This window comes from Melanerpes formicivorus, unplaced genomic scaffold (genome assembly GCF_026170545.1).
Source record: "Melanerpes formicivorus ecotype bairdi unplaced genomic scaffold, bMelFor1.0.p_v2 SCAF_45, whole genome shotgun sequence".
Taxonomy (NCBI): domain Eukaryota; kingdom Metazoa; phylum Chordata; class Aves; order Piciformes; family Picidae; genus Melanerpes; species Melanerpes formicivorus.
In genome coordinates this window covers 2,844,526-2,910,637 of record NW_027142397.1, presented here as the reverse complement: position 1 = coordinate 2,910,637, position 66,112 = coordinate 2,844,526, and the positions used below count along the sequence as shown (strand labels likewise).

The 66,112-nt window shown below is 62.0% G+C and overlaps 3 protein-coding genes across 7 annotated transcripts in view; all 3 read left to right on the top strand.

Moving 5' to 3' along the window:
• Positions 1–14,997, top strand: part of NFYC (nuclear transcription factor Y subunit gamma) — a 36,194-nt gene extending 21,197 nt beyond the window's left edge. For 2 of the 4 annotated variants that reach the window (XM_068159290.1, XM_068159291.1), the window contains exons 3-10: positions 1–19; positions 1,268–1,381; positions 2,287–2,382; positions 6,466–6,639; positions 7,439–7,597; positions 12,150–12,257; positions 13,044–13,103; positions 13,981–14,997. The exon at positions 1–19 is cut by the window's left edge and continues 53 nt beyond it. In XM_068159290.1, coding sequence (XP_068015391.1) covers positions 1–19; positions 1,268–1,381; positions 2,287–2,382; positions 6,466–6,639; positions 7,439–7,597; positions 12,150–12,257; positions 13,044–13,103; positions 13,981–14,100 — 850 coding nt within the window. In that variant the 3' untranslated portion in view covers positions 14,101–14,997. The remainder of the gene's footprint in view (positions 20–1,267; positions 1,382–2,286; positions 2,383–6,465; positions 6,640–7,438; positions 7,598–12,149; positions 12,258–13,043; positions 13,104–13,980) is intronic. The other 2 variants (XM_068159292.1, XM_068159293.1) reach the window with 2 other exon arrangements.
• Positions 14,998–22,834: 7,837 nt separating this feature from the next.
• On the top strand, positions 22,835–50,123 carry KCNQ4 (potassium voltage-gated channel subfamily Q member 4). 2 transcript variants are annotated; one of them, XM_068159284.1, is made up of 15 exons: positions 22,835–23,285; positions 35,085–35,175; positions 37,339–37,465; positions 38,303–38,478; positions 39,688–39,813; positions 39,925–40,035; positions 40,343–40,438; positions 40,651–40,739; positions 42,748–42,903; positions 44,166–44,210; positions 45,820–46,037; positions 46,149–46,251; positions 46,529–46,660; positions 46,854–46,989; positions 47,542–50,123. In XM_068159284.1, the coding sequence occupies exons 1-15, from the start codon at positions 22,972–22,974 to the stop codon at positions 47,758–47,760; spliced, it is 2,139 nt and encodes a 712-aa protein (XP_068015385.1). In that variant the 5' UTR covers positions 22,835–22,971; the 3' UTR covers positions 47,761–50,123. The 2 variants fall into 2 exon arrangements, with proteins under 2 accessions (XP_068015385.1, XP_068015386.1); XM_068159285.1 differs by lacking the exon at positions 44,166–44,210 and having other exon boundaries at positions 22,836–23,285.
• Positions 50,124–53,164: 3,041 nt separating this feature from the next.
• On the top strand, positions 53,165–65,474 carry TINAGL1 (tubulointerstitial nephritis antigen like 1). Its single transcript, XM_068159287.1, has 12 exons — positions 53,165–53,195; positions 53,918–54,240; positions 55,249–55,312; positions 57,714–57,806; positions 57,887–58,001; positions 59,960–60,083; positions 60,995–61,145; positions 61,869–62,052; positions 62,367–62,412; positions 63,300–63,423; positions 64,237–64,282; positions 64,410–65,474. The coding sequence occupies exons 2-12, from the start codon at positions 53,928–53,930 to the stop codon at positions 64,548–64,550; spliced, it is 1,401 nt and encodes a 466-aa protein (XP_068015388.1). The 5' UTR covers positions 53,165–53,195; positions 53,918–53,927; the 3' UTR covers positions 64,551–65,474.
• The last annotated feature ends 638 nt before the right edge of the window (positions 65,475–66,112 follow it).

Here is a 66,112-nt window from a genome sequence, read left to right as displayed (position 1 = left end):
GCTGGATGAAGATGTGAAGGTAAACTCCTGGCCTTTCTGCTTGGGGATTTGGGATCCCTGGGGTGGGCAAGCTGGCTCTGATTGGCTTCCAATCCATTGCTGCTTATTGCTTGTGATTAACTCTGACCACATGGCAACAGTTGCCTGCACTGGAGGATGAGCCTGGGGCACAGACACTCAGCTGGGGGAGCAAAATCATTTGGGCCTTGGAGTCTTTTGTAGTTTTGATGCCTTCTGCTCCACATCAGCCTGGCTGCCTCCTGGGTCTGCTTCCCACTGCTCCACACCATTCTGGCTGCCCCCTGGGTCTGCTTCCCACTGCTCCACACCATTCTGGCTGCCCCCTGGGTCTGCTTCCCTCTGCTCCACACCATTCTGGCTGCCTCCTGGGTCTGCTTCCCACTGCTCCACACCATTCTGGCTGCCCCCTGGGTCTGCTTCCCACTGCTCCACAACATTCTGGCTGCCCCCTGGGTCTGCTTCCCTCTGCTCCACACCATTCTGGCTGCCCCTGGGTCTGCTTCCTTCTGCTCCACACCATTCTGGCTGCCCCCTGGGTCTGCTTCCTTCTGCTCCACACCATTCTGGCTGCCCCCTGGGTCTGCTTCCTTCTGCTCCACATCAGCCTGGCTGCCCCCTGGGTCTGCTTTCCACTGCTCCACATCAGCCTGGCTGCCCCCTGGGTCTGCTTCCTTCTGCTCCACACCATTCTGGCTGCCCCTTGGGTCTGCTTCCTTCTGCTCCACACCATTCTGGCTACCCCCTGGGTCTGCTTTCCACTGCTCCACATCAGCCTGGCTGCCTCCTGGGTCTGCTTCCCTCTGCTCCACATCAGCCTGGCTGCCTTCTGGGTCTGCTTCCCTCTGCTCCACATCAGCCTGGCTGCCTTCTGGGTCTGCTTCCTTCTGCTCCACATCAGCCTGGCTACCCCCTGGGTCTGCTTCCCTCTGCTCCACATCAGCCTGGCTGCCTTCTGGGTCTGCTTCCCTCTGCTCCACACCAGCCTGGAGCAGGAGGTTAGACTGGTTAGACTGGATCTTAGGTAGGAATCCTTCAGCAGGAGGGTGCTGAGGCTCTGGGGCAGGTTGCCCAGGGAGGCTGTGGCTGCCTCTTCCCTGGGGGGGTTCAGGGTCAGGTGGTCTGTTGTGGAAATTCCCCTAACTTCCCTCTTAAACAATGCAACCATTCTGCCTCTGCCATGCTACAGCTCTGCCCCTGTGTGCTGCTAGGCCATTCCTGGTCCAAATACTTGTCCCTTTGCTTGCAGATGATCAGTGCAGAAGCTCCTGTGCTCTTTGCCAAGGCAGCTCAGATATTCATAACAGAACTGACTTTGAGAGCCTGGATACACACAGAAGACAACAAGAGGAGGACTCTGCAGGTAACAGAGGCTTCTCCTCCCAGCCTTCAGCTGCTTCATGGACTTGTTTGCAGCTCTTTGTTTCCATAACGTGAGGCATGTTTAGCTGACAAGCACTTGAGTGCCTGTGTGCCAGTCCCAGGCAGCCTGCATGCCACTGAAATGCTTTTCCTCTTCATTAGCTTGGAAAAACAAACCCCCCCCAACAACAACAGCCTGAAAGCCAACCCCAAAGCCAAAAGCTGCAGCTGCTGGCTCGTGGTGACCTGCTGGAAGGGCTCAGGAGAGCTGCAGCAGTGTTCTGGGCTGCATCCAAAGCAGGGGGGGGGATTCTGCCCCTCTACTCTACTCCTGGGAGACCCCCACCTGCAGCACTGCATCCAGTTCTGGTGCCCACAGGCATAGAGGGATGTGGAGGTGCTGGAGAGGAGAGACTGGGAGAGGAGAGGAGACTGGACTAGACTAGGTTGGAAGAGACCTTCAAGGTCATGATGTCCAACCTATCATCCAACACCACCTAATCAACTAACCCATGGCACCAAGCCCCCTATCAAGTCTCCTCCTGAACACCTCCAGTGATGGTGAGGGTCCAGAGGAGGCCATGAAGATGATCAAAGGGCTGGAGAACCTCCCCTGTGGGGACAGGCTGAGGGACTTGGGGCTGTTCAGCCTGGAGAAGGCTCCAGGGGGACCTTACAGCAGCCCTGAAGGGGACTCCAGGAGAGCTGGGAAGGGACTTCGGACGAGGGCTGGGAGTGCCAGGAGGAGGGGGGGAATGGGCTGAAGCTTGAGGAGGGGAGATTGAGCCTGGATCTTTTGCAGCCTGGAGAATGAGATGGATGAATTGAAAGTCTTGCCTTGGTTTATGCAATGGGCAAAGCCCCTCCTGGAGCTGCAGAATGGTTTCTCTCTTTGTGTCGTGGCAGAGGAACGACATCGCCGTGGCCATCACCAAGTTTGACCAGTTTGACTTCCTCATTGACATTGTCCCAAGGGATGAGCTGAAGCCTACAAAGAGACAGGTGAGAGCCCAGGGGTTGCTTGCCCTTGGCTGCCCTTCCTCTGATGGAATTTCAACCCCTGCTGGAGGGGAGAGCTGCTGAGGCTCTGCAGAAGGTGAGGGCTGCGGGATCGGATCCGCAGGCAGCAGGTTGGTGACTCTCTCTCTTACCTCAGTCATCTTTCCTGGGGGGGGTTATGATGGGAATGGAGCTGGAGTGGAGAGCTGACAGAGCCTTGGAGTGGAGAGCTGACAGAGCCTTGGAGTGGAGAGCTGACAGAGCCTGGCTTGGGTTAGTGAGGTGACAAAGCTGCTAACCAGCCCTGCTGCCAAAAACGAGCAATGTTAGCCATGCTGAGTCTGCATCCTTTGCCTTGTCAAGGCAGAAAGAAGCTTCTCTCCCCTGCAGGTGCCAGCTCCCTGCATCCCTTTGGGGCAGTCATTGCTCCTGTAAACATCCTTGACTGGAAGCTGTAAGGTGTCAGCAGGAGCTTTCAGTCGGATGTTTACAGCAGCAGCCTGCTGCGCTCATCCCGGCGCTGGGGCTTGGCAACTGAGTTGCTTTGTTAGACACAAGCCTCTTGTTCCCCTCCCTGCTTGAGACAGGGCTGAAGATGCCCTGAAGGAGAGCTGAAGCTCAGTCTTGCAGCTTGAAATGCACAAAGAAGCAAAGCCAGCTCCTGGCTTCATCTCCTTCAGCTAAACACTTGGTGGTTTGCTGCTCAAAGTTCCCCACCTCAGGAATCCACAGCTCCATGGAGTGGGTTGGGTTGGAAGGGACCTTCAAGATCAGCCAGTTTCAACCCCCTGCCATGGGCAAGGACCCCTCCCACCAGCCCAGCTTGCCTCACCCAGCCTGGCCTTGAGCACCTTCAGGGAGGGAGCAGAGCACCACATCCAGTGAGTGCTGCTGGGGAGGCTGGCAACTGGGAAACATCCTCCTGGCAAGTCTTCCACTTGGAAGGTTTTCTGTGCTGTGTTTTGGGGGTTTTCATTCCAATCTCAGTCCTGGAGAGCAAGCAAAGAGATGCCTGCTGTGAGTGTAGACAGCAGTGGTCCCTGCAGAGGCCACAGCTGGGGTGCTGGCTCCAGCCCTGGGCTCCCCAGTTGAAGAGATGGCTTTTGGAGAGAGTCCAGCAGAGGCTCCAAAGGTGCTGAGGGGCTTGGAGCATCTCTGTGAGGAGGAAAGGCTGAGAGCCCTGGGGGTGCTGAGCCTGGAGAAGAGCAGCCCCAGAGGAGATGCTCAGCAAGAGACAAAGTGGGAGGGCAAGAGGATGGGGATCTCTTTTCAGTGGTGCCCAGTGACAGGACAAGGGCCACAAGGCACAAGCTGGAAGCCAGGAGGTTTTCTCTGCACAGGAGGAGAAACTTCTTTGGTGCTGGAGCCCAGAGAGGTTGGAACCAGATAACCTTTAAGGTCCCTTCCCAATGCTGCTGAGTCAGAGAAGGGTTTGGGCTAGAAGTGGCTGCTGCAGCCTGGCAGCCTGCACTCTTCCAACCTGTGCTTCCTCTCTGCCAACTCAGAAGGGTGTTGGAGAAGGTGGTGTTGGTTACATGGAGGAGCTGGGAGCAAAGCCACAACTGTGGTGTTGCTCTGGTAACTAAAGCTGTGGCCTGGAGAGAAACCACAGCCAAGGATGGGAGATGGACTTGGTGCTGGCAGGTTTGGGTGCAAAGGCAGTTATTTCTTTCCCTACACAGCTCCCTGCAGACACAGCCAGTCCCTTACCTGGGTCAGGGTGCAGCTAGGAGTTGAGGATTGGAGTTCTCTAGGAGCTGGGGAGCTGAGGAGAGGGCTTGACAGAAGCAGCCCCAGCTCTGCCCTGCCCTGCATGGGGTGGACTGGAGGCAGCCCACTTGAAGCCAGAGCTGCAGTCTGCTCCTCCTCCCTCTCCCAGAGGATCTGATGGAGTGAGCAGGACCAAAGCAGTGAGCAGCCCAGGTGGCTGGGGTGGTTTGGGGCACTGGGGGACGCTGCTGATCTTTGCCACCTTTGGAAGCTGCTTCCTGATCACAGCCAGCTGGGAGCAGCTTTGTCCCTGGGGGCTGTTGAGAAGCCTTCCTGCAGTGCCTGCTCTTGAGTTGCTGTCCCTCTGAGAGCTTCACATCTGTGCAGAGGAGCTCTCCTACTCAAGCCTGCTGCCCACCTGACAGCACAGCCTCACAGCATTCTGGAGGCTGGAAAAGACCTTTAAGCTCCCCCAGTCCAGCCATGGAGCCAGCCAAGGCTGCTGCTAAACCACAGCCCTCAGCTCCACATCTCCACAGCTTGGGAACCCCTCCAGAGATGAGGATGATTCAACCACTGCCCTGGGCAGCCTGGGCCAGGGCTTGGCAACTCTTTTGGGGATGGAAATTGTTCCTCATGTCCAATCTAAACCTCCCCTGGGGCAACTTGAGCCTGTTCCCTCTCATCCTGCCTCTTGTTCTTTGGGAGCAGAGCCCAACCCCCACCTGGCTCCAGCCTCCTCTCAGGGAGTTGCAGAGAGTCTGCCTGCAGCTTGCTTTTCCCCACACTTCAGCAGCCCAGCTTCCCTCAGCTGCTCTCATCCTGGAGGCAGCAGAGCATGAAGGTCACAGACTCATTCCAGTTGCAGGAGACCTCAGTGGTCACAGAGTCCAACCCTTCCCTGGCTCTGCCAAGGCTGGGGCTAAGCCATGGCCCTCAGCACCACAGCTCTGCCTCCTTGAAACACCTCCAGGGATGGGGATTCAGCCTCCCCCCTGGGCAGCCTGGGCCAGGGTCTGAGAAGCCTTCCAGGGAAGAAGTTTCATCTAATACCCAACCTAACCCTCCCCTGGGGCACCTTGAGGCCATGTCCTCTCATCCTGTCACTTGTTCCTTGGGACCAGAGCCCGACCCCCAGCTGGCTCCAGCCTCCTCTCAGGGAGCTGTAGGGAGCCAGAAGGTCTCCCCTCAGTCTGCACCCCCCCAGCTCCCTCAGCTGCTCCTCTCCAGCCCCTTCCCCAGCTTCCTCATCCTCCTCTGGACCCTCTCCAACCCCTCAGTGTCCTTCCTGGAGCAAGCAGCCCCACAGTGCCCCCACGACTCACCCTGCATCAACCTTGTTTAACATCAGCTTTTTCTTTTCCTCTCCAGTTGGCTCTTGTGAAGGTAATCCAGGAGCAGGCCTGGTGCAGGGCAGCCCAGCAGCCAGGGGAGGTGGGGATGTGCCATGCTGTAGCACGTGTAAACATCCTACACTCTCAGCTGTGAACTCAAGGTGGCTGGGAGAGGATTGTTTACGCCTTCTGCCATGGAGTGAACGTCTGGCAAGCTGCTGCTGCTGCTGCTGCCCTGAGGTGCAGGATCCCAACTCTGAGGAGCAGGGGGGTTGATTCTGGAGTGGTTTAACCACTTGCCACTCATCTCTGCCAAAGGCTGCTCTGCCTAGGGGCTCATTCATCAGAAAGGGACTTTGCCTGTCCCAAACCACCAAAGCTGCAATAAAGCAAAGCACTTTTCACTCACAGCCCTCTGCTTCTGGCCCTCAGCTGGAGCAGAGCCTTCTGCTTCCTTCGTGCTGGGGCAGATGATTGCAGCTCCCAGCAGGATCAGGCAGTTCAGCCACTGTCCAGGATAGAATTGCCTCTCAGTCTGGGGGATCTGGATGTAAATACATCCACAGAGGCCTGACTCTTATCCATCAAGTCCATGATTTGTGCTCCCAGTGGCCTAACATCAGAGCTAGGCTGGGGCTGGTGTTGGGCACAGAGGGAGGGGAGGTGTGCTGGGAGGTGGGGCTCGCTGGGGGGCTTGTGCAGCCCCTTCTGAGTTAAACCAAGAGGAAGTGATGGAGCTCTGCTTGATGCCTGGATTTTCAGCTGTGCTAACCTGGCCCTTCTGCCTCCCAGAAGGGAATGGGTGGCTGCCTGGCTGCACACAGGGTGCTGGCAGTGGGTTTGATTCCCACGCAGCCAAGGGAATGAGGGAAGCCCTTCCTGACTGAGCTTCCATGCCTCATCTCTAACAGGCTGAGATCCTTTCCCATGGAGCCTGCTTCTAGGGGGTGATGTTTCAGCTGGGGGGGGTGGTTTGGATGTTGATCTATTGATCTGCTGTTTGGATATTGATCCCTTCCCCCCCCATTCCCCTGTGCCACAGGAGGAGGTGCGCCAGGCCGTCACCCCGGCCGAGCCTGTGCAGTATTATTTCACCCTGGCTCAGCAGCCTGCTGCAGTGCAGGTGCAGGGGCAGCAGCAAGGCCAGCAGACCACCACCTCTACAACAACCATCCAGCCAGGACAGATCATCATTGCCCAGCCTCAGCAGGGACAGGTGAGCCACAAGCTGCGTCTCGGGCTGGGGGCTTTGCAGAGCCAGCAAAAGCTTCAGCTTCAACAGGTTTGGGCTCCCCAGTTCAGGAGGGACAGGGAGCTAGTGGGGAGAGCCCAACAGAGACCTGTGAGGATGCCTGGGGCACTGGAACATCTCTGTTGTGAAGAAAGACACAGAAACCTGGGGAAGAGAAGGCTGAGAGAGGCCTTCTGAAGGCCCTGTGGGTTGGGTGTCAAGCAGAAGGCTCCAGGCTCCTTTCAGTGGTGCCCAGTGACAGGACAGGGCACAGCAGCTGCAAGCTAGAACACAGGAGGTTGCCCCTCAATATGAGGAGAAACTTCTTTCCTGTGAGGGTGCTGGAGGCCTGGAGCAGGCTGCCCAGAGAGGTTGTGGAGTCTCCTGCTCTGGAGGCTTTCCAAGCCCACCTGGATGTGTTGTGTGTGCCCTGCCCTGGCAGGCTGGGTTGGGTGATCTCTACAGGTCCCTTCCAACCCCTAACACTCTGTGACTCTCTGAAATGTGTTCTCTGGTCCTGCCCAGATGTTCAGATACCTCAGCAGCAAGGCCCAGCTAGGTCCTGGCTTCCCTTGGTGATGCCTGAAGCACTAACATGTAGCAGTGGGCCCAGGAAGCAGCTTGCCTGTTACCATCTTTGTATGCCCTGCTGTCCTGCTTTTGGCAGGGGGGTTGGACTCGAGGGTCTCTGGGGGTCCCTTCCAGCCTCTAACATTCTGTGGGTCTCTGCTGCTTCCCCTGTGCTCAGCCCTTGCCTGGCCCTTCCTCCCCTCTCTGACTGCAGAGCACTCCTGTGACCATGCAGGTTGGAGAAGGCCAGCAGGTGCAGATCGTGCAGGCCCAGCCCCAAGGACAGAGCCAGCAGGCCCAGAGCAGCACGGGGCAGACCATGCAGGTCATGCAGCAAATCATCACCAACACTGGGGAGATCCAGCAGATCCCGGTAAGCCTTCACCAGGGGAGCTGTGGAGCAGCCCCCTGTCAGCAGCTGCTCCCTCAGCTCCTGCCATGGAGCTGTGAAACTGCAGGAGGAAGCTTGGATTGAGTGCTGGGCTTCCTTGCACCTCACAAAGAGGGGGAAGTGGAGCAGGTGTGGTGACACCAAGGAGGACATCAGTCCAGAGCCATCTCATGTAGCCTCCCTGTGCCCAGCCCCAACACTTAGCCCTGAGTTGAAATCATTCTGGTTAGGAAGCAGCAAATGAAACCATTCCCCACAGCAGGGTTTCCATGAAAGCAGAATTCACTTTACTTTCTTTGGGGAGGAGGGGGGCTTCACTTGGCTCTGCCTCTGCAATCTGAGGTCAGGAGCTGGCAGACTGAGTGGGGAAGGTTCCAGCTGGGGGGTTGTTTTGAGTTGGAAGAAGTGATTTGCCCCAAACACTTGGAGCTGGCTGAAGGAATGGCTTGGTAGAGCCAGAAGAGGAATGGCTTGGTAGAGCCAGAAAGCATCTCCCCACTTGCACATCAGCAGAGAGCTGGCAGCACTGGCCTCAAAGGTGGGATTTTGAGGAGCCAGTGTCAGCAGGGACATGCTGGCATCTGTCCTGTGGGGCCTCAAAAGCCACCCTTGGGCCTCTGTCTCTGCACTTCAGCACAACAAAGCTGAGGCCTTTGGTTCCCACCTGGAAAATTTCACACCTCTTCAAGAAGGAAAAGTAGAATCTGTCCCCTTGGCTGTGCTGTGGCAGCACCCCAAAGGGCTGAGCAAGGGGAATCTGTCCCCTTGGGTGTGCTGTGGCAGCACCCCAAAGGGCTGAGCAAGGAGAATCTGTCCCCTTGGGTGTGCTGAACCCCAAAGGGCTGAGCAAGGAGAATCTGTTCCTTGGGTGTGCTGAACCCCAAAGGGCTGAGCAAGGAGAATCTGTCCCCTTGGGTGTGCTGAACCCCAAAGGGCTGAGCAAGGAGAATCTGTCCCCTTGGGTGTGCTGAACCCCAAAGGGCTGAGCAAGGAGAATCTGTTCCTTGGCTGTGCTGTGGCAGCACCCCAAAAGGCTGAGCAAGGAGAATCTGTCCCCTTGGGTGTGCTTAGGCACCCCAAAGGGCTGGGCAAGGAGAATCTGTCCCCTTGGGTGTGCTTAGGCACCCCAAAGGGCTGAGCAAGGAGAATCTGTCCCCTTGGGTGTGCTTAGGCACCCCAAAGGGCTGAGCAAGGAGAATCTGTCCCCTTGGGTGTGCTGTGGCAGCACCCCAAAGGGCTGAGCAAGGAGAATTTGTCCCCTTGGGTGTGCTTAAGCAGCACCCCAAAGGGCTGAGCAAGGAGAACCTGTCCCTTGGGTGTGCTTAGGCACCCCAAAGGGCTGAGCAAGTGGCTCTGGGACAAGCTTCTCACTCTGCCTCAGGCTTGGGCCCACAGCTGGGACCAAACTGATTTCCACCCCCAAGCCTGTTGCTTTTCAGGCTTTGTTCAGCCTCCTTCTGTACATCTGGCAGAGGTTCCTGCTTGGACACAGCCTCCTGCCAAAGGGTTAGGTTGTGGGGTGTTGCCAGGCTCACTTCCAAGCTCTTTTTCATCCCTTTGAAGTCCTCAGCTGCTTTTTCTGCTGCTTGGGTTAAGGTGTTGGTCAGACAGGGAGTGAGTCTTTGGTCAAAGATGATGGTTTGCTGCCAGCAGCCTTTTTGTCTTCTCTGACTTCTCCACTACTTCTTCCATTCTCTTTTTTTTTCCCCTTCCCTTATGAATCTTTCCCCAACCCTTGATCTTCTGGAAGTTCTTCACCTCCAGCCTCAGTGCCTGGGGCGCCATGGCAGCAAGGATGAATGGCAGCAGGAAGAGAGCACTCCCAGGCTTGTGTTCCCCAGGGACTGCTGCAAGGCCCTACAAGAAGGCAGCTTGGAGATCTGCTAGGAGAAAAGGCCTCTTGCTCAAGCAGCTTCTGCAGAAGGTTCTCTTCTCCCCAGGAGTGGATCCTCTTGCAGATCACCTCCAGGTTCAGGAGTGGGAGGCTGGAGGCTTCTTAATTGGTGCCTGATTCTGGCCAGGCAGATGCTGCTACCTTCCTCTTGCCTGGGAGCATCTCAGAAGAGGCAGCTTTGAGTGGTCCTCAGAAGCTTCTGATGCAAGACAGAAGCTGCCCAGTGCCAGAGTGGGAGCTCTTGTGGCTAACAGTTCTGAGAGTGCAAACCAGAGCAGCTTGGGAGCAGTGCTCTGCTGAGCCAGGCCCAGGTCACCCTGGGCAGATCCACTGCCCACAGAGCCTCCTCCCTGAGCATGGTGTGGGGAACCACAGCTCATGCTGAAGGAGACCTCTTCCTCCTTGCTCACCTCTCCAGCAAGTGGTTTTAAGTAGAACATGGAGGCCATGCAAGAGATCTGCTCTGCAGTGTCCTCACCTGGAAAGCACTTTCTGCTTTCACAGAGCTCCAGTCCTTGATCTCTGTAGTGCTGCTGCCCCTTCTGCTCTCTGTTCTGCTGGGCTTTTCTTCTTCCTCCCTTGAGTTTCCTTTCTCCCTTGCCAGCAGCCCTGCTGCCTTCTGAGATTCCTCTTTCACTCTGGTCAGGTTCAGGTTCAGCAAAGGATCTTTGCACCACACAGCTGTGACAGCTTGAAAACCCTGCCGTAACCCTGGGAGTGCCTCTGGTGATGGCAGGAGCCTGGAGGGAATCTTACTGTTGTCCTCTGCTGCTTCTCTCCACGTGCTCCTGACAACTCTGGGCACCTCTCTGCTACCATCTCCCACTCCAGGGTCTGTGGCAAAGTGGTTTTCATTCTTTTTAGCACTGAGTCAAAACTGGAAGGAGGTGTCCACACCCACCCAAGGGTGGTCACTCTTTCTGCCCACCTTGACTTCTTGTCACATTTCATCTGTGCCTTTGCTGGAGCTCACAGGGCAGGGTCCTTGGAGCTCCCTCTCATCCTGCAGGGAACATTTTGAATGGGTAAAAACCAAAGCAGGAAGCCCCTGCAGTGTGGAGGAATAGAAAGGATCTGCCAGCACATCCCCTCCCTGGAGCTGTTCAAGGCCAGGCTGGATGGGGGCTTTGAGCTGCCTTGGGCTAGTGGAAGGTCAGGAAGCAGTGGGGGGGTTGGAACTGGATGACCTTTAAGGTCCCTTCCAAGCCAACCCAATCTCTGAATCTTGGTGCAGGAGCAAACTCTTCATTGCAGTCTTGCTGCTGCTGCTGAGGAATTGATTTGCTCTTGAAGAGCCCTGGAGTGTTCAGACCCAGCTGCTGGGGTCAGTGGCCCTTGTGCAAACACCCAGCCCATGGTTTTTAGGCCCTTGATCCTTTCTCACTGAGCAGTTTGTCAAGTGGTTTTTCTCTGCCCTTTTGGTTTGTTGCTTGCTTGGTTGAGTTTTTTCCCCTCACTTCCTAACTGAAAGACAGCTCACAGCCAGTTCTGTGTCCAAATGAACCTTCAAGCTGCAAGGTTGTGAAGTGCAGTAACACAGAATGAAAGCTCCCAACAGTGGCCTCCACCCTCCTGGGGCCTTTGTGTTGCTCCTCAGGTGTCCAGTAGCTGGTTTTAGCCCAGCCTTGCCAACCCTGCAGCCCCCAAGCAGGGTGAGGGTTGTGGGAACTCAATCTGGACACAAAGTCTCGGCACAGCATCTGCCTTTGCCGGCTGAAATTGAGCTTGACTGGCAGAGAAGTTGGATTCAAAGCTTCCAGATGAGTCCTCTGGGATTTTGGCCTCCCTGCTGGCTTGGGTTCGGTGACAGGTTCCCTTACATTCTTTCATTTTGGCAGTGTCATGGTCATAGGAAGAGAGGGAATGAAGCTTGAAGTGGGGAGACTGAGACTGGAGAGGAGGAAGAAATTCTTTAGCGTGAGGATGGTGAGGCCCTGGCACAGGTTGCCCAGGGAGGCTGTGGCTGCCCCCTCCCTGAAGCTGTTCAAGGCCAGGCTGGATGAGGCCTTGAGCAACCTGTACTAGTGGAACCCCATGGCAGGGGTTGTTGGACCTAGATGACCTTTAAGGTCCCTTCCAACCCATTCTGTATGCAGCAAGCTCCTAACCACTTTGCTTATGGGAAAGGAACCATCAGAGCAGGAGCTTCGGCCTCACAACCAACCAGAGGGGGGGGGGAAATGTCCTCAAAGCTCCCTGAAATTTAGCACCTAATATGCTTTAGCTACTAACTGACCTTCCCACCCCACCCCACCCCCCCAAGCTCTGGAGAAGGATGTGTGGTCGTGAGGTGGTGGAGTCCCCATCCCCGGGAGGTGTTCCAGCACCCCGCGGCCCTGTGGGATGTGGTTTGATGGCCGCGGCGGTGCCAGGTGGCTGGTTGGACTCCCTGCTCTTAGAGGTCTTTCCTTCCAACCAAAACAAGCCTGAAACAGAATGGCAGAGCTGCTGTTCCCTGGGGAAGGGAAGCCTGCAGGAGCTCTCTCTCTGGCGCTGGGGTAGGCTCCGTGGCAGCCGGCGCTCCCCGGGCACCCTCCGTGACCGCCGAGCGGAGGGGGCAGGGGGCTGTGTGATTTCAAGGGTGCCAGTTACCTGTTTCATTTTCTTTCCCTGCCCCCCCTCCCCCCTGCTTGTCTCCAGGTTCAGTTGAATGCTGGCCAGCTGCAGTATATCCGCTTAGCCCAACCCGTGTCAGGCACCCAGGTAGTCCAGGGGCAGATCCAGACGCTTGCAACCAATGCGCAGCAGGTACGGACTCCACCGGCGGGGCTGCCACCCACCGGCAGCTGCTGCTCCCTAGCTCCTCCCACTGCCAGTTCCACTTGGATTGACCACCTCTTGGGCTAGGCTTCCTGCATTTCCCCTTTTTGGTTGGTTTTCTTTTGTTTTCTTCCTGTTTGCTTTCCATCAGCATGATAAAACAGCCCAGGGGCACAGCAGGAGCCTCCTGTAGCTGTGCGTGAAGGGTGCATGCTTCTCTAGGGCCCGCTGGCTGGCTGCCTGCCTGCCTGCCTGTGGTAAAGCTCATGCTGCTTCTGAGCTGATTTGCAGGTAAAAGAACCCACCCCAAACTTCAGTTCATCCACCTTCTCTTTACTTCTGCTCCTTCTGGCTGGGTGAGGGAGGAGCAGCCCTGCAAGCTCTCAGGGAAAAGCCCTTGGCGAGGTGAAGCTTCGAGAGCGCCAGCAGGCTGCCTCCTGCTCTTGTCGAGACTGGTCGCTAAAGGATTCTTCTCTGCCTCCAGAGGATAGGGAGGCTGCTGCTCTTCTCTGATCCTGGAGGCCCTGTTCTCCTCAGGGGAGTTCAAGGGAGGACATGGCTTGTGTTGGGTTTGGAATGGCTGACTCCCTGTCCCTGGCTCTTGCCTCGTGGGTAGCACCAGCAGGACCACGAGCTGCGTCCTACCGCCTCGGTGGGCTGAGGAAGTCCAGAAGAGTCTTCAGAGCTCTCAAAAGGCAGCAGCAGAATATTGCTAGTGGGGCTCTGACCCTCTCTGAAGTGCTCTCACTGATCATCCTTCTCTTGTCCTTGTAGATAACACAGACAGAAGTCCAGCAAGGACAGCAGCAGTTCAGCCAGTTCACAGATGGACAGGTAAGCACTCGAGGAGTTCCTTGGCGCTCCAGCCCTTGGAACCCACAGAGCCTCCTTCTCTAGAGGCTGGGGCCAGGCTCTTGTCACTGGGGCCCAGGGACAGGACAAGGGGCAGTGGGCCCAAGCTGGAACCCAGGAGGTTCCATCTGAACAGGAGCAGGAACTTCTCTGGTGTGAGGGTGCTGGAGACCGGGAGCAGAAATTTCTCTGGTGTGAGGGTGCTGGAGGCCTGGAGCAGGCTGCCCAGAGAGGTTGTGGAGTCTCCTTGTCTAGAGAGCTTCCAGCTCCCCTTTGGGCATTGTGCCCCTGGGCAGGCTGCTGTGGGTGCCCTGCTGGAGCAGGGAGTTGGGTTGGATGATCTGGACTGAGAGGGGATTAGATCAATGTTTATCTGAGGGCTGGGGGTCAGGAGGGAGGGGACAAGGGGCAATGGATGGAAACTGCAGCACAGGAGGCTCCACCTCAACATGAGGAGGAACTTCCTCACTGTGAGGCTCACAGAGCCCTGGAGCAGGCTGCCCAGAGAGGTTGTGGAGTCTCCTCCTCTGGAGATGCTCCAGATCTGCCTGGATGCATTCCTGTGTGATGTGGTGTAGGTGATCCTGCTCTGGCAGGGGCCTTGGACTGAAGGATCTTTTGAGGTGCCTCCCAGCCCCTGATGTTCTGTGGTTGTGTGATGTGGATGTGCTCCTGTGTGACCTGTGCTGGCTTCTGTGGCCCTGCTCTGGCAGGGGGGGGTTGGACTGGATGATCTCCAGAGGCCCCTCCCCACCTCATGCTGGGGTTCTGAGCTGCTGACTTTGTGCTTAGAGGGAGCTGGTGCTGGGGGTGCTGAGCACTGACAGCCACTTCTTTCCCCTGCCCCTGCCTCCACCAGCAACTGTACCAGATCCAGCAAGTGACCATGCCTGCAGGCCAGGACATCACCCAGCCCATGTTCATCCAGTCCACCAACCAGAGCTCGGACGGCCAGGCCACGCAGGTGACAGGGGACTGAGGGGAGGACACTGCAGTGGAGCTGCCCCCTGCCTGGAGCCAAGCCAGCCTGACCTCTACCACACCAGCCTGCTCTGATGCCTACACCTGCTTCTGTCCATCTGCCCTCCCCAGCAAGCCTACAGTAGGCTGCAGCCCCTGCTGCACTGCCCACCTCCCTCTGGTGGCTGGGGGGGAGTCTCCAGCAGCCGCTGACAAGGAGGCAAGAGTGGGGGGAGGGGAGGGGGGGAGGGGAATAAAACCCTTGGGGCTTTTCAGGAGGCCACAGTTCAACCTCAGAAAGCAAAGAGGACTCACCAGGAAAAACCCAAACACACACAAAGGGATTTGCAGCATCCCAAGGGGAGGTGGGGAAGGTTTTCACCTGGTGGAGCTGTGGTGGTGGTTATTGTTATTAAAGGGTACTGCATCTGGTTTGTGGTAAGAGCTTCATTCCTGTTGCTCTTCTTGGTCTAATTTGGGGGTGGGTTGGCTGGTTAGGGTTTGTTTTTTCCCCCTTTTCTCTTGACTAGAGGTAGATTCAGTCCCTCCCTCCCTGCCCTGCTGTAGTGGAGGTGTATGGGGGGAGTGTGGATGTGTGAGTGTGTGTGAGAGAGCTTCTCCTCTCCTCTTTCATTCTGGGGTGAATGCTGAGCACTGCCTAGCCAGGGAGCAGAGGAGGAGCAATCCCAATAGGACACAGCCCTTCCTCATGTGCTGAGTGTATTTCATTTGGGGTTTGTCAAGGGGCAAAAAAAAAAACCCCAAAGATTCTTTTGGGGTCTTTTTAAGTTGATTTATTCCAGAGCCACTCAATGAAGTCTGGCCAGAGCCCAGCCCTGCTGTTAACTGTTGTGTTAGCCTCAGTCTGCATGTAAGATAAGCTTCCTAGCACCCAATAAATCTCCTTTGGTAAGATGATTGCCTCTGCTTTGTGAGCCCTGCCAAGCAAAGGGGCCTCAGGCCCTGCAGAACCTTCACCTGCAAGCAGCAGCACAGCTGAAGGGTGGCCCTGGACAAAGGGCTGGGGGTGAGGTTCTTGGGTGCCAGGGGATGGCACAGGGGTGGGGTGGCATGGAATGGCAGAATGCCAGGGTGCAGGGCACCCCAAGGAGCAGCTGGTGCAAGCTGCTGGTGGAGCTGAAATGGGCTGGGCCCAGCACCCTGGCAAGCTGAGCCTTGGAAGGGCCCAGTGTAGGAGACTCCACTGCTTGCCTGGGGAGATGATTCCCTTCTCTGGCATTTCCCATGGGAAAATGTTCTGGAGTCCAATGGGAACCTGCCCAGCAGTACCCTGTCCCCATCACCCCTTGGCTTCTCCATGGGGCTCCTTGTCAGAAGGGAGTCTCCACGCTCCTGGTAGCCACCAGGACTGGGCCATGGTGCTGAGGTCTTCCCTGAGCCTTCTCAAGGCTCAGCACACCCAGCTCTGGGCCTTTGCTCCTGGGGGAGGGCTTCCAGGCCTCTGAGGGGTCTGGAGAAGTGGGACTCTGAATCTCATGAGGCTCAACAAGGCCAAGTGCAAGGCCTTGCACCCAGGGCAGGGCAGATCTTGGCATCAGTCCAGGCTGGGGCTGAAGAGCAGCCCTGTGGGGGTGCAAAGCTGGAGCTGAGCAGCCCTGTGGGGTGCAGGTTTGTGACTGAGAACCTTCCTGTGTCCAGCAGGAAGCCCCTGGGCAGAGCTGGCACTTTGTCCAGAGGAGGTTCTGTGGCTTTGCTTGGTGCTGGGCAGAGCCAGGGGATGGTGCCAGGACAAGGCCAGCGCTGCCACTTGCTCTCCCCTGGCACAGCTGCTGAGTTTGCCACCCCTTTGCCATGAGGTGAGGCTGGGTGGCACAGAGCAGGGTGCCCAGGCTGCTGAGCCTGTGGGGGTGCCTCCCCTGGCAGGGGAGGGCATGGAGCTCAGCCTGGCACCGATGCCCACACAAGAACTGCAGGGAGTGGGGGGGGGAAGCTGCTGCTGGGGAAGGAAAACTCCACTTCAGCACTTGGCCTGAGCAGCCTCCTGAAATCTGGGCCAGGCTGTTCCAGGCAGGCAGGGGAGCTTGCTGCATCACCTGAGCTTCTGAAATGTCAATTCCCTTATTTTGGGTTAAAATGTTCCCAGCCCTGCAGTGCTCAGGAGCCAGCAGCAGCTGCAGCAGTGGGGTACAGCCAGGCACCTGCCTGGGCAGCAGCCCCTGCGTACCACAGCCTTCTGCAGGCAGAGGTGAGGGGGTGGTGGGCATCGCCCCCCAGAGGAACAGCCTCACCTTGAAAGGAGCCCAGGTGAGGGTTGGTCTCCTCTCCCAGGCGCTAGGACAAGAGGAGGTGGCCTGAAGTTGCACGGGGGGAGGTTTATGGTGGCCATGAGGAACAATTTTGTTGCCCAAGAGGGTTCTCAAAGCCTGGCCCAGGCTGCCCGGGGCAGTGGTGGAGTCCCCAGCCCTGGAGGGCTTTCAGAGCCCTGGAGATGCGGTGCTGAGGGACGTGGCTTGGTGGTGACCTGGCAGCGGGGGGGCGGGGGGGGAACTGATGGTTGGATTTGATCGTCTGAAAGGTCTCTTCCAGCCAAACCGATCCTGCGGCTCTGTCACCGGCGCAGGAGAAGCGAAGCCGGGAGGAGAAAGCAGCTGCGGGTGCGGGGCCGGCCACGAGAGGGCAGCCGAGAGCGGCCACGGGGGGAGCCGGGCAAGGGGCGAGCCGGGCCGGGGGGGGGACCGGAGCAGGGGGCGAGCCGGGCAAGGGGCGAGCCGGGCCGGGGGGGGCTCGGAGCTGCCTTCACAGAGTCACTGAATGCCTTTTGCTGGCAAAGAGCTTCGAGATCGCTCGGTCCAAGCATTACCTAACTCTGTCACGCCTGGTGCTAAGCCACGGCCCTCAGCACCACATCTCTGAGGCTTTTAAACGCCCCCAGGGATGGGGATTCATCCTCCCCGCTGGGCAGCCTCTGCCAGGCTTTAAGAACCCTTCCAGGGAAGAAGTTTCTTCTAATATCCAACCTAACCCTCCCCTGGTGCAACCTGAGGCCATTTCTTCTCATCCTGTCTCTTGTTCCTCGGGAGAAGAGACCAAGCCCCACCTGGCTCCAGTCTCCTTTCAGGGAGTTGCAGAGATCCAGGAGGTCTCCCCTCAGCCTCCTCTTCTCCAGGCTGAGCACCCCCAGGTCCCTCAGCCTCTCCTCAGAAGCCATCACAACCCCAGCACTGCTGCTGAGCCACTGCCACTAATCCACATCCCTCAGCCCCACATCCCTCAGCACCACCCTCCTCAGCCCCACATCCCTCAGCCCCACATCCCTCAGCCCCACATCCCTCAGCCCCACATCCCTCAGCCCCACATCCCTCAGCCCCACATCCCTCAGCCCCACCCCCAGTGCCAACGGGACAGTGATGCTCAACCCAGCCACACTGTTTCCCCGAGCCCCAGCAAGCAGCTGATGGTCAGGTTGAGAAGCTGAGGTGATGCTGAGCACCTGCCCTCTGCACCACCGAGCTGGATTGCACCCCCAGCAGCTCTGCTGGCAGAGCACCCTTCTGCCTTGCAGCTGGGAGCAGGGCTGGGGAATCAGCTTGTGAGGATGGGGAGAACCATGTGGCTCCTGGGTGGACACAGGCAGCTGCCTCCTGTTATCAGCCCCTGGCAGAGGCTCTTCCTCAGGAAAGCTTCTTACCCAAAGCCCTTCTGTTGGCTACATTTGAATGGGAGTAAATTGGTTAAAGGACAGCAAGGAGGGGGTGGGGGGTGGGAGGCAGATGCTGAGATGCTGCTCATGAATGGAGAGAAGGTTCCAGTGGAAGCCTCTGACTCCAGCTGGAGGAGATGCTGCCTTTGACATGCTCAGTATCATCTTGATGGTCACCCAAAGTCTGATCTCATCCAGGAGTGTGGGGACCTAATGGAAGCTGCTCAGCCCATGGAGCTGATCCAGCTGAGCACTGCTCACGTTTGTATTGCTGCTCCCAGTACCTCTGCTGGGGTCCTGCTGGCTTCTGGTGAGGCCACACCTCAAATACTGGGTGCAGGTTTGGGCTCCTCACTCCAAGAAGGACATTGAAGGGCTGGAGCAGGGCCAGAGAAGGGCAGGAAAGCTGGGGAAGGGTCTGGAGAGCAGGGCTGGGGAGGAGCAGCTGAGGGAGCTGGGGGAGTGCAGCCTGGAGCAAAGGAGGCTGAGGAGAGGTTCTCTGCAGCTCCCTGAAAGGAGGCTGGAGCCAGGGGGGGTTGGGCTCTTTTCCAGAGGAACAAGTGATAGGATGAGAGGAAACAGCCTCAGGTTGCCCCAGGGGAGGTTTAGGTTGGACATGAGGAACAATTCTACTCCTTAAAGGGTTGCCAAGCCCTGGCCCAGGCTGCCCAGGGCAGTGGTGGAGTCCCCATCCCCAGAGGGGGTTCCAAGCTGTATGGAAGTGGTGCTGAGGGCCAGGGTTCAGTGGTGCCCTGGCAGTGCTGGGCTGAGGGTTGGATTGGATGATCTGAAAGGTCTCTTGCAGCCAGAAGGATTCTGTGGCTCCAGCTAATCGTGGAGAGAAGACTTTGTGCCCCCAGGGGAAGGCTCAGAGCTGTCCTGAGTGGCGTTTGAGGAGAGCTGACACCACTGCTCTGTCCCAGGCTCTGCACACCTCACACAGTGACAGAGGCCAAATCCTCTGTGGGAGGTCACAGCTTCCTCTGCTCTTCCAAGGGAGCTTGGTGACAAAGCAAGCAGCACGGGGACCGTGCAGCAGGAGAGCCCAGGGCAGCCCTGGGGAGGGAGGTTGGAGCCTCCGCGGGCAGCTCCCTGCTGCCACCAGGCTGCACAGCAGGCGATGGTGCCCGAAGGTGGCAGAGCTCTCACACCCCCACGACCCAGGGGATGAAAGCAGATGAGGGAGCAGCGCTTCCCTCCCCAGCAGCAGTCTGGGTTTCTGTTTCTCCTCGGGGGTGATGAGCTCAGCACAACCCTCATGCCGCTGATGCTCAGGAGCGGGGACTTGGTTGGCTGGGGGGAGGAGGGGCTGGGGGGAGGGGGTTGCTGCTGCTGGCTGCCCTTCCCCGGGGCTTCTGCATCCAGCCACCCTCTGCCAAGCTGAAACTCCCTCTGGTGAAGGTCAGTTTGCCACCGTGGGGCTCAGCAGCCCTGTGCAAGAGCCACTGGCCGTGTAGGGAAAGGCACTGAGGTGGAGCTGCCCTCTCCCAGGGCAGCCTCTGGCTTACAGAGGCCCAGAGGCAGGGCTTGGAAGGGACCTCTGGGGAGCAGCCAGTGGAACCCTCCTGCCAGGGCAGGGTCACCTAGGGAAGGGCACACAGGAACACCTCCAGGTGGGTTTTGAATGCCTCCAGAGATGGAGACTCCATCAGCTCTCTGCTCCAGCACCCTGCAAGCTGTCTCCCTGGGGGTGCTGCTGCTGCTTGGCTGCTGCCACCCCCGTGGGACCCTCCTCCATCTTCGCAGGGATCCAGCACCCCTGGAGGGGTTGGCTTGTGAGCTGCCCTGCAGACAGCACTGGAGAGCCCAGGGGTGTGAAGCAGCTTTGAAGTCCTTCTCTGTCCTTCCTTCCTTGCCTTTGGAGCTGGGAAAAGGCCCCAGGTCCCTGACCCCTCCTGCTCCTGGCGCTGCCCAGAGCGGGGCGGAAGCCTCCCTGTTCCTCCCAGGGGGCTGCTCTGGGACATGTCCCAGTTCCCAGCCGTGCTGGCCCGGCTCCAAGCTCGGGGTCAGGGCAGGCAAGCACTGACACAGTCCCACAGCACCACTGGCACCCAGGATGGGGGGGTGAGGAGTGTGTTACCCTGACTTTAGGGCAGAGCAGTCCCCCAGCCCCCAGCCTGCAGTGTTCCCACCCCACACGTGGGGCAGGAGCCCTTCCAAGCACGGCCAGGGCCTCCCAGCTGCTTGTTTGTCAGTGTGTGTGAGCACTGACATCAGGAGCTGATTGTCCTGGGCTGTGGCCAAACCTTCAGCAGCAGAAGGTGCTCTGCAGCTCTCCTCCCTGCTGCCACTCCTGCCACCACAGCTGGCTCTCCTCAGTGCTCACCCAGCTCCCAGGGCAATGTCTGAGTTCCCTGAGGCCACCAAGCACCAAATCAGGTTCCCTTGCCCAGAGGGGACTGGTTGCATCCTCCCTTCCATGGTGCCACCCCCAGCTCTGTCCAGGACCCTCAGTGGCACCCCAGCCCCAGGGAGTCAGGCTGGGCCTTTGCTCTGTTCTCTGTGCCTGGCTGAGGTGTCCCTGCTCCCTCCATCCTCTCCCCACCAGCAGCAGCCCTGCAGCTGCATACCAGGCCTGCAAAACTTACTGGAAATCCTGTAGCTGCAAATCCTGGCCTCCTGTCCGTGCCAGGAACTTGAGCTGCAATCCCAAGAGGGCAGCAGGCTCCAAGCACGCAGGCTTCCCCCCCCAGCCTCGCCATCAGGAGATCCTCTTGAAGGTTTCATGGTGGCTGGAGGATGCCAGGGGCTCTGTGGGACCCCTGTGGCCAGGCAGGAGCTGGGTGAATCCAGCAGAACCCAGGACAGCTTCCCCAAGCCTCCCTGGTTGTGATGGATGGGGTCAGCACGGTGTTGATTCACCCTCCCTGGCTCCATCCCAAAACTTTGCTGGTTCTGCTGGATGAGTTGGTACCATGTTGATTCACCCTCCCTGGCTCCATCCCAAAGCCTCCCAGCTCCAGGAGTGATGGAGCTGCTCAGGGTCTGGGCAGGTGAGAAGGTGCAGATGGGACCTGGCCCTTCCTCACGTGTGGGCACCCACAGCACCGGTCCTGTGCCCCACTTAAACCACCCCTGGGTGCTCAGCCCAGCCAGGAGCCACCAGGGGCACAGCTGTGCCCACAGCCTGGTGAAGTTTCATCCTCTGCTGGGGGCTGCTCAGGGTCCAGCCTGTGACAGCAAAACCACAGGAGGCCAGAAAGTGACAGTGATGGAGAGGGGGGAGGGGGTGGTAGGACATCTTCTCCCCCCTAATTCATTAGCAGCTCACTGCTCACAGCAAATAAATGTGAGAAGTGATGTCTGTGCTGAAGAACCTCTGCAGCTCTTCCTCACCTACAAAGCCAGCTCCACTGAGGCTTCCCTGGCAGTCCCAGGACAGCAGCCTGGGCATTGCCCATGCTTCATCCCCAGGGACTAAAGGACTCCCCCAGCTCCTCCTCCGCTCAAGGCAGCACCCACTCAAGCCAAAGTCCTTCCCAGGTCACCTTAATTCTGCCCCCTCTGCAGCCTGGAGGCTTCAATCAATCACCAGGTGAAACCTAAACCTTGCAACCGACCAGGAGAAGCAGCTGAACCAAAGAGCAGCAGATGAAGGTCATGGCCATGGTGGCTCAGCTGCAGGGAGCCTCTGCTGGGGGTGCTCCAGGGGCTGCATCCCCTCGGGGGTTGGGACTGGAGGGGAGCACAGAGGAGGCCACACAGGGGAGAATTTGGGTTGGATTCACAGGATTTCAACCCTCTCCCATCCCCATTCTGCTGCCACAGGGGTTGGGGGGTGGTGGCAGAAGAGGTGTCCTTAGCTGGGGGGGGGGGGTTGCAGGCTGGCTCCTGGGGTGGGTTTCACCAGGAGTATTTCCCCTGTGCTCAAGCCAATAAAATTGGCTATTTATTGTGAGTGTGCCCCAAGACCAACCCAACACCACAGTGCTCACCAGGGCCCAGGCTGGTGCCAGGACCTCCAACCACTGCCCTAAATAATTCACTGCCCAAAGCCTCCAAGGGGTTCTCCTCTCCAGGAGCACAGGCCCTGGCCACCCTCGTGGGGGAGGGGGGACCCAGATTCTGCTGGGTGTGCAGAGTGTGTGGTGACAGCCAGGATGGAGCACCTCTGCTCCCCAGCTTGCTTGGAAAGGGCAATCCCAGCAGTGTGCCTCAGTTTCCCAGCCTCGTAACGAGAGGCTGCGTGGAGCTGAAGGGGATGAGGGGGGAGAGCAAATGGCTGTGGGTGTGGACTGGGAAACACACTCAGAGCCTGGCTCAAACTGGAGCCTGCAGAGGGTGAGGAGGTTTGGGCATGGGTGGCCTGTGCCTGCCGCAGGGACCCTGGGGGAAACAGGCTCCTGGCCTGGAAGAGGGAGAATGAGGATGTGACCTCCCCTTCCCGAGCAGCCTGGAGGTATTTGGTGTCCCTCTAAACTTCCAGCAATGCCTGAACCCAGAGCAAAGGTGAGGAAGGAGGGATGCCCTTGCACGGGGGGTGTGGGGGCTCACTGCCAAGCAGCCTGATGGGTTTGATGCTGGCTGGCTTGGGAAGCTGGTATCTGGGATGCTCCATGCCTGGTGGCCAGGGACACTCCCTCCAGAGATGCTCCCTCGAGAGCCATCTGTGGTTTGGGGATGCTTGCTGATGGGATGCTGCACATCCCATGGCTTGGGATGCTCACTGGTGGGATGCTCCACTCCCCGTGGCTTGGTTTGCCCTGCACCCCATGGCTTGGGATGCTCCACTCCCCACGGTCTGGGATGCTCACCGGCAGGATGCTCCACGCCCCGTGGTTCGGGATGCTCTCCGGCGGGACGCTCCCCGCGGGCAGGGCTCTCTCTGCCCGATGCTGCCGGCCCCAGGGGATCCCCCAGACGCCCGTGGGGAAGGGTCCCCGCAGCCGGGCCGGGGAGGACCCAGATGCTCTCTTTCCCTTTGCCGCTTCCCTCCTTCCCCACTGCACCGGAGCCCCGGGGGCGGGGGCCAGGTACGGCGGGGCGGGCCAGCCCCGGGGCGGGGGGGGAGCGGTGGGGGAGGGCCCGGCGGCGGCGGGCGGCTAAAGGCAGGTGGCGGCGATTCGGCGGGTCCCGGGCTGCCCGGAGGCTGCTGCGGAGCAGGAGCGGGCGAGCGGGGCGGGAGCGGTGGTGGTCCTGGCAGTGCCAACCCCGGCAGTGCCAGCCCCCGGGACGGGGCGGCGGGGGCCATGAAGCGGGCGGCGGTGCCCTGAACGGGGCCGGTCCGCCATGGCCGGGGCGGCGGCGGCGGGCGGCGGGGAGCGGCGGGGAGCAGCGGCGGCTCTGACGGCGGTGAGAACCGAGGGCACGGCGAGGAACCCCCCTCTGCCGTCCCGGGGGACTCCCTCTCCTCCTCCTTCTCCCCCCGCTCCTCCTTCGCCGCCTCCGTCCCGCCGCCACCGGGGGCTGCTGGCGGGACCGCGCCCCGGGGCCACCCCCCGCCCCGCCGGGGCCCCGCGGTGCTGCCGCCGGCGGCTGCAGAACTGTCTGTACAACGTGCTGGAGCGGCCCCGCGGCTGGGCCTTCGTCTACCACGCCTTCATGTGAGTACCGGGAGCGTCGGGCGGGCGGCGGTGGGGGGCTGCCGGTGTGTAGCATCCCGTTACTCAGGGCTTGAGCCCGGGAGGACCGAAGAAAGTGGTTTCCGGTAGGGCGGCGGGGGACCGGACGCTATCGGTGCCCACCCGGGGAGGTGCGGGGCAGCCGCTGGTCCTTGCTCGACCCCCAGGCTTCACCGGGGAAGTTTCTCCGCGAGTGTTTGCAAAGGGGGACGCGCCGACGGTGCCCGTTCCTGCCGCCGGTAACGGTCCTGGTCGCGATGGGAGCAGCGTGCGGGGGGAGCTCCGGCACCGGCGTGTCCGGGAGTGGCGAGGAGGGACCCCGGGGGAGCCCCGGGGGCTGAGCCCAGCAGCGGATTCGTGCCGCTGGCGCCGGTGTGAGGTGGTGACCGCGTCCCCGAGGGATGGGACTTGGTGTCCGGGGCTGTCCCGGTGCAGTGAGCCCATTCCCGGTGGCGCCCGCACAGAGCCGGGGGAGGGGGTCACCGTCCTGCTCTGTCTCTGTCCCTTTTGCTGTCATGGGGACCCTCAAAGGCAGGGAGTCCCCTGGAGGGGTGACAGGGCAGGTCTGGATGGGACCTGCGACTCTGCCCCGCTGCGTACCTGTAGCAGTGCCGGCAGAGAGCAGAAGTGCCAGCCTGGTATCCCCGCGGCTGTGCCCAGCTGGGGAGGGGGAGTTGTTGTCCCTGCAAGCTGCACCCCGAGAGCTGTGCCCATTCCCGGGTCATGGCTGCACCAAAACATCCCTCTGGAGCCCGAGATGCTCCCAGGAGCAGCTCTGCTCCCTGCCCTGCCTCCACACGGATCCCCTGGCGGTGTGGGGCTGCTCCAGCTCTTCCTCACGGGAAGCCCTGGGCAGCCGGTGGCTTTCACAGAGCAGGTTGTTCAGCTCAGGGCTGAGTAACAAATTCATCCCCTTGGAGATGCTCCAAGGGGGTTGCAGTGCTGGGATGTGGGGAAGGGTCAGAGGCTTCATGTCCCATCCCAAGACCCTCACTCTGCTCCAGCTGCAGAGCTGGGATGTGTGGAGGGGCAGAGGCTCCGTGTCCCATCCCAGGACCTTCACTCTGCTCCAGCTGCAGAGCTGGGATGTGGGGAGGGGCAGAGGCTCCATGTCCCATCCTAGGACCCTCACTCTGCTCCAGCTGCTGAGCTGGGATGTGGGGAGGGGCAGAGGCTCCATGTCCCATCCTAGGACCCTCACTCTGCTCCAGCTGCTGAGCTGGGATGTGGGGAGGGGCAGAGGCTTCATGTCCCATCCCAGGACCCCCACTCTGCTCCGGCTGCACTTCTGGGACACCGCTGCTGCCTGCCCAGCCACAGCCACGGTGAAGGAGGTGGTGGTTTCCCTCTCTACCAGCTCTGTGTGTGCCAGGCGTGAGCGCCGCGCCTGGGCACAGCCCCGCTCTGAGCGCAGGAGCCCCCAGAATGCCTCTCCCGGCGCTGGGTCGTTAGCAGGGTGTGAGCAGCAGCTCGTTAAGAGGCAGGGAAGAGGCTCTTGCCTAAGCTAGCACAACGAGCTGGCAGGATGAATTTGTCAGCGGAGAAGAGGGCACCTGAGCTCCCCGGGGAGCCAAGGCGAGGAGCCTGGGGCCCATTTGTAACGGCTGCAACTCCTCTGCAGTGTGGGGCCCGGGCAGCGCCAACTGCCCTGCAAATCCCACCCTCCAAAGAGCTTTTCCTGCAGGGAATTCATAGCAGCAGCAGCCAAAAACCTCCTGCTAGCAGAGAGGGATTTGACTTGACATCCTCCTGCTCGCCTCACAGGCAAGATGCAGCCCCTGAGCTGCGCTGGGCCCCTGCCTGCAGATGGGTGATGAGGGAGCTTGGAGCTGCTGTTGGGCTCTGCTGGCACTTTGCAGCCCTCAGAGTCCCCCTCCTGGGTGTCCCTGCCAGCTCCTGTGCATGCCCAGGTGTCCTCCACCAGTTCTTCCTCCCAACCTGTGCAGGTTTTGCCCCAGAAATAACCACATCAGAGCCAAGCAGCTCCCCTCACAGAGCTCCCCAAGCTCTGGGTCCCTCCTCTGCCACCCCAACTGTGCCCAGCTTCTAGTTTTCACCACCTCCTGGTGGCTTTGCCTCGCCTGGACAAGAGGAGCAGGGCTGGTGGCATAGCTCTGCCAAGGAGGAATGGGGCTCTGGTTGGCTCACCCAGCGAGGATGGAGCTGATGGGGTGGCAGTAGCAGGAGCAGAACACCTTCAGCATTTGGTGGGCTGGGGAGGGTTTGTGTTCCTGTGCTGACTTAGTTTCAGGGCTGAGGTGTGCTGCAGGGCAAGCCAGGCCTGCCAGGGACCCCTCTCCAAGCCTGTGGGAAGGAAGATGCCACAGAGGGTGGCAGGAGTGGACAGCTCTTCCCTGTGGATGTTGCTTCTTTCTGCCCTCTTCCTAGGAGCACAGAATCGTTTGGGTTGGGAAAGGCCTTTCAGATCATCCAGCCCAGCCCTGCCAGGCCACCACTAAACCATGGCCCTCAGCACCACTGCTCCACAGCTCTGAAACCCCTCCAGGGATGCTGGGAGGTGGTTTTGCTTTGCTCTTTCTTTCTCCTGCAGCAGGGCTGGGGATTGATGTTCTGGGGAATCATTTGTGTGCCTCAAGAGCTGAGAGCTGTTTCACACAACAGAGGAGGGAGGGCTTACTCCTGGTTTTTGGGGGTGAGGGAGGAACTGAGGTATGGGGGAGATGGAGCCCATGGCCCAAGGTGACTCAAAGCTGGACCAGTGTTGGTCACAGGACTCATCCTCTGAGTCACACTTCCCCCCCAGCAGCCTGGCTCCAAGACAGGGCTGAAAAACTGCAAAAATGGAAATAGCAGCTGAGAAGCAGAGAGTTGCCCTCCCCTGAGCAGTGCAGTGCTGGGGAGCAGGGAGCAGGACTGAGCTGATAGCAGTGATTGGACAGCTTCAGCCTCTTTCTGTCACCAAACTGATCCCAAATAGCCTCTGGTCCCCAGCACCCACTCCAGGCTGGGCTGGTGCTGCTCCTCCTCACAGGGTGCTTTGGTGGCTGCCCTGCAGCTGTGCTGGGCAGCTGCCTGCAGCTGGGCTTGGAGCTGCTGTTGGGCTCTGCTGCCACTTGGCAGCCCCCTGCCGGCTTCTGTGCCTTGGTAGTGGTGGGGAGGGGATGGTGTGGAAGCAGGAGCCCATGCAGGTGGAAAGCCAGGGCTGAGGTGTGTGCTGTTGGCTGGCCAGCCCCTCTGTGCTCATGGTGCCCATGTGCTTAGGCTTGCTGGGCTCGCAGAGCTGTGCCCTGTCCTCTTGAAATGGGAGTTTGCAGGCCTGGAGCTTACAGAGCACATCTGGGAGCATGACCAACACCTTAGCCCAAAGGCTTTGCAGCCAGGAGGCAAATGGCAACTCCCCTTCCCCATCTCCTCCTTGGGAGCAAAGGGAAGGATGTTCTGCCCAGCTCCTGCCTCCTGGGCTGTGTGGCTGCTGCTGAACTCTGCTCCTGGGCACAGCTTCCTTGGGCTTCTGCCCTTGGCATAGGCACTGCTGCCAGCCCAGCCTGGGGGCTGCCCCCCAAGGGATCTCCTGCACCTGAATCACAGAATGCTAGGGGTAGGAAGGGACCTCTGCAGATCATCCAGTCCAGCCTGCCCTCCAGGTTGCCCAGGAGGGTTTTGATAAGCCTCCAGAGAAGAAGACTCCACAGCCTTAGCTCCCAGCTGAAGCTGTCCCTCTCCATCTCCCAGCCCCAGGGCGTGGGCATGGGCTCGGTGCTGCTGCCCCCCAAGGATGGCAGCTGGGGTCTGGGAGCTGGTGTGGATGGTTATGAAACTGCTGGGTGCACCAGAAGCTCAGCTCAGCACTTTCCCATTTCCTAGAGGAATGCTTTAATGAAGAACAGTTTGACCTGCAGCAAATGAGGGAAGACTGAGCCAGCAGCACCAGTAACAGCCTGCAGCCCCCTGCCTGAGCCACTGCGCTCCATGCTGGGCCAGCTGGGCACCTCCCTTCCCCTGCCCACTCTTTGGCAGCATCTCACCTGCATGCTGTGGAGTTCAGATGGCTTTATTTGCCTTGGGAAGGTGCCACTGGGGCAAGGAGCTCAGAGGGTGCCCATCCCTTGGGCACTGGCTGGCTGTGCCGTGGCACCTTTGCCCTTGCTGTGCTCAATCTCCGTGTGGTAGGATGGGCAGAGGGCTGGCAGGTCCTGGCAGAGCCCTGGGGCAGGCCTGGCACCGGGTGAGTGATGCCAGGCAGGGGTTCTCCCTGGCTCAGGGCTGGCTGGGAAATCCCCTCTGGCTCTGGGCAGCAGGGTGGTGAGGGTGCCATGGGTGCAGGGTGGCAGCTGGGTCCTCTGCGTGCACTGGCCAGCTCCTGGCCCAGGACCAGGCTGCTGACAGCTTGGACTGTCCTGGAGCTCCTCTGCTCTTGGATCCTGTTACAGGAGAGGGCTGTGATGGGCAGGAGGGGTCTGCCAATTCCTCTGGCATCCCAGCCTCGGTGCAGGGCACCAGTGCAGTGCCAGGGCTGTGCCAGGCTGCCCCATCTCACTGCCTCTCTCCAGCAGTGCAGTGCCAGGGCTGTGCCAGGCTGCCTCACCTCACTGCCTCTCTCCAGCAGTGCAGTGCCAGGGCTGTGCCAGGCTGCCCCATCTCACTGCCTCTCTCCAGCAGTGCAGTGCCAGGGCTGTGCCAGGCTGCCCCATCTCACTGCCTCTCTCCAGCAGTGCAGTGCCAGGGCTGTGCCAGGCTGCCCCATCTCACTGCCTCTCTCCAGCAGTGCAGTGCCAGGGCTGTGCCAGGCTGCCCCATCTCACTGCCTCTCTCCATCACCTCTGCCCTCCACAGCCTGCCTGGGGGCCAGGCTGGAGACCCGGGAGGGTTGCAGGGAGCAGCTTCCCCCAAAGCCAGCTGCTGGCTCTCCACCCACTGGGTAAAAACCTCTTGCCTTAAGGCCCTGGGATCTCCCTGCTGCCACTGGCATCCCCTGCTGGGAATGGGGGTCGGGGGGAGGTGATTCCCTGTCTGGCTGCTCTGGCCCGAAGGAAGAGGGCTGGGGAGGCTCTGCTGCTGCTTCTGCTGCTGGAGCTGCGTCCTCTGAGCAGGGGATTTGCTCCTGGGGCTGGCCCCATTCACCTTCCCCAGGCTTGAAACGGGAGCTGGCGTGGGGGCAGTGCCAGGGGGAGGAGGAGAAGCAGGCACAGCAGTTTCCCCAGCCCAGTGTGGTGCCACCAGGGCATAAACCGAAGCAACTTTGGTGCAACCTGAAACTCCCCATTGATTTTGTTCTTTCTCTTCCTTTTTTCCCCCTCCCTTTTCCTTTCTCTTTTCCCCTCTCCTGCAGCTCCCAGCAGGGCCCTCCAGCCCAGAGCAGGAGGTGCCAGTTGGGATGCCTGAGGCTGGCTGCTCCTGGCAGTGAGGGTGGGGGAAAGCCTTAGTGCCACGGGGAGCAGAGGTCATTCGTGCTTGGTCACCTTGGAGCAGCTTTGGTCCCTCCAAGCAGCAGTCCCTGGGGGTGTGAGGGTCAGAATGGGGCTCAGTGAGCACCCAGACCTGCCCCCTCTACCTGTGGGTGCTTCTGCCCTCTCTGCAGGGCATTTGGGGTCTCAGCCTGCCTTGACTTCTTGGGACCACTCTTGTCCCCGGGCCCCAGAAGTCCCCTGTGGAGTCCCTAGAGCCCAGATCCCTCTGCTGGGGTTCAAGACCCACCAGGCAGAGGAGGTGCAGCTGCATGCAGCCTGCTTTGCTCCCCCCCTCCTCCTTAAGGCAGCTCCTTGCCAGATGATTCAAGAGCAAAACTATCTGGGCAGCTCCGTGTGAGTGTCTTGGCACCGGCCACAGGAACCTTGTGACCGTGCTCCCTGTGGGGCCAGGGTGCTGGGGGGCACAGGGGGCCAGTGCCAGGCCGATGATCAGGGCTGGGTGATGCTCTCTGCAGGCTTTGGCTCCTGGTCCTTAAAGCACAAAAGTGTTGGGGACATAGCTGCAGCTGAGGTCCCGCAGCAGCCAGGAGCTGCTGCCGTGGGCGCTGCTGAGACCTTGCCGTGGGGGCTGCCGGGTCTCTGGCATGGGTGCTGCCAGCTCCATGCCATGGGCACTGCCAGCTCCGTGCCGTGGGTGCTGCCAGCTCCGTGCCGTGGGTGCTGCCGGCTCCCTGCCATGGGTGCTGCCGGGTCCCTGCCGTGGGTGCTGCTAGCTCCCTGCCATGGGTGCTGCCAGCTCTGTGCCATGGGTGCTGCTGGGTCCCTGCTGTGGGTGCTGCCAGCTCTGTGCCATGGGTGCTGCTGGGTCCCTGCCGTGGGTGCTGCCAGCTCTGTGCCATGGGTGCTGCCGCATCCCTGCCATGGGTGCTGCCGCATCCCTGCCATGGGTGCTGCCGCATCCCTGCCGTGGGTGCTGCCAGCTCCCTGCCGTGGGTGCTGCTGGGTCCCTGCTATGGGTGCTGCCAGCTCCATGCCATGGGCACTGTTGGGTCCCTGCCGTGGGTGCTGCTGGGTCCCTGCTGTGGGTGCTGCCAGCTCTGTGCCATGGGTGCTGCTGGGTCCCTGCTGTGGGTGCTGCCAGTTCCATGCCATGGGTGCTGCTGGGTCCCTGCCGTGGGTGCTGCCAGCTCTGTGCCATGGTGCTGCTGGGTCCCTGCTGTGGGTGCTGCCAGCTCCCTGCCATGGGCACTGTTGGGTCCCTGCCGTGGGTGCTGCTGGGTCCCTGCTGTGGGTGCTGCCAGCTCCATGCCACAGGGCTGCAGGAGGAGATGTGCATCCCCCAAGATCCTCATCCCAGCCTTACTCCCAGCCTATGCCAGGGCACTGGAAAGCTCCCTCCCAGCCTTACCCCACTGGCACCCCCAGCCCTAGGGTGAGGAGAGCTCTGGGAGCAGCACCTTCACTCTCCCAGTGCTGAGAACCACTTCAGGACTGGGTTCTGAGCATGTGCTGGGCTTTGTGTTGCTGGTGCCACGCTGGGGCTGGCTGGGGGCTGGCTGCAGCCCTGGCACCAGTGCCCGTGGAGCAGCCCTGGCTGCTGCTCCGCTTCTCCGCGGCACGGCGCGGGCCGGACCCTGCCATGGTTACGGCCACAAACAGGGCCACTACAGCCTGGTTATTTATAGCCCCTGCAGCAGACAGGCCTCCTGCTCCACCTCTGCTGAAGGGCTGAGGCATGGGGGTTTGCAGGACACGGTGTTTATGCAGCTGCAGGCGGTGCTGGGGGAGCTGAGCCTCACGGGCTGGAGGCTCCGGGGGCGATGAAGGCACTTGGAACATCTCTGTGAGGCTGAGAGGCCTGGGGCTGTGCAGAGCCACAGAACGGCTCGGGGGGGAAGGGACCTTAAAGATCATCCAGTTCCAACCTCCTGCCACGGGCAGGGACAGCTCCCACCAGCCCTGGGTGCTCAAGGTCTCATCCAGCCTGGCCCTGAACAGCTTCAGGGAGGGAGCATCCACAACCTCCCTGGGCATTCAGGGAGGGAGCACCCACAACCTCCCTGGGCAGCCTGTGCCAGGGTCTTCCCACCCTCCCTGGCCAGAATTCCATCCTAATCTCCAGTCTCAATCTCCTCTCCCAGTTTAGCCTGGAGAAGAGAGAGCTGGGAGGGGATCTTACTAATTGTCACAAATAGCTGAAGGGTGAGGGGCAGGAGGCTGGGGCCAGGCTCTTGAGTCAGTGGTGCCCAGGGGCAAGGGGCACAAACTGGAACCCAGGAGGTTCCACCTGAACAGGAGGAGAACCTTCTTTGGTGTGAGGCTGCTGAGCCCTGGAGCAGGCTGCCCAGAGAGGTTGTGGAGTCTCCTTCTCTGGAGAGCTTCCAAATATGCCTGGATGCATTCCCATCACTGTCCCATTGGCTCTGGGATGTGGTGCTGAGGGACATGGGTTAGTGGCAGTGGCTTGGCAGCAGGGCTGGGATTGTGATGCCTTCTGAGGAGGGGCTGAGGGAGCTGGGGCTGAGGGAGCTGGGGCTGAGGGAGCTGGGGGTGTGTAGCCTGGAGAAAAGGAGGCTGAGGGGAGACCTTCTGGCTCTCTACAACTCTTAAGTAACTTCTCTCAAGGAGCAAGTGATAGGGCAAGAGGAAAGGGCCTCAGGTTGCACCAGAAGAACATCAGAAGAAACTTCTCCCCTGGAAGGGTTCTCCAAGCCTGGCCCAGGCTGCCCAGGGAGGTGGTTGAATGCCCATCCCTGGAGGTGTTTCGAGGAGGCAGAGCTGTGGTGCTGAGGGCCATGGCTTAGCCCCAGCCTTGGGAGAGTTAGAGAAAGGTTGGGCTGGGTGAGCTTAAACACTTTGCCAACCTCAACAGTTCCATGGTTCTCTGGGATGCTGGCACAGCTCTGCCCAGGCTACACCAGGGTGCTGCCCAGGGATGTTCAGCTTGGCACTGAGTGCTGCCTGGTGGCCCCTTGCCCAGCACTGCTCCTGAGCAGCCAGGACCATCCTGGCCCAGCTGGCCCTGAGCTCAGCAGCTTTCCCAGCTCACCTGTTCCTCACTGGCACCACGCTGCCAGGGTGAGCATATGGCAGAGTCTGCCCTAATGAAGATGAATGGGGGGGGGAAGGATTTGCCCCCTCCCATCCAGGCCCCCTGCCTGCCTTGCATTATTGTTGTGGGGAGGAGTGTTCCTGCAGACAGGCTTTGCTCCAGCCACGGTGAGAGCAGCTGGAGAGGTCCCGTCCCTGTGCCCAGGCTGCCAGGTAGGGACATGTGCCAGCAGGGAGGTGTGTGGGCAGCAGCAGGAGGCCCTTGGGGAGGGGGCTGGAGAGGGGAAGTTTCACTGAGGAGGGCTGATGCACCAGCTCAGCAACAACAGCATCTGCTCCATCCATCCTCTGGGACCCCAGGGAGCAGGGAGGCAGCCAGGCTCCTGCCAGCTCCTGCCCCACCATCGCTGCCCCATCCCATTTTCCATGGCAGAGCTCCTGCCCCATCCCATTTTCCATGGCAGATCCCCTTTAATCTTGTGGCACTGCTTGGTCGGTGGGGAGGGAGCTGAATTTGTGAGCCTGGCACCGCTGGCACCACGCAGTGTTTGATGGAGAAGTTGGCCAAGCCCTCAGTGTGGGGCAGAGATGCTGAGAGCAGCACTTCTGCCCCGGATGACTGGGATTGGGAGAATGCAATAGGCTGGTTCCTGGCTCTCCAAGCTGCCTTCAGACATCTGACCCTCTCTGGGACCCCAGGGAGGCAGCCAGGTTCCTGCCAGCTCCTGCCCCACCATCGCTGCTGCTCCATCCCATTTCCCATGGCAGATCCCCTGCCAGCTCCTGCCCCATCATCCTTCCCTCATCCCATTTTCCATGGCAGATGCCCTGGGGTGTGGGGGGACACAAGGGGCTGGTTCCTGGCTCTCCAAGCCGCCTCCAGGCATCTGACTCCCTGCCTAAGCCGCTTAGGCGCTGGCGGCAGCCAGGACGCAGCTCCCGCCCAGGCTTTGCGAGTTAATTCCGAGCAGGTGATGTGTTCCCAGGAAGTTTCTTTCCCAGCTGGCTCCGTGGGGCCTCGGATAGCTCTGTCCTTCACCAAATCCTGCGGGATGCTTGGGGAAGGGGGGGTGGGTGGGAGGGGGGAAGCACAGTGGGAGGCATTCCCACCCCCGGGGGTGCAGGCTTCCATCATCGGCTTTACCAAGCGGCTCCAGCCCTCGTGGGGACAGGTGACAAGAGGAGCCCTGGCTGGCTGCAGGGCCACCCACGGCGTGCCCCTGTTGGAGCAGCGTGTGCCCAGGCACTGGAGACCCCCCCTGAGTGCTGGCTGGCTGGGGGGAGAGGCACAAATCTTTGCAGGCTGGAAGATTTCTGCCTTCTCCTCCGCTTTGTGCTCCGCTGCCCGTGTAATTGCCTGCTAAATCCTGATGCTTTAATCTTTATTGCTGAGGAGGCACAAAGCAGGAGGGCTCTGGCCCCGGGCTGCTCAGCCAAGGCTGGTTTGGCTTCTTGGACCAGGAGCACTGGGCGTTGGGAGCCCAGCGACCTGCTGGGGGCACCGCTGTGGGCAGGGCGAGGGCACGGCCGTGCCCTGCCGCGGGCGTTCAGGGCAGAGCTGCTGTGGCAGGGGAAGGAGGAACTGGCTCCAGCTTCTGCCTTGGGGATGGGGAGAGCCCGGGAGAGGTGCAGAGAGCTTTGTCCTCTGCTGCAGGGCTGTGGCAGCCCCCCCAGCCCCTTTCCTGCTGCAGCTGGCACATAGTGTGTGCCACTCCAGCTCTCCCTTCTCCCTACCCTGCTCCAGCCCTTTCCCTGCTCCCTGCCCATCCGTCCCAGCTCGTTTCCCCTCTCACTGGTCTCAGAGAGCAGAGCTGCCTGTCCCCTCTAGGCTGGGGTTTGAGTTGGGTGCTATCCATCCTGTGCCCCACCATGGGCAGTGGGCACTTGGTAGCCTCCTCATGCCATGCCCAGAGTGGCAGAGCTCCCATCCCTGCGTGGCACAAACTGGGTTCAGTGGGTGAGTTTGTGTGTCCCTGGGTCATGCCCAGCTTTGGGGGGACCTTGGCTCCCCCCACCCCAGTGCTCAGTGTCTGTGCCCGGTCCCCTTGGCATGGGTGGTCCCACAGAGGGCACAGGGCATCATCTCCCAGTGCCTCCCCACTGCTGCTGGGGCAGATGCATGGCACAGGTCTGGTTTCACTCCTTGGGCATCCAGTTCAGAACCAGTTCAGCTCCCAAGCTCCATGCCAGCAACAAGAGGAGAGGGGAAGGTGCCCTTGGTGCTCCTGAGTGGGTGTCAGGCAGCATCTCCCTGAGCTGCCCACCCTTGGGCATTGCTCACTGTGCTGGGAGGGCGAGATGGGTGCCCACCAGCTGGGGGGGCAGGGTTGCCAGGGCCTCCTCACTCCCACTGCTGGCCTTGGCCTGGCTGTCCTGGTGCTGCCGGTGCTGCCTCCCTGTGGCGCCAGGGGGCCGCGGTGCCCAGCGGGTGCCACGGGGCTCCCTGTGGCGTGCCAGGGCTGGCAGTGGCAGAGCAGTGGCCCTTTGCCTGCCATCACGTGGGCTGGTGGCACAAACCCTCCACTTTCCATTTTTAGAACCGCTGGATCAGGGGAAAAAAGGTATTTTGGGAGTTGATTCTCTCCGGCTCCAGAAGCTACTCAAGTTCTTTCCCCTCTCTATTTTAAATGGGCCAGTGCCCCCTGTGCCCCCTGTGCCCCCCTGGCCAAGCCCAGCCTCAGGACAAACAGCCCCACAGCAGCTCCCTCTCAACTCTTCCCCTGGGTCAGCTGTCCCCAGCTGTCCCCCGTGGTGGCAGTGGTGCTGAGGGCAGCCGGGAGAAGCTCCTGGCCCCTTTCTGCTCCCTCCCTGCCTGCAGCTAGCAGTTGTTGTGCCTGGGCAGAGGTTGGCAGAGCCTGGCACTGAGCCCCATGGCTCCTGGAGCACGGTTGTCCTCCTTGGTGCACATGGGGCAGCCTGGTGTCATGCTGTGGTACCAGCCTGGGCTGGCACAGGGGTGCCATCACAGGGGGGGACCAGTGATGTGCCCATTGCTTAGGGGGCACCATGCCTCCCTGAGCCCTGCCCAAGGCTGGCAGAGAGCCCATCCTGGGTGTGCCAGAAGGAGTGGAGGGACCCTGCCATGGGCTCAGTGCCCTGGCTTAGGGAGGTGCTGCCTGAACTGGGCATCCCAGCACCAAGGGCAGGATTTGGGCACAGCTCTGCCTTTGCACCCACAGGCAGCTGCCTGTGGGGTCCCAAACTGCTCTGTGCCACCAGCTAGGGACAAATTGTGTCGCTGGGGGGGTCAGCCACGGCTGGGGGCTCAGGCTGGTGGGGTGGCAGCAGTGCAGGCTGGGCTCCCCTTGGCCACCCCTGGTGGTGGGGGGTGGGCATCCTCACCCACATGCTCTTGTTCCAGATTCCTCCTCGTCTTCAGCTGCCTGGTGCTGTCAGTCTTCTCCACCATCCAGGAGCACCAGAAGTTGGCCAACCAGTGCCTCTTCATCCTGGTGAGTGAGCAGTGGGGCTGTCCCCTGGACTCCCCACCTTACACCCCAAAAGATTTGGTCCCAGTCGCGGGCAAAGGCTCCCTGACCCCTTCCCCAGCCCCACTGTCGCTGTTGGTCGGTGGTGTTGAGGGTGGCAGTGGCTCCAGCAGGGCTGCAGGATGGCCTCACTGCTGTGAGGCTCAGAGAACCAGGGAACTGTTTGGGTTGGCAAAGCCCTCCAGGGCCCTCCAGTCCAACCAGCGACCCAGCACCGCTGCAGCCACCAAACCGTGGCCCCAGGTGCCCTGGCCACACGTTCCTTGATCACTTCCAGGCATGGGGACTCCACCACCTCCCTGGGCAGCCTCTTCCAGTCCCTGACCACTCTTGCAGGGAAGAAGTTTTTCCTGATCTGGCACAATTTCAGGCCATTTCCTCTCGTCCTCTCACCTGATACGAGGGAGAGGAGACCAACCCCCACCTCACCCCCAGGGCTCCTTTCGGGCTCAGGGGTTTGACCTCTCCCCGCAGCAGGGAGAGTCACAAACCCCTGGGGGGTGGGGGGGAGGAAAAACCACAAACAACAAAAGGCAGGGCGCGGGAGGGGCTAAAAAAAGGCAACTTTCCCCCAAACTGTCAGAAACGGCTGACGCTGGAGTTCTGCCGAGGGCCGGGGACTAAATCGGGAAGGTCCTTGTGACTTTCCCGCGCGTAAGCAGAATGGGGACTTGTTTGTGTGCGAGGCAGCAGGACAATGCTGACGGCGGAGGAAAAGGACCCGGCTCGGGCTGAGCTTGGCACCGGGAGCAGAGGCAGGATGCTCCGACAGGCTCGATGGCAGCGGCTCCCGGCGCGCTGCCCTGCGGTCCCCCTGGGAGGGCTCCCGACGAGACTCCGCTCCCCCCTGCCGCCCCTCTCAGCCCCAGCTGAGCACCCCCGGCACCATCCTGCTCCTGACACCCCCACCCCACTCTGCTGCCTCTTTGTTTGTCCCCTGCCCAAACCATCCTGCTCCTGACACCCCCACCCCACTCTGCTGCCTCTGTATTTGCCCCCTGCCAAAGCCATCCCCATCCTGCCATCCCCACTCTGCTGCCTCTGTATTTGCCCCCTGCTGCCTCTTTGCCCCCTGCCAAAGCCATCCCCATCCTGCCATCCCCATTCTGCTGCCTCTTTGTTTGCCCCCTGCCAAAGCTATCCCCACCCCACTCTGCTGCCTCTGTATTTGCCCCCTGCTGCCTCTGTATTTGCCCCCTGCTGCCTCTGTATTTGCCCCCTGCCAAAGCCATCCCCATCCTGCCCCTGCCATCCCCCCTCACCCTGCTGCCTCTCATTTCCCCTATCAAAGCCATCCTGCTCCTGCCATCCCCACCCCACCCTGCTGCCTCTCTTTTGGTTTGTTTTCATCATAGGACAGTGGGAGTTGGAAGGGACCTTCTGGAGATCATCCAGTCCAACCCCCCTGCTAAAGCAGGCTCACCTAGGGCAGGTCACCCAGGATGGCAATGTCCACATAGGTCCAGTACCTGAAGGGGGCTACAGGAGAGCTGGGGAGGGGACTTTTCATAAGGAGGAGGGACAAAGGCTTTGAATTGGAAGAGGGGGAGATTGAGCCTGGAGATGAGGAAGAAATTCTTCCCAGTGAGGGTGGGGAGACAGTGGAACAGGTTGCCCAGGGAGATCCTGAATGCCCCTTCCCTGGGAGGTGTTCAAAGCCAGGATGGATGAGGCCTTGAGCAACCTGGGTTAGAGGGAGGTGTCCCTGCCCGTGGCAGAGGGGTTGGAGCTAGATGAGCTTTAAAGCCTCTTCCAACCCAAGGTATTCTAGGAATCTTTGACCCCCCCCTGCCAGAGCAGGGTCGCCCAGGGCAGGTCACACAGCAACACGTCCAGACAGGTCTTGAGAGCCTGCAGAGAAGGAGACTCCACAACCTCTCTGGGCAGCCTGCTCCAGGCCTCCAGCACCCTCACCCCAAGGCAGCTTTTTTTCCCCTCCTGTTCGGATGGAACCTCCTGGGTTCCGCTTTGTGCCCACCGCCGCTGGGCACCACTCAGCAGATCCCAGCCCCATCCTCTTAGCCTCCCCACGCCCCCCACCCTTTCTCTCTGGCTGATCGTTGCTCAGATGCCCCCTGGGGCTGCTCTTCTCCAGGCTCACCAGCCCTCTTGTCCCCTCCCCGGCAGGAGTTTGTGATGATCGTGGTGTTTGGCATGGAGTACATCGTCCGCGTGTGGGCTGCGGGCTGCTGCTGCCGCTACCGGGGCTGGCGCGGGCGCTTCCGCTTCGCCCGGAAACCCTTCTGCGTGATAGGTACTGGGCTGGGGTCTGGGCGGGGGGAGGGCTGCAAGCATGCAATGCTTTGGGTTGGAAAAGCCCTCCCAGAGCATCCCCCCCAACCGCGGCCGCTAAAGCGCCTCCCCAGGTGCCACGCCCGCAGGCGCCTCCAGGGATGGTGACTCTACCGCCCCCCCCGGGCATCCCCCCTGCCAACGCCTGCCTGCTCTCGGGTGTGGGGCAGGGGGAGGGTGGAATCTGGGGGCTGTGCCACTCCTGCCCGGGGGTGCCTGCGAGAGGCTGGTGCCCCCCTGAGGGCACCTCTGCACCTCCCTTGTGAGACCACAGCTGGAGCTCTGTGTCCAGATCTGGAGCCTCTGTTACAGGAAGGATCTGGAGGGGCTGGAAGGTGTCCAGAGAAGGGCCACGAGGATGAGCAGAGGGCTGGAGCTGCTCTGCTATGAGGACAGGATGAGGGAGTTGGAGCTGTTCAGTCTGGAGAGGAGAAGGCTCCAAGGAGACATAATTGTGGCCTTCCAGGATCTGCAGGGGGCTCCAAGAAAGCTGGGGAGGGACTTTTGAGGGTGTCAGGGAGTGATAGGACTGGGGGGGTGGAAAAAACCTAGAAGTGGGGAGATTCAGATTGGATGTTAGGAAGAAGTTGTTCCCCAGGAGGGTGGTGAGAGCCTGGCACAGGTTGCCCAGGGAGGTGGTGGAAGCCTCACCCCTGGAGGTGTTTGCAGCCAGGCTGGATGTGGCTGTGAGCAACCTGCTGTGGTGTGAGGTGTCCCTGCCCGTGGCAGGGGGGTTGGGACTGGCTGAGCCTTGAGCTCCCTTCCAACCCTGACGGTTCTTCCCTGGTGGTGCCCTCAGATTTCATCGTCTTCGTGGCCTCGGTGGCCGTCATCGCGGCTGGCACGCAGGGCAACATCCTGGCCACCTCGGCGCTGCGCAGCATGCGCTTCCTGCAGATCCTGCGCATGGTGCGCATGGACCGGCGCGGCGGCACCTGGAAGCTGCTGGGCTCCGTCGTCTATGCCCACAGCAAGGTGAGAGAGAGGCTGCAGCGGTGGTTTCAGGCTGCAGCGGTAAAACTGGGTCCCCCTTTGTGCCCATTGCCCCTTGGCCTGCCCCTGGGCACCACTGAGAAGATCCCAGCTCCATCCCCTTGCCCCCCACCCTTTCTCTCTGGTAGCTTTAGGCTGCTGTGGAGGTTTGAGGCTGCAGCAATAGTTTCAGGTTGCTGCAGTGGTTTGAGGCTGCTGCAGTGGCTTTAGGCTGCTGTGGAGGTTTGAGGCTTCTACAGTGGTTTGAGGCTGCTGCAGTGGCTTTAGGCTGCTGTGGAGGTTTGAGGCTTCTACAGTGGTTTGAGGCTGCTGCAGTGGCTTTAGGCTGCTGTGGAGGTTTGAGGCTTCTACAGTGGTTTGAGGCTGCTGCAGTGGTTTTAGGCTGCTGTGGTAAAACTGGGTTCCCCTTTGTGCCCATTGCCCCTTGTCCTGTCCCTGAGCACCACTGAGAAGATCACAGCTCCATCCTCTTGCCTCCCACCCTTTCTCTCTGGTGGCTTGAGGCTGCAGCCTAAAACTACCACAGCTGTAGCTAGGGACACAATGGCTCTTCTCTCTTCTTGCCTCCTTGGGCTGGGAGATGCTAACTGGCTTCTGCTTGACCATGGCTGGGGAGGGACTTTTGAGTGTGTCAGGGAGTGAGAGGGCTGGGCTGGGTGGAGCAAAACTAGAAGTGGGTAGATTCAGATTGGATGTCAGGAAGAAGTTGTTCCCCATGAGGGTGGTGAGAGCCTGGCACAGGTTGCCCAGGGAGGTGGTGGAAGCCTCATCCCTGGAGGGTTTTTGCAGCCAGGCTGGATGTGGCTGTAAGCAACCTGCTGCAGCGTGAGGTGTTCCTGGCCATGGCACAGGGTTGGGACTGGCTGAGCCTTGAGCTCTCTTCCAGCACTGACAGTTCTCTGATTCTGTGACTGCATTGTTTTGGCTAAGTTCTAAGCCTTGGACCAGGGGGTTGCTTGTGCTGTGTATTGATTGTAAACATTGTCTGTTTTGTACACACTCATTGCCGTTCTGCTTGTAAACACAGCTTCATCTGCTGCCAGCTGAGCTGCTCTGGCAAATTTAATGTGGGGTGTGGGGGGGTGTGGGGGGTGGTGCATTATCAACCCACTACAGCGTCCCAAGTCCTGGCACGATTCAGCCCCCATCCCCCTCCTAGAGCCCCTCTCACCCCCGCCTCTGCCCCTCCAGGAGCTCATCACCGCCTGGTACATCGGTTTCCTGGTGCTCATCTTCTCCTCCTTCCTCGTCTACCTGGCAGAGAAGGATGCCAACCTCCAGTTCGCCACCTACGCCGACTCCCTCTGGTGGGGCACGGTAAGCTCGGCCGCCGCGGCCCCCCGGCCCCGGGAGGGGACAAGGAGGGGTGGGATGATGCCGTGGAGGGGGAGCTCCCTCCAGGCTTCGCCCTGCTCTGGCCCCGGGCAGGTCACCCTCACCACCATCGGCTACGGGGACAAGACGCCGCAGACCTGGCTGGGACGGATGCTGGCAGCTGGCTTCGCCCTGCTCGGCATCTCCTTCTTCGCGCTGCCCGCCGTGAGTCTCCCGGGATCACAGGGCCTGGTTTGGGTGGGAGAGCCCTCTGAGGTCATCCAGTCCAACCCGCAGCCCCACAGCGCCGTGGTCACCAACCCACGCCCCAGAGTGCCACGGCCGAGCGGTCCTCCAACGCCTCCAGAGGTGGTGGCCACGGAGCAGGAGCCGGGAGAGGGTCCCTGTGCCTCCTGCCCTGGGGAAACTGGGGAGGAAGGGCCCAGCTCCACCCCTGTGGTGGGAGGGTTCCTATCTCTGCCGGTGGTGGCATGGCCAGCACCCACGGACTCCATCTCTTCGTTGTCCTCAGGGCATCCTGGGCTCTGGCTTTGCCCTCAAGGTGCAGGAGCAGCACCGGCAGAAGCACTTCGAGAAGAGACGGACCCCAGCGGCCAACCTGATCCAGGTAGGGCAGGGCTGGCATCTCCTGCCCCGTCCCAGGGCTGCTCCTCTCTCTCCTCCATCCTTTCTTCCTGTCCTCCCCTGCTGCAGGCAGGACCCAAATGCCTGACCTCACCTCTGGCTCCTTTGGGCTGGCTTCTGCCCGTGGTGCCCGAGGGGCTGCAGTGGGGAGTGGGGGTCTGGCTGAGCCTGGTGCCCGTGGGCTCTCCCCTGCAGGCTGCCTGGCGTCTCTACTCGACAGATGCCAGCAGGGCATACCTGACTGCCACCTGGTGTTACTATGACAGCCTGCTGCCCTCTTTCAGGTAGGCAAGGAGTGGGTGAGGGCTGTGGGGGGCTCTCGGGGGGGCACCTGAGCTGATAAACGAGCTGGGCAGCCCTGAGGGGCCATGTGGAGCTGCTGAGGGTTTGGTGGCATGGAGCAGTACGGACACCTTGGGACTCTGGAGCCTCAGCACAGCACCTGTGGAAGTGTCCAGCACCCTCCTCCATCTTCACCATTGCCTCAGCACCCATCCTACCCTGTCCCCTCTCACCTCATCCACAGCCTTCCTCCAGCAGTGCCCCAGGGAAGAGGATGGTGCCACCGGCTTTGGGGACCTCATGGCTGGGCCAATGAAGCTGCAGCTGGATGGGAGCTGGTCCTGAGTGTGGTGGCAGAGTGGATGGACCTGGGGTTGTCCAGCAGGGAGCCCCATGCCCCATTTCTGCCATGCTCTTCCCTCCCATGGCTCTTAGGATGTTGCCACCATAGGTGGATGGAAGATCTCCAAAGCTTTCCCTGATGCCTGGCATGCTCCCATCACACCACACCAGGGTCTGCCATGCTGTGCCCATGCCTGAGCCCTCCCCTCCTGCCCACTCCAGCCATGTGCCATTTGTCCCTTTGCAGTGACACAGCCATGGTTCTGTTTCACTCTGTGTTTTACCAAGGACAGGGCTCTGAACAGTGCATCCCTCTGGTCCCAGCTCCAGCCTCCCATGCACCGCTGCTGAGCACGATGCCAGCCTCCTCTCCCAGTGTGGGCATCACAGTGCCAAGCTCCATCTCTGCTGATCAGAGCAGTCCCCTCCTGGCTGCTCCAGCAGTGCCCAGATCCCCAGATCAGGTGGCGGCAGGTCCCCACGTCCCCATGCCACGGCAAGGGTGCTGCTCCTGTCTGTCCCCTGCCTGTTCCATCCCTCCCAGCACAGGTCCAACCCCTTGGCCCATGGCAGCTCCTGTGGGACCTTTCCACAGCACCTCCTCCATCAGCATCACCTCAGGTGTGGGCAGCACCACTTGGAGCTGTTAGGAAACTCTCCTTTGAAAGAAAGCTGCTGTTGGCTCCTGGCTTTGCTCCTGGGTTTGTTCCTTGGTTGCTCTGCTTTTGCTCCAGTTTTGCTCTTTGGTCACTCTGGGTTTGCTCCAGTTTTGCTCCTGCTTTGCCCCTTGCTTACTCTTGGTTTTGCTCCTTGGTTTGCTCTGGTTTTGCCCCTGGTTTGCTCTGGTTTTGCCCCTGGTTTGCTCTTGGTTTTGCCCCTTTGGTTTGCTCTGGTTTTGCCCCTGATTTGCTCTTGGTTTTGCTCCTGGTTTGCTCTTGGTTTTGCCCCTGGTTTGCTCTTGGTTTTTGCTCCTGGCTTGCTCTTGGTTTTGCCCCCTGGCTTGCTCTTGGTTTTGCTCCTGGTTTGCTCTTGGTTTTTGCCCCTGGTTTGCTCTTGGTTTTGCCCCCTGGCTTGCTCTTGGTTTTGCCCCCTGGCTTGCTCTTGGTTTTGCCCCTGGTTTGCTCTTGGTTTTTGCCCCTGGTTTGCTCTTGGTTTTGCCCCTGGTTTGCTCTTGGTTTTTGCCCCTGGTTTGCTCTTGGCTTTTGCTCCTGATTTGATCTTGGTTTTGCTCCTGGTTTGCTCTTGGTTTTGCCCCTGGTTTGCTCTTGGTTTTGCCCCCTGGTTTGCTCTTGGTTTTGCCCCTGGTTTGCTCTTGGTTTTTGCCCCTGGTTTGCTCTGGTTTTGCCCCTGGTTTGCTCAGGTTTTGCCCCTGGTTTGCTCTTGGTTTTGCCCCCTGGTTTGCTCTTGGTTTTGCTCCTGGTTTGCTCTTGGTTCTGCCCCCTGGTTTGCTCTTGGTTTTGCCCCTGGTTTGCTCTTGGTTTTGCTTCTTGTTTTGCTTGTTTGCTCCTTTTCTGCTCTGGTTTTGCTCTGAGCTTTGCTCTGGTTTTGCTCCTTTTTTCACTCTGGTTCTCCCAGAGGAGGACCTGGCTGTGCTCAGCCTTGCTTTGCTCACCTGGTTTGCTTTGTAAAGTTTAATTTCTCCCTGTTTTCGTTTGCCCCCAACCTCAGAGAGCTGGTCCCAATGTTTGAGCATTGGCATCGAGCCCACAACGGAGGATTTAGGAATCCAGAGGTGAAAAAATTGCCTGATGGAGCCCCACCACCTTACCACTCCTTCACCCCTGGCCAGAAAAGCCTCATCCCTGCTGCTTGTTCAGGGGAAAGGTAGGAGGGTGCAGCCCCCCAGCCTCACCTTCTCCCTCCTCTCTGCTCTCTCTCCTCCTCTGTGTCCTCCTGCGATGCCACCCTGGTGCCCATCACCGTCAGACTGGGCCTAGAGGAGCAGCCCCTGACCCCACTCCCTGCCCAGCGTGGTGCCAGGGCACCCATCCTGCTCTGTTCTGGCTGCTGGCATCACTCCTGGCTCCCAGCTCTGTTTGGTCCCTGCCAGCAGACCCTGGGCTGTTGTGAAGCCTCTTGCAAGGCTCAGCTCCACCTTGCTGCCCTGTTCCATGTGGCCACAGCACCAGGACCTTGTGCAGGCTGGGAGTGGCTCTGCAGAGGCAGTGCTGTGAGCCTCTTGGGGCTGGGTGACCCTGCTGCAGAGCCAGGAGAGGAGCAAAACCCTGTCCAAGGAAGGCTTCCTGTGCCCACAGCAGCAGGGAGCAGCAATGCCAAGCTGCCCTAGTGCCAACAAGAGGAGAAAAAAGGGTTTGGAGCTGCCATGCTGCTGGCAGTGACTGCTCTGCAGCCTGTCCCTGGTCACCTCAGAGAATCACAGGATGGGTTGGGTTGGAAGGGACCTTAGAGCTCATCCAGTTGCAACCTCCCGCCAGCCCAGGTTGCTCAAGACCCCATCCAGCCTGGTCTTGAACACCTCCAGGGATGAGGCATCCCCAGCTCCCCTGGCAGCCTGTGCCAGTGCCTCCCCACCCTCCCTGGAAAGAATTTCTTCCTGATGTCCAACCTGAATCTCCCCTTCTGGTCAAAGAGCAGCCCAGGGACCACAGCTGCCACCCAGGGCCCCAGCTCAGCCTCAGGGTTAGGTGGGGAGAGGCAGTGCTGCTGATCTATGGCTTTGTGCCTCAGTTTCCCCTCTGGTGGCAGACATGGGGCTGCAGGGGGGTGGCACAGCACTGGGACGTGCCATGGGGCTGTGGCTGCCCCACTGCAGGCACAGAGCCAAGGGGGACCTGCTCCCTGTGACAGCCCCGAGGTGAGTATGGGCCTGGGGGGCTCCTGGCTGCAGCAGCTCCAGTCTGGGCTTGGTGAGGAGCTGGGAGCTGACAAGGGGAGGAGCTGCACCCCCAAACCATCCCACCCAGGGGTGGGCTGAGCTTCACACTCCCCCCATCTCCTCCACGAGCATCACCTCTCATAACATCTCATCTTCTCTCTCTCCTCCCTTCTCCTGCTCACCTTCCTCCTCTCCATCCCTTCCAACCTCCCCCCAAACCTTCTGTGCCCCCCACTCCCCCACCCCCAAGCTGGAAGGAGGAGGACGTGGAGCCCCACAAGTGCTTACGCCTCAGGTAATGTTCACCCTGGGTGGTGGCCAGGCCACAGCAAACAGGCAGGGGGCTGGGGGGCTGCAGAGCCCTGGCCACGTTTGCAGGGTGGTCTCTGTTCTGCTGCTTGGCACCGTGGCACCATCCCCACCCCACGGTGCCATCCCCACGGTGCCATCCCCACGGTGCTCCTTGGCACAGCCCCACCCTGAGGAACTGGGCTTCCCCCTGCAGGGCTGGTGTTAGGTGTTTATGTAGGACCTACACAAACCACTTGACTCTTGCTTCTGGCCTCCAGAGGTAGATGGAGGCCCCAGGTGCGGCAGGAGACGCTCCCCAGCGGCGGGCAGGGAGCCTGTGCCCTCGCTTTGGGGTAGAGCCATGCCCAGGGGGCTGGGGACATGGTGACCCTCCTGGCCGTGGGCTAACTCTTTGTTTTCTCCTGTGTCTCTGCCCTGACCCTCCAGCCCCATCCTTAGTGGTAAGAGGAGGCTCTTGAGGACGTGGGGCACATGGAGACGGAGGTACCATGTCCTGCCTGCCCTGCCCGTCCTGGCTGCCTGCCTGAGGGGTGAAAAGGGTCTGGGGGGTGAGGCAGAGGAGGGTAGAGGTTTGAAGGGGGTGACCCTTCTGCAGGGCTTGGGGGGTGGGGGGGAAGTCTGTGCATGGCCTGCTGCTGAGCTGATTGTCCCCCACCAAGCCCTGCCTCAGTTTCCCCCTCCACGCAGCACGGATGAGCCCAGCCCCGTGCTGGGCTTGCCAAGTCCTACCCCAGCAAATGGGCACCCTGGTGGCATGGGGTAAGCCCCATCCCAGCTCTGCCCTGCAGCCTGCTCCCCTGGGACACAGCTCTTCCCATCCCTGCCACCAGCTGCAGGGGTTTGTTGCAGCCCTGCCTGCCCAGGGCCAGCTCCCCAGTGACCTGCATGGGGAGGAGCTGGGAGCCCAGTGCTGCCCTGCCTGTACCCCTGCCTTGCCCTGGCACCCCTGGCCATGGAGACCTGGGCCCTGTTGTGCAGGGCTGTGGGGTTTGGTCTGCATCTTTGGCTTCCTCTGCTTGGCCTCCTTGCATGTCCCAGGCCGTTCTTGTGGTCCCCCAGCACAAGGGGTGGGTTTGTGTAGGTCCTACATAAACGATGCCTGCTGTAACCCCCCAGCAGAGCAGGGTGTGGGGGTAGGAGGGGGGTGCTCTGCTCACCCACTGGGGCAGAGCCTGAAGCAGGGGGTGCAGCCTGCAGGAGGAAGGGGACTGGCTGGGTGCCAGCAGGGATGGGGTCCCTGCAGGACCAAGGGTCTGGAGCTCTGCTGTGTGTTCTCCCTGCCCCTGTGTGCCCAGCTCTCCCCACTCTGTCAGTGTCAGTCTGTCTGTCTGTCTGTCTCCTTTCTCTGCTCTCAAGGGGATAAAAAGGCACTGAAAGGAGCACCCCCAGAGCTGCTCCTGCCAGGGGCACACGGTGCCCGCTTCTCCTGGCCCGGCTGGCACATGGGCCGCTGCCCATTGCGTGCCAGGGGCTCTCTGTGAGCTCAGCACGGCCACCCCGCTCCCCATGCCCACCACCAGGGGCACCGCGTGTGCGTTCCCCGTGCCCACCCCACGCTGCCCCTGAGGCTGCCCCCCCTGCTCTCCCCGCAGCAGCAAGATGGGCATCAAGGAGCGGATGCGGCTGGGCAGCTGCCAGCGGCAGGGCAGCCGTGGCAGGCAGCACCTGGGGCCCCCCCTGCACCGCTCCCCCAGCACCGAGGAGCTCCCCGAGGCCCCCAGCCCCAGCAAGGTGCAGAAGAGTTGGAGCTTCAACGACCGCACTCGCTTCAGAGCCTCCCTCAGGCTCAGGCCGAGGGCTCCGCTGGAGGGTAGGTGCCGGGCACCGCCGGGCACCGCCGGGCACTGCCGGGCACCGGCGGGCACCGGCTCTGAGGCCGTGCTGAAGGGCACAGGCTTCAGTCTCTGCCACCCGCCCGCAGCTGAGTGCCCGCCGGAGGACGGCGGCGAGGAGAAGAGCTCCCCCTGTGAGCTGAGCTTTGAGGACATCATGCCGGCGGTGAAGAGCCTCATCCGCGCTGTCAGGTGGGACCGGCCCCTCCCGGGCAGCTCTGCTGCTGGCCACAGCTCCTCTGCAGCTCGCAGCCCCCGGGGACGAGTGTCCAGCCCCTGGTGGTGGCCAAGCTGGGCAGGGAGGACTCCAGGCCACTGTCCCCCTGGGAGAACCCTGCCCTGGCTCAGCCCACGCTGTGGGGATGGTGGTTGTGACCTCTGTGCTTTGCATGTGTCCCCCCCACCCCTCACCTCCCCCTGGGCACCTCCAAGTCCTCCCCAGGGCCCTGCAGCTTGGGTGTCCCTGCAGGATCCTCAAGTTCCTGGTGGCCAAGAGGAAGTTCAAGGAGACCTTGCGCCCCTATGATGTCAAGGATGTGATTGAGCAGTACTCTGCCGGCCACCTGGACATGCTGGGCAGGATCAAGAGCCTGCAGACGCGGTGAGCTGCCCTGAGGGGGGGGAGGGGCTCTGGGCTGTGCCCACTGGGAGCTGTGCTGGCTCATGGGGGTGCATAGGACACCTCCCCAGAGCCACATCCCCACCCTGCTGCGGCCTCCAGAGCCTCATCTCCACCCCATGTGGTCTCCCATGGGCTCTGGAGTGATGGGCTCTGTCCTTCCCCACCCTGCCAGCGTGGACCAGATCGTGGGCAGGGGAGCCCTCACTGCTGACAAGAAGGTCAGGGAGAAGGGGGAGAAGCTGGTGCTGGAGGCAGAGCTGGTGGACGAGCTCAGCATGATGGGACGTGTGGTCAAAGTGGAGAGGCAGGTCAGGAGCTCCCCAGGCAGCAGGTCTGCATCTCCCCTTCCATCCTTCCCTTCTTCCTTCCATCCCTCCCTCCCTCCTTCCATCCCTCCCTCTCTCCTTCCATCCATCCCTCCCTCCCTCCTTCCATCCCTTCCTCCCTCCCTCCTTCCATCCCTTCCTCCCTCTCACCTTCCATCCCTCCCTCTCTCCTTCCATCCCTCCCTCTCTCCTTCCTTCCATCCCTCCCTCTCTCCTTCCATCCCTCCCTCTCTCCTTCCATCCCTCCCTCCCTCCTTCCTTCCATCCCTCCCTCCCTCCTTCCTTCCATCCCTCCCTCCCTCCTTCCTTCCAATCCTCCCTCCCTCCTTCCATCCCTCCCTGCCTCCTTCCACCCCTCCCTCCCTCCCTCCCTCCCTCCCTCCCTCCCTCCCTCCCTCCCTCCATCCCTCCCTCCCTCCCTCCCTCCATCCCTCCCTCCCTCCCTCCATCCCTCCCTCCATCTCCGATGGGGTGGGGGAACCAGGCCCCTCGGGGAAGGTCGTGCCGAGCCCAGCGCCCCCTCCCGCCCCGCAGGTGCAGTCCATCGAGCACAAGCTGGACCTGCTGCTCGGCCTCTACTCCCAGTGCCTCCGCAAGGGCTCCATCAACGCCTTCAGCCTGGCCGCCGTGCAGGTCCCTCCCTGCGAGCCTGACATCACCTCTGACTACCACAGCCCCGTGGACCACGAGGACATCTCTGCCTCTGCCCAGACCCTCAGCATCTCCAGGTCGGCCAGCGCCAACATGGACTGAGCGGCGCGGGAGGAGCGGGATGGATCCTGCCCTGGGGTGCCAGGCCGTGGTGGCAGCGCCCAGCCACGTCCTTCAGGGTCTTACTTGAACCGAGTCTTCCTTTGCTGGGGCATGGCTGCAGCAGGGAGCTCTGGGGCTGGCCTGGGAGCTCAGGGTGCCTGCGCTGGAGCTGGGCTGGGAGCTCAGGGAGCTTGCCCTAGGGCTGGGCTGGGCTGAGAGCTCAGGACGGTGTGCCAGAGCCAGGCCATGCTGCTGGGATGCTTCTGGGATGCTCCTGAGATGCTCCTGCCCTTGCCAAGAGGTGAGACACCCCCTCCCCCCCAGCTCCTGGGGGCTTGAGTGCTTCCCAGCCACACAGGGATGCTCCAGGCTGGCCTCATCCCTCAGAGTTTGGCTCATACCCCCGAGCCCCAAGTCCTCAGGATGTGTCCAGCTGCCCAGTGGGGTCCTACCTGGTCCCCCAGAGCCAGTCTGGGGTCCCCACCAGCTATGCAAGGCTCCATCTCCCTGGGGGATTTTCCCCCCAGGGTGGTTTTACCTGCCTTGATCTCTGGGTCAGGGCAGTGGTGGAGACCCCTTTAGGCAGGTGAGGTTGGAGGGGGGAGGGTGGTGGTGTCTGTCCCACACTTCACTCTCCTCTGCCTGGGTTGTTTCCCTGCTCTAGAGGCACAGCAGAGCCTTCTGCCTGCCCGTGCATGCTCCCAGGGCAATATCTATGTAGGAGAGGTATCTATAGACCTATTTATGCAATAATGTCTTAATATGCAACCCGCCCCCGGGAAGAGTGACCTGTGGGGACATAGGCAATAAGCAACATCCCCCCCCCTCAACCCCAGCCCCTAGCAGCACACAGGGCTGGATCCTGCTGCCTGTGGGGGCTCACCTGGCTGCCCTGGGGACTCAGGGCTGGGTGGCAAACCTCCATCCATGGGTGTCCCTGGGGCTGTGGAGGCTGGAGGGCTGCAGGCACAGGTGGGGACAGTGGTCCCCAAGGAGCATCCTTCCCCTCCCTCCTGTGTCCCACTCTGCTCTTGCTTAGAGGATTCCTTTGCTGCCAGCTCCTACGGTGCTCAGTCTGTCCCCCCCCCGTGCCCCCAACCCTTCTGGGTGCCAGCTCCTGTGCTGCTCAGTCTGTCCCTCCCTGTGCCCCCAACCCTTCTGGGTGCCAGCTCCTGTGCTGCTCAGTCTGTCCCTCCCTGTGCCCCCAACCCTTCTGGGTGCCAGCTCCTGTGCTGCTCAGTCTGTCCCTCCCTGTGCCCCCAACCCTTCTGGGTGCCAGCTTCTGTGGTGCTCAGTCTGTCCCTCCCTGTGCCCCCAACCCTTCTGGGTGCCAGCTTCTGTGCTGCTCAGTCTGTCCCTCCCTGTGCCCCCAACCCTTCTGGGTGCCAGCTCCTGTGGTGTTCAGTCTGTCCCTCCCTGTGCCCCCAACCCTTCTGGGTGCCAGCTCCTGTGCTGCTCAGTCTGTCCCCCCCCCGTGCCCCCAACCCCTCTGTGGCACAGGGAGCATGAGCCCAGCCTGGGGGCTGGCTGCCCCATGGGGACAGAGGGATGGTGCCCATGCCTTGGCAGAGTCCCAGGAGCAGCCACTCTGTCCCACTCCCCTTTGCTGCCCCAGGCCCAGCCCTGGAGCTGGTTCCCAGTCCTGCAGCACTGGGCTGAGCCAGGCTGGAAGGGTTTGTAGTAGTGCCAAAGTCTGCCAAGCTGGGGGTGGCACCAGGGGTCCTGGTGCCCTATGGAGCTCAGCAGGGGCAGCTGCATGGCTGCAGTGCCAGGGTCTGACCTGGGTTGATGGGCACCCACCCATCTCCTCGGGGAGAGTCCCTCTGGGCTTTGTACCCTCTGTGCCCCTCTGTTCCTGGCAGCAGGGACACCTCCTCCCTCTGCCCCTCCCCCAAACCCCTGCTCCTTTTCCTTGCCTCCTTAGTGCATGTGGCCAGCACGGGCTGTGCCAGAGCCGCTTGCAGCCCCCTCCCCTTGCCCCGGGGGTGAGGTGCCCACGGGGATGGCTGTGGTGGGTCGGTGCCCGGGTGCTGTGGGTGCCCAGCCCGGGAGGGGTGGGGTTGGGGGGGGGTGGTGAGGGTGCATGTGCCAGCTTTGCCCGCAGCTGCACGCAGCAAACTAACTCGTAGGGAAGCCTCCCTCCCCGGGTCTGGCAGCTCCCCGCAGCCCTCTGCAGCCAGCCGTAGTTACCTCACTTGATTAACTTATTAACTTATTTCTTTCATTAAAATTTGGAGTAGAGGCTGCCTGCCTGCTGGCTCTCGCCTGGCTCTCCCGGGAGGTGGCACTCCAGCCCTGCTCCCGGGAGGTGGCACTCCAGCCCTGCCCCCGGGAGGTGGCACTCACTCCAGCCCTGCCCCCGGGAGGTGGCTCTCCAGCCCTGCTCCCGGGAGGTGGCACTCACCCCAGCCCTGCTCCCGGGAGGTGGCACTCACTCCAGCCCTGCCCCCGGGAGGTGGCACTCACCCCAGCCCTGCTCCCGGGAGGTGGCTCTCCAGCCCTGCTCCCGGGAGGTGGCACTCACTCCAGCCCTGCTCCCGGGAGTTGGCACTCACTCCAGCCCTGCTCCCGGGAGGTGGCTCTCCAGCCCTGCCCCCGGGAGGTGGCACTCCAGCCCTGCTCCCGGGAGGTGGCACTCACTCCAGCCCTGCTCCCGGGAGTTGGCACTCACTCCAGCCCTGCCCCCGGGAGGTGGCACTCACTCCAGCCCTGCTCCCGGGATGCGGGACGCCGTGTCCGGCTGGAGGAGCCGTGCGCCCGGACACCTCCCTGAGCCCTGAGGGCTGCAGCAGCCCCCTACCCCCCGCCCCCCTGCCCAGGCTGGGAGCTGGGTCCCAGTTCCAGCTTGATCACCCTCCCCACGGTGCCAGGTGTCTGTCTGGGGGGGGCTGCAGAGCTGATGGCACCGCAGAGGGGCCCCTGTGCTGCATTTGGAGAGCAGGGCTGGGGGGGTGGGTCACTGACTCGGGGAGGGTCGCTCCCCCGGGGTGTGTGTGTGTGTCACTGTCCCACATCTGCCTCTTCAGAAGCGTCACAGTGTGTCCCCGAGTGGGGTTGGCACTGTGATGGCCCCCACCAGGGGAGGTGAAGGTGCAAGGGCACCTCCCCAGGAGACACAACCCCTCCAGGGGTGGCAAAGCCTTCAGCCCCTCCCTACGTGCTGGGGACCCCACGGGGACAAGGTAGTCCCCCGGGCTGCAAGTACTGGGGGGGCTGAGGGCAGTCCCTTTCTGCACCACCCTGCCCCGGCGCTGGCCGGGGAGGAAGCCAAGGCTGGCCCCGGGTCAGTCCCTGCCTTTCCTGCCTGCTTCTCGTCAACAAACTTGCTCCTGGCTCTTCCCAGAGCACTGCAGGGACTTCCCTGCCCCCCAGAGCTGCTCCAGCCTGCTGGGGAGGGGATCTCAGCACCACCCTGGTCCACCGGCCCCGCAGGCACCTGGCATGTGGGGTGCAGTCCTCGGGGAGCCTCAGCATTGCTGTAGCTGGGGGGGGGGGCTTGGGAGGGGGAGCCAGGACGTGGCAGCACCTGTGTGAGTGCATGGCACTGTACCAGCCTCTTGCCCAGCTCCTCCAGCCACCCCAGTGGCTTTCCAGGGTGGGGTTGGAGGGATGCTTCCCACCCTGCCATGGGCTTGGACCTCGCCAAGGCTGCTCACCCTGCAGCCTGTGGGCAGCGTGGTACAGCCAGGGACAACCCAGCTGGGGCTGGGCTCTTCCCACGACTCTGAGCAGCTGCCTACCTGCTACCTGTGTACCCAGGCACCTCCCCCAGGATGGTGGCAGCAAGGAGGGGGCAGGCACGGTGCCAGCCCACGGCTCTCCGCTCCGCTTCCTGCGGCCACGTGTGCCCAAGGTGCCCTGGCTGGACTTTGTCCCCTGCCACTTTGCCTCCCGGCTGGCACTCCCCAGAGTGGGGACAGGCCTGGGGAGCAAGGACATGCATGGGAGGCGATGCCTGCCCTGGTGAGAGGGACACAGCGAGCTGTGAGGCTGCCATGCCCGCCTGCTGTGTCCTGCCAAGAGTGACGGAAGGGGGTGAAGGGGGAGGCTCAAAAGCACTTGGACTCTTGCCACCCCTGCCTCCTTATCAGCCTGGGGGGGGGGGGGGAGGGGGGAGGAGGGCCCGGGGGCTGCAGCAGGAGGGGGGGAAGGGGACAGTTCTGCCAGCAGTTCCCCGTGCCACCCTTAGCCGCTGCCAGGGAGCTGCCTGGTGGGAGGACAAGGACTGGGAGCAGAAACTGGGGGGGTGGGGGGTGTCCTCTTTTTGCCAGTGACTTTTGCTTCGTCCCCTGAGGGTCTTGGGGAATTTGTGACTCACTCTGGATTCCTGGCAGTCCAGTCATGGATAGAGGACGTGTGGCTGGAGACAATCGGGCTCCGGGCCGGACCCAGTTCCTTCCTGAGGCTCTCGGCAGCCTCCAGCTTGTCCTGCTCTGCCCAAGGCCACGCTCGCAGGAAGAGATCCTTCCGAGAACACTGGACCAGCAGTCGGGGGGGTCCCAGCCCATGGAAGACCCCCATCTGGGCACCCAGACCACCCAGGGAGCAAATAACCCTGGTCGTGCCCAGCCTGCCGTGGTGCTGCCCGCCTCAGGCACCCGGGGTGCGAGCACAGCCTGAGCAGCCACAGCATCCTCCCCAGGAGCCCTCCAGCCTCTAACTCTGGGCTCAGCCTGGCTCCTGTTGCCACCCAGGGAACCTCTCTCCCTGCCACCCACTGTGCCACCCGTTCTGGCTGCCAGGAGGCATCTTCGAGGAATCCTTTGGCAGCAGCCAGGAGCTGCTGCTCCTCACGGGCAGGAGACCCTGGGCAGGCAGACGGAGCCCCACCGTGGGTACTGCAGAGGGGAACTGGGACCTGTGGGGTGGCCAAAGCTCCCCCTCAACAGGTCCTGAGTGCCTGGCTAGGTGCTGGCAGAGGGGACACAGGGTGATTCGAAGTGGCACTGACTCTGTGCCCTGGGCTGTGCTGGGGTGTCCCTGTATTGCTTGCATCCAGCTGCCCACTGCAGCTGGGGGGGGCTGAAAAGGGGGGGACGTGCAGTGGGTGTCCCCCTGCTCCCCACACCCTGGAAAGCCCTTGGATGGAGCAGAGAGAGCTGGGCAGGGCCGCCTGGAACACACACCCCACACTCCCCCCCCTAGTTTTCAAGGGCGCAAACAAGGGGAGCAGGAACCTGGGAAACCCCAAGAGGTGCCACGGGAGACCCCCGGGGATGGGGTGGTCAGGGTCGTAGTTCTCCCCCGCAGCCTCGTCGGCAGCCCCGGGGCTCCGACCCCCGCCCGGCTGGGCTCTGCTCCGCCCCGGGAGGGGCAGCTGGGCCCGGCCGGATCGCAGTGCTCCCCCCCCCGCCTCCCGGGGCGCGGTTAAAAGAAGCGGCGGGGCCGGGGGAGGTGCTCGGCGGCGGCGCGGTGCGGAGCGGCGGCAGCGGCAGGTACGGAGCAGGGGAGCAGGAATGCATTGGACCGGACGGGCTGGGAAGTAGGGGGGCGCACCCTGTGGGTTCATTGGACCAGACTCCTCCTCTCAAATACCATTGCTGGGGTCTCCGGAGGTGCCCTCGACCCCCCCAGCTGAGACCTGGCCGCTCATCGCACTGTGCCTCCACGGTGGTGGAGAGTCGGACCGGGACTGGGGTAGGGCTCCGGGCAGCCCCTCCCTGGGTGCCCTGAGAAGCTTCATGCTGCTGGGGGTTCGGGTTTGGAGCAGGACGTTAAGGTGTGGGTGGGCATGGGGCTCCTTGGGCAACTAGGGAGTGGGCACCCAGCGGGGAGTGGGGGTTCGGGGGTGTCGCTCTGCAGCTGGGGGTGCCCCCGGAAGCCGGGGGAGGGGGGTTGCAAAGGGCGTTAAAAGCCTGGAGATTTTGGGCATCCCGAGGGAGGGGAGGGTAGGGATGAGGTGGGCCAGGGGGTGGCTTTGTGGGCAGCACACTGGGTGCTGGCTGGGGTGGCCTAGGAGAGAGCTCAGGGTTCAGTGGGTGCTCACTGGAGTGGGAGAGATGAGCGAGCTGGCCCAGGAGGTGGCCTGGGGCTCAGTGGGCAGCACGCTGGGTGCTGCTCAGTGTGAGTGGGACTGGCATAGGGTGCAGAGCTCTCTGGTGCGCACAGGACCCCCGGGCTGCCTCCCACCTGCTCACTGCCTTCCCATCTGCAACAGGGCCGGGGACATGGCCTTCACCACGCTGCTGCTGCGGGCTCTGCTCTGGCTCTGGCTGCTGGCCCAGGTGGCCCTGGCCGGCCGGGTGCGCTCCCGCCGGGAGCTGGCCCCTGGCTTGTACGAGCACGGAGTCTACGACGCCGGCGGCTCCTACTGCCAGCGCGGGGACGTCTGCTGCCGCGGCAGGGACGATGCCTGCACCGTGCCCTACCAGGACACCCTCTGCTACTGCGACCTCTTCTGCAACCGCACCGTCTCCGACTGCTGCCCCGACTTCTGGGAGTACTGCCTGGGCATCCCAGCCCCCTTCCCCAAAGCCCCAGGTGAGACGCTGCCCAGCTGGGCGAGGGGTCTGGGGGTGCCAGGGGCCAGCCTCGGGGTGCCCAGCATGGTGCTGGTGCCTCTGTGGGGGATGGAGGAAGTCAAAGGCAGCACCTCCCAGCCCTGCCCTCGCGGCTCTGAACCCCCTGGAGCTGCAGAAACTCAACCGAAGTGGCCAGGCTGGGACTGGGTGCACAGAAACTGGGCTGGGAGCAGCCTGTGGGCCCATAACCATCCCCTGAGCCTCCCCACGGGCAGGGCTGGGGGGGCCAAGATGGTAGAAGGGTCTGTAGCCCCATAACCATCCCCTGAGCCTCCCCACGGGCAGGGCTGGGCGGGGCCAGGAGGGTAGAAGGGTCTGTGGCCCCATAACCATCCCCTGAGCTTCCCCACGGGCAGGGCTGTGTGGGGCAGGAGAGCAGAGGGGCAGCTCCAGCCGCCTGTGGGGCAGAGCAGGGCATGGAGAGGTCTTCATCGCAGCTTCCCCAGTCACGGCTGGGGCAAGCAGATGCTGGCCCTGACTTAACCCACCCAGCAGCTGGTGTGGACAGGGTGGGGGGGGGGGGCAGCAGGGGGGCATGGGCAGTCCCCAGCAGGCAGCACAAGGCTCTCTAAGAAGTCCCTGCAGAGCAGAGCCAGCTCCAGGGCACAACTGGCCTCTTTATCCCTGTCCCGCCAGACTCTGCGTGCGAGGCCAGCCCCAGGGTGAACCCTCCTGGCACCGTGCCAGCCCTGCTCCCCCCCCCCTCCTGCACCCTGGGGCTCAGGCTGCCTGCCTGCCGTGGTTTAAACCCAACCTAGGACATCCCCACCCCAGGTCTGGAGGTGCCCACGATGCCGCCAGGCACCTGCCTGGCTTCTTAAGGACCACATTTCTTTTCCCTTTGGTGTTTGCCTCCCTGGAAGCCATGAGGGTGCTGGTGGGACCCCTCCCCCCCCCCCCCCCAACCCCCCCCCCCCCCCCGTAGGCAGGAGCTCACTGGGGCTCTCCCCCCACTTTTCCCACCCAGGCTGTGCCCGTGCTGGCCTCACCTACCCCACCGGAGCCACATACCAGGAGAACTGCAACCTGTGGTGAGTGGCTCCACACCGCCGGCGCCGTGCGGGCACCACCAGCTTGGTGCCAAGGCTGAGGGGCATCAGCGTGCCTGCAAGCACCAGGGCTGCCCACAGGCGGCTCGGCAGGAGCACGGGGCCCGAGCTGGGTGGCTGGGTGGGGGCCGCTGCCAAATGCTTTTGTTCTGGCATATTCCGAGGGAAAAAAAAACCGATCCCCAGGGGCTTTGAGCCACTCCCAGCTCTCTGCACATGCCTCTGTGGGAGCCAGGTGAGCGCAGGGCCAGGCTGGCTGCGAGCTGCCCACATGGACCTGGAGGTCGGGGGGGGAGGCTGCCTTTTGGCCACACCGGTCCGAGCCCAGCTTGCCCAAGCTTGATGTGGCACAGCTGCAGCTGGCAGCCCTGCCGGCTCGCTGCCAGCCCGGGCCGACTCCGTCTGCCGTGCGCACCGGCAGCCTGCCGTCCGTGCGAGGGAGCAGCGTGGGGTTTCCCCGCGGGGGAGGAAGGGCTGGGGCGGTATTAATGGCATCCCAGAGGTGGGGGAGAGGGCACCCCCGCGGGGCACAGGTCTGGCCGCAGCCGAGGAGGGAGCGCGGCAGGGCTGGCGGCGGCGATGCGGCAGATAAGGGACATCAAAGGGCTGCGTCTGGGGCGGGGGTGAGGGCACCGGCACCAGCACCACCAGCACCAGCACGTGTGTGTGTGTGTGTGTGGGTGCTGGGCCTGCAGCCAGCCTGCGGCACCTCCTGGGCATTCATGGAGTGCTTTGGGTTGGAAGGGACCTCGGAGATCGTCTTGTTCCAACCCCCTCGCAGTGGGCAGGGACACCTCCCACTAGACCAGGATCCCCTTCTCCTCCTTCCATCATCCCCCCCAGCCTCCCCCCCCGGCCCTGTCCTCCTGTGAGGGAGTTGGGGTTGTTCAGCCTGGTGAAGAGGGAGACCTCAGAGCAGCCTCCCAGCATCTGAAGGGGGTTCCAGAAGGGCTTTTGATCAGGACCTGTGGTGCTGGAACAAGGAGCAGTGGTTGGAAACTAGAGCAGGGGTGGTTTAGATTGGACATTAGGAAGAAGCTCTTTACCAGGAGGGTGGTGGAACACTGGGAAAGGTTGCCCAGAGAAGTTGTGGATACCTCATCCCTGGAGGTGTTGAAGGCCAGGCTGGATGAGGCCTTGAGCAACCTGGGCTGGTGGAAGGTGTCCCTGCCCATGGCAGGAGGGTGGAATTAGATGCTCTTTAAGGTCCTCTCCAAGGCTCAGGCCATTCTATGGCTGTATGAAAAATCAGCCTGAGCCCTTCCTGAAGCCCTGCTGGTTCTCCATGTGGGGGCTAGAGGCTGTTCCTGGGCCCCAGGAGAAGGTCAGGGTCCCTGAGTTGTGTACTTGGGTGTCAGGTCCCTGCTGCTGGGACAGCATCTGCTCCCCATAGCACTAGAACCATGGAATGGGTTGGGTTGGAAGGGACCTCAAAGACCATCTGGTTCCAAGCCTTCTCCCCCAACACTTGGAGCCTGGGGAGCAGCAATTTCTGCAGCTCTGCTTCACCCCAGGCCTTGCCTCTGTTTGGTTCCTCAGTGGGGGGCTGGCAGGGGCCCAAATGCAAAGGGTGAAGCTGCTCTGGGTGGGCATCCAGCTGGCTGCACCCCAAGGTGCCCCCATGGGAGTCCCCAGGGTGTTCAGAGCCAGGTGTGGGGTGCCCCGTGCAGCACTGGGAGTGCTTGGGGATGGGACTGGGGTGGGTACTGGGGGTGCAGGTGTGGGATGGGGGCCAGGCTGGTGGGACACAGCTCCAGCCTCACAGGGCTCCTTAAAAGGGAAGAGCTTGCTGGGAGCTCGGCAGCAGGCAGGAGGGAGCATGCCAAGCATTGCTCACATTGCAGGGGGGGCACAGCCCAGAGCTCCCCAGGGGCACCCAGACCCAGCATACCCCCCCCCATCTCCCACCCCACCCCTCAGATCTCCCCGTGGGGGCTGCAGGGATCCCAGCTAAGCTGGCCAGGGTGGCTTTCCCCAGGGGTTGGGGGGACATGGCCAGCCCCAAATCCCCTCCCTGGGCTGGTGTCCAAGCCCTGCTCTGATGTCTGCCTGGCTGCTTTTCAGCTCATTTTCTGTCCCATGCTCTGTCTGCCCTCAGGGCTCCTGCAGGGACTGAGGGTGGTGGTGGGGAACAGGGTACAGCCCCCAGGGCCATGCAGAGGGCTGTCCTCATCTCCTGCTCTGGTGTCACCCCATCCCGAGGTGCCAAGCTGTGATGTGACCCCCCCCCAAGACCCCGGTGCAGATCAGCCCTGGCAGCCTACAACAGCAGCGGGTCCTTGGCTTGGGGTGGGGGCAGCGCCTACCTGGGGTCCTCCTTGTCACCTCAGGGACACTGTCCCTTCCCAGCTGACTGCCCCCTCTGGTGCTGTGCCCTCTGCAGCACCTGTGGCCCTGGTGGGCAGTGGCAATGTGAGGACCACGCCTGCCTGATGGACGGGGACCTGATCGACGCTGTCAACAGGGGCAACTATGGGTAAGGGTTGGGCACTGGAGGGGGTGGGGAAGGGGTGCTTTTGGGGGCACCCTTAACCTGTGTCCCCTCTTCCCCTGCAGCTGGAGAGCTGCCAACTACAGCCAGTTTTGGGGCATGACGCTGGAGGATGGCATCCGGCACCGCCTGGGCACCTTCCGTCCCTCCCCCACTGTCATGAACATGAACGAGCTGCAGGTGAGGGCCCTGGGGAAGCTGAGGCAGGCTGAGGGCTCACCCTGCCTGTCCCATGGCTTCCCCCAGCCCTTCACTGCCCCCCATCTAGTGATGGAGCAGGTCCAGAGGAAGCCACCAAGATCACAGGGCTGGAGCAGCTCCCCTGTGGGGACAGGCTGGGAGAGCTGGGGCTGTTCAGCCTGGAGAGGAGAAGGCTCCAGGGAGACCTCAGAGCTGCCTGCCAGTACCTAAAGAGGCTCCAGGAGAGCTGGGGAGGGACTTTGGACAAGGGCTGGGAGTGACAGGATGAGAGGCAATGGCTTAGAGCTGGAGCAGGGGAGATTGAGGCTGGAGATGAGGAAGAAATTCTTTCCAGTGAGGCTGGGGAGACTCTGGCACAGGCTGCCCGGGGAGGCTGTGGCTGCCTCCTCCCTGGAGGTGCTCAGGGCCAGGCTGGATGAGGCCTTGAGCAAGCTGGGCTGGTGGGAGGTGTCCCTGCCCGTGGCAGGGGGGTTGGAGCTGGATGAGCTTTAAGGTCCCTTCCAGCCCAAAGCCCTCTATGAATCTATGTCCCCACGGTGTCCCCGGGCCCTGGTAAGGGGCCGGGCAGGGTGGGTGCAGGGGCAGCCCTTGTGTTTGGAGACGGCAGCTCAGCACATTCCCCCCCGGCAATCCCCGGGCTGCCGCTGTTGTTTTTGCCCTCTCCTGCCGGCCACGTTCCCATCGGAACGCCGGCCCCGCACCTGCTGACTCAGCACAGCGCCGGCGCCCGCCCCCCGGCCTCCCCCTGCCTGCCCCCGCGCTGCCCCCCGACCAGACCCCCGCCGGCGGCAGCCAGCGGCCCCGTGGCTGCTGGGGGCAGCGGCTGGGGGGCCCGTGGGTGCTGGGGGAAGCAGTTGAGGTCCTGTGAGTGCTGGTGAGAGTAGTCAAAGGTCCCATGGGTGCTGGTGGCAGCAGCTGGGGTCCTGTGAGTGCTGATGAGAGTAGTCAAAGGTCCCATGGGTGCTGATGACAGCAGTTAAGGTCCTGTGAGTGCTGGTGAGAGTAGTCAAAGGTCTCATGTATATAGGTGACAGCAGTTGGAGGTCCCATGGGTGCTGGTGGCAGCAGTTGAGATCCCGTGAGTGCTGGTGAGAGTAGTCAAAGGTCCCATGGGTGCTGGTGGCAGCATCTGGGGGTCCTGTAGGTGCTGGTGGCAGTAGTTGGAGGTCACATGGGTGCTGGTGACAGCAGTTGAGATCCTGTGAGTGCTGGTGAGAGTAGTCAAAGGTCCCATGGGTGCTGGTGGCAGCAGTTGAGGTCCTGTGAGTGCTGGTGAGAGTAGTCAAAGGTCTCATGGGCATGGGGGGCAGTGGTGGCCATGGTTGAAGGTTCTGTTGTGCTGGAGGCAGCGTCTGGAGGTCCCAGGGGTGCTGGTGGGGACAGAGCATCACGCCTGGTGCACGCCCAGAGCTGTGTCCTTGACTCCTGCAGAGGTCTAATTTTAGAGGCTCTTCCTGTGCTGGGCTCAGCTGCTTGTCACAGCCACCTCCTCCCCAGGAGGGTTGGGCTGTGCACCACCAGGATGGGGGCACTGTGGCCCCCCCAGAGAGGAAGAGCTGGGTGTGAGCTGGTGGCTGGATAAGAAGCAGCCAGAGGCCACAATGAGGGCCCTGAAGCACCCCAGGGCTGTGCTCCTGCTGGGGTCCCACACAGGACACTTGGGGTTCTTGCTGCAGAAGGAGCCCCTGGGGCTGAGGAACCCAGATTTAGGGGGATTAGCCCAGATTTGGAGGGAAGAGGCTTGCCTGGGACAAGAGGGCACCCACATGCTGGTGATGCTCCCCAGGGCTCTGGGTGTCCCCATCCCAAGGGGCCCTGCAGGGGGGCTGGGGGATGCTGGTGGGCCCTGAGGATGCTCTGGGAGCTGCTGGGGGTGGGCTGCTCCTCAGCTCAGGTGGTCCTTGTGTGGTGAGCAGCCCTGGGCTCTGCCTCCACAGATGAACATGGACTCCAACGAGGTCCTGCCTCGCCACTTCGACGCAGCTGCAAAGTGGCCTGGGATGATCCATGAGCCCCTGGACCAGGGCAACTGTGCTGGTTCCTGGGCCTTCTCCACAGCTGGTGAGGTGGGGTGGGGTGGCTGATGGGGATGGGGTGGGATGGAATAGGATGGAGTTGGGTGGCGGATGGAGTTGCGTGGCTGATGGGGATGGGGTGGGATGGGAAGGCTGCTGGGGATGGGATGGAGTTGGGTGAGTGATGAGGATGGGGTGGGATGGGGATGGGGTGGGATGGAGTGGGGTGGCTAATGGGGATGGGGTGGGATGGGGATGCTGATGGGGATGGGATGGAGTTGGGTGAGTGATGAGGATAGGGTGGGATGGGGATGGGGTGGGATGGAGTGGGGTAGCTGGGGATGGGATGGAATGGAATGGGATGGAGTGGGGTGGCTGATGGGGATGGGATGGAATGGGAAGGCTGCTGGGGATGGGATGGAGTTGGGTGAGTGATGAGGATGGGGTGGGATGGAGTGGGGTGGCTAATGGGGATGGAGTGGGATGGGAAGGCTGCTGCGGATGGGATGGAGTTGGGTGAGTGATGAGGATGGGGTGGGATGGAGTGGGGTGGCTGATGGGGATGGGGGTGGGATGGGGATGGGGTGGGATGGAGTGGGGTAGCTGGGGATGGGATGGAATGGAATGGGATGGAGTAGGGTGGCTGATGGGGATGGGATGGAATGGGATGGGATGGAATGGAATGGGATGGAATTGGGTGGCGGATGGGGTGGGATGGAGTGGGGTGGCTGATGGGGATGGGGTGGCTGATGAGGATGAGGGTGGGGTGGCTGATAGGATGGAATGGAATGGGGTAGAGTGGCTGATGGGATGGGATGGAATGGGGTCGAGTGGCTGATGGGATGGGGAGGGGGTGGCCGATGGGGACTGGGGACTACTCTTGCTGCTGTGGGGCTGAGCAGTGGGGCAGGGCCTGGGGGAGCAGCCAGCACTCCCTGACCCTCTGCTTGCTGCCAGCTGTGGCCTCGGATCGCATCTCCATCCACTCCATGGGGCACATGACGCCTGCCCTGTCACCCCAAAACCTCCTCTCCTGTGACACCCGCAACCAGCGGGGCTGCAGCGGCGGGCGCCTGGATGGTGCCTGGTGGTACCTCCGCAGGAGAGGGTGAGTGGGGTGGGGAGAAGGGGCAGAGGCTGCCCCGGGGGTGGGGTGGGATAAGGGGCTTCAAGGCTCTGGTTAGCTGGGGAGAGCACCCAGGGGTGCCCTGCCTGTGTCCCCGTCCCCAGGGATGAACTCTGTGGGGATGGAGGAAGAGGGTTTGGGGATTGGGGTGGGAATGGAGAGTGGGGATGAGGGATGGGAGCAAGGATCAAGGTGGGGGTGGAGAGTGGGGTTTGGGAATGGGGATGGGAATGGAGATCAAAGTAGGGATGGAGAGTGGGGTTTGGGAATGAGGATCAAGGTAGGGATGGAGATCAAAGTAAGGATGGAGAGTGGGGATTGGGAATGGGGATGAAGGTAGGGATGGAGGGGGAATGGGAATGGAGATCAAATTAGGGATGGAGAGTGGGGTTTGGAAATGGGGATGAAGGTAGGGGTGGAGAGTGGGGTTTGGGAATGGGGATGGGAATGGAGACCAAAGTAGGGAAGAAGAAGAGGGTTTGGGAATGGGGATGAAGGTAGGGATGGAGAGTGGGGTTTGGAGGTGGAGAAGGGTGTGAGCATCAAGGTGGGGATGGTGAGTGGAGCTTGGGGATGGGTATGGAAATGGGGATCAAGGCAGGGGTGGAGAGAGGGGTTTGGGGAAGGGGTTGTGAGTGGGGGGGTCAGAGTGGAGATGGAGCCAGGTGGTCCTTCCCCTCCTCACGTCCTTGCCCCTCTGCTCAGGGTGGTGACAGACGAGTGCTATCCCTTCACCAGCCAGCAGAGCCAGCCGGCGGCACAGCCCTGCATGATGCACAGCCGCTCCATGGGCAGGGGCAAGCGCCAGGCCACCGCCCGCTGCCCCAACCCCCGCACCCATGCCAACGACATCTACCAGTCCACTCCTGCCTACCGCCTCTCCTCCAGCGTGAGTGCCCACGGGCCGGGGCCGGCAGGGGCACAGCCGCCGGCGTGGGCGAGGCAGGAGCGGTTCGGTGCGGGGGAGCAGGAAGGGGCTTGGCTCGGGGAGGTTTTGTTTGCCTGGGAAAGCCAAGTTTGGGAGCGGAGCTGGGAAAAACCCTCCGTGGAGCGCCCGGGGGAGCTGCTTCTCCACCCAGCATCTCCACACCACCACCCACCTGCGGCTGCTGGAGCAGCCTCTGCCTGCATCTCGGAGGGATGGGGAGGGGAGGGCGGTGCCAGGGGTGCCGGTCCTGCTGCCAACCAGCTCTCTGCTTGCAGGAGAAGGAGATCATGAAGGAGCTGATGGAGAATGGCCCTGTGCAAGGTAGGGAGCCAAGGTGGGCACCTCACCCACGTACCCCAGCGCTGGGGGCGGGGGGTGAAGTAGGTGGAGTGGGGAGTCAAGGTGGGCACCCTACCTGCATACCCCACTGCTGAAGACATGGGGTGGGTGGGGTAGGGTCCCAAGGTGGGCACCCCACCTGCATACCCCAGCATGGAGGGTGGGTGAGGTAAGGGGCCAAGGTGGGCACCCCACCTGCATACCCCAGCATGGAGGGTGGGTGAGGTAAGGGGCCAAGGTGGGCACCCCACCTGCACACCCCAGCATGGAGGGTGGGTGAGGTAAGGGGCCAAGGTGGGCACCCCACCTGCATACCCCAGCATGGAGGGTGGGTGAGGTAAGGGGCCAAGGTGGGCACCCCACTTGCAAGCCCCAGTGCTGAGGGCGTGAGGTGGGTGGGGTAGGGTCCCAAGGTGGGCACCCCACCTGCACACCCCAATGCTGGGGGCTTGGAGTGGGTGGGGGAAGCTGCCCTGCTTGAGGCTGGGGGGGCCCCCCCACAGACACCTCGGCTGCTCGCCCCACGTCATGCTCAGCCACATGCCCGGGCAGTGCCCCGCTCCTGCCAGCCCCAGGGTGCCCGTCACGCTGCCCACACCCGCAGGCACTTGTTGCTCATTAACTCCTGAGATTTAATCTCCCTCTCAGCAGTTGGCATTGGGTTCCTTGATGATTTTGTTTGTTTTAATCCTCCTCTCAGTCTTGTCCCATTGCCCGGGGGAGGATCCAGCTCCTGCTTTCCCTCCTCCTGGATGATGCCCATGCCCCCCCCACTGCCTGTATTCACCACTCTGGGGGATAGGATTGCTGGGCACCCCCATCCCTTGGGATATGGCCAGCATCCCCAGAGCCTTGCCTTCTTCCCACAGCCATCCTGGAGGTGCATGAGGATTTCTTCATGTACAAGAGCGGGATCTATCGGCACACGCCGGTGGCCGAGGGGAAGGGACCAAAGCACCAGAGCCATGGCACCCACTCGGTCAAAATCACTGGGTGGGTGTGGAGGGGGTGTGGGGGGACTTAGGGGCATGCAGAGAGCCCTGGCCTGGGTGGGAGAATCATTCTCTTGTGGGAGGAAAGGCGTCCTCCTCCTCTGAGCAGGGAGAGAAGGTGGGGAGGGTGCAGGGAGTGATGCTGGGGAGTGCTCCTGGGGGCCAGTCACAAAATCCTAGAAGGAAGGGACCTCAAAGATCCTCCAGTCCCAACCCCCTGCCATGGGCAGGGACACCTCCCACCAGCACAGGTTGCTCAAGGCCTCACCCAGCCTGGCCTTGAACACCTCCAGGGAGGAAGCATCCACAGCCTCCCTGGGCAGCCTGTTCCAGTCTCTCCCCACCCTCACTGGAAAGAATTTCTTCCTAATCTCCAGTCTCAATCTGCCCTCTCCCAGCTGCAATCCATTGCCTCTCCTCCTGTCCCCACAAACCCTTCCACAAAGTCCCTCCCCAGCTTTCTTGTGCTCACCCCTGGGCTGTGGCCACCAGCGTGCAGTGCTCAGCCCCCTCAGAGGAGAGGGGAGGCAGGTCGGAGGTGCAGAGCTGCAGGAGGGGGCTGGGGCTGAGGAGGGGAGCAGCTGCCCCGTGCTGGTGGCTTCCTTCCTCCTCCTGTGGCTGAATTATTCCTGCTGTATTTGGGGAGGGGACGTCAGTTCCTGGGGGGTGGTCCTCGGGGAGGTTCCAGAGCCAGGAGGAAATGAGGAGGGTGGGCACAGCACCCTGCTGTCACTGTGCCAGGCAAGGTGATGCCCACAGCATGGCAGGGTGCCTGGCACTCCCTAACTCACCCCTCTGTCCCCCCCGATTGCAGGTGGGGAGAAGAGCAGCTGCCTGATGGCCAGACCCAAAAGTACTGGGTGAGTGTCGCTGGGGCTCGCCGGGAGGGGCAGGGGCATCCCACCCTGCCCAGGTGGGATTCAGCCGAGGGCTGGGGGTTGGGAGGGGCGCTCGGCACTGACCCCCGTCCCTTGGTGCCCTCCGCAGACCGCTGCCAACTCCTGGGGCACAGCGTGGGGCGAGGGCGGCCACTTCCGCATCGCCAGGGGCATCAACGAGTGCGAGGTGGAGACCTTCGTGGTGGGCGTCTGGGGCCGGGTCAGCATGGAGGACATGCCCCACAAGTGACCGTCTGGCTGCCCACCGCCCTGCCCCGCCCGTGTCCTCATCCCCACCGTGGCCCTGCCCAGCACCGCCGCCCCTCCGTCCCTGCCTCGGGGGTCACCCGCGGGGTGAGAGCCCCTGGGCAGCTCCGTGCCGGCGGGCGGGGGGCCGGGAGCGTGCCCTGGGTGCCCGTGGCGGGGGGCTGGGTGCCCCTGCCCTGCTGACGTGGCGGCTGGGCGCAGTGGAGCGTGGGGCCGGGGGTGCCGCGGGGGCTGGTCCTGCATCCCGTGGGATTTAACCTCTAATCCCCCCTGCTCCAGGCTTGGCTGGCTTCTGGGGGCTCTTCAAAGGCAGCCACCCCCCCCCTCCAACCCCCCATCTATGACTGGTGGTGGTGGTGGCTTCACCACCCTCATCCCACCACCCATTACCAGTGGACACTGGGCTGGGGGAGCCCTGCAGTGGGCCCCCCCAGGCTCCTCCACCCCCTCCTCCCACACACCCCCCAGTCTCCTCTTGGCCTGGAGTTGAGGGGGTTAACATAACCCAGCGGTGCCTGGGGGTTGGGGTGGGGAGGGGAAGGTCACCGCTGTCCCCACGCCTGGAGGACACCCCCCTCTCCCCTCCCCCCCCCCGCTCCAATCCTGGGTGTTGTGGGGCTGGGAATGGGGCTGGGGTCCTCGCCGTCCCCTCCTGCCTGTCCCCATGGTGCTATTGGGCCCTGCCGCCCCCGTTCTGGGGACTTGGGGGACAGCGAAAGGCTCAGCCCCACGGTGTCCCCGTCCTGGTGGGGCCACAACTGGGGACCACGCAGCAGCACAGCCCACCCCCTGCCCCTTCCCCCCCTCCCCCTCCCCCCCCCCCCCCCCGGGCTGTACTTTTAAGACCTTTTTTTTTTGGTATTTATTTTGCTTTTTATTATTTGTAAATAAACTTCTGGAAGCCTCAGTGCCAGGAGGCTCTCGGCGGGGGAGGAGGGGTGTGGGGTGTGCGTGTGGCTCTGCTGTCCCCTGCCTGCCCTGTCCCACGGCGCGGGGGGGGGAGTCTGACCCAGCAGCGGCCCCGGGAAGGGCTGCGGGGGTGAGATAAGGTCCCCGCTCATTGTGCACCTTCCGGCCGCGCTGCCTTCTGGTGGCCGCAGCCAAGGGACACTGCTGGAGCCATCCCGAGCAGGCGCAGCGCCACCCCCAGCCCCGGGCTGTCACCCGGCTCGGGCGCGACACCGCGGGCACCCCACAGCCAGCTGTGCCACGACAACGACGAGAGCCAGCCCTGCCACCAGAAGTGCCACCACCCGCCGCCAGGAGTGCCATCACCGCCGCCAGGAGTGCCACTGCAGCTGGGTGTGCCACCACAGCCAGATGTGCCACCACGGGCAAGAGAGCCACTGTGGTCATCCCACAGCCAGCAGTGCCACCAAATCCAGGGGTGCCGGCACAGCCACACTGACCCACCAAATCCAGGGGTGCCGCCAAACCCAGGGGTGCCAGCACAGCCACACTGACCCAACAAATCCAGGGGTGCCACCAAACCCAGGGGTGCCAGCACAGCCACACTGACCCACCAAATCCAGGGGTGCCAGCACA

Coding starts and splice junctions, on each gene's coding strand:
- KCNQ4 (XM_068159284.1), top strand. CDS start 22,972: ATGGCCGGGGCGGCGGCGGCGGGCGGCGGGGAGCGGCGGGGAGCAGCG. Junction 42,904..44,165: donor GCTGCTTGTTCAGGGGAAAG/GTAGGAGGGTGC, acceptor CCCACCCCCAAG/CTGGAAGGAGGAGGACGTGG. Junction 46,661..46,853: donor ATCAAGAGCCTGCAGACGCG/GTGAGCTGCCCT, acceptor CCACCCTGCCAG/CGTGGACCAGATCGTGGGCA.
- TINAGL1 (XM_068159287.1), top strand. CDS start 53,928: ATGGCCTTCACCACGCTGCTGCTGCGGGCTCTGCTCTGGCTCTGGCTG. Junction 57,807..57,886: donor GTCAACAGGGGCAACTATGG/GTAAGGGTTGGG, acceptor CTTCCCCTGCAG/CTGGAGAGCTGCCAACTACA. Junction 60,084..60,994: donor CTGGGCCTTCTCCACAGCTG/GTGAGGTGGGGT, acceptor GCTTGCTGCCAG/CTGTGGCCTCGGATCGCATC.